The 72,089-nt window shown below is 32.4% G+C and overlaps 2 protein-coding genes, 1 long non-coding RNA gene and 1 other non-coding gene across 6 annotated transcripts; 1 reads left to right on the top strand and 3 right to left on the bottom strand.

Moving 5' to 3' along the window:
- Positions 1 to 21,695: 21,695 nt before the first annotated feature.
- Positions 21,696 to 28,927, bottom strand: LOC114400448. 3 transcript variants are annotated; one of them, XM_028362895.1, is made up of 9 exons: positions 28,707 to 28,927; positions 27,050 to 27,249; positions 25,702 to 25,878; positions 25,430 to 25,522; positions 24,490 to 24,672; positions 24,286 to 24,388; positions 24,021 to 24,221; positions 23,058 to 23,524; positions 21,696 to 22,730 (listed from the first exon to the last, which is right to left on the bottom strand). In XM_028362895.1, exons 1-9 carry the CDS (start codon positions 28,732 to 28,734, stop codon positions 22,200 to 22,202), a joined length of 1,983 nt encoding a protein of 660 aa, XP_028218696.1. In that variant the 5' UTR covers positions 28,735 to 28,927; the 3' UTR covers positions 21,696 to 22,199. The 3 variants fall into 3 exon arrangements, with proteins under 3 accessions (XP_028218696.1, XP_028218697.1, XP_028218698.1); XM_028362896.1 differs by having other exon boundaries at positions 24,021 to 24,203; XM_028362897.1 differs by having other exon boundaries at positions 28,785 to 28,927.
- A 3,232-nt stretch (positions 28,928 to 32,159) lies between these two features.
- On the bottom strand, positions 32,160 to 32,241 carry TRNAS-UGA. Its single transcript has one exon. It is a non-coding gene; the product is annotated as a tRNA-Ser (tRNA).
- A 2,679-nt stretch (positions 32,242 to 34,920) lies between these two features.
- On the top strand, positions 34,921 to 36,582 carry LOC114399653. The gene is made up of 2 exons (XR_003663789.1): positions 34,921 to 35,612; positions 36,321 to 36,582. It is a non-coding gene; the product is annotated as an uncharacterized LOC114399653 (long non-coding RNA).
- A 16,398-nt stretch (positions 36,583 to 52,980) lies between these two features.
- Positions 52,981 to 55,452, bottom strand: LOC114398753. The gene is made up of 2 exons (XM_028360907.1): positions 55,062 to 55,452; positions 52,981 to 53,426 (listed from the first exon to the last, which is right to left on the bottom strand). The coding sequence occupies exons 1-2, from the start codon at positions 55,450 to 55,452 to the stop codon at positions 52,981 to 52,983; spliced, it is 837 nt and encodes a 278-aa protein (XP_028216708.1).
- Positions 55,453 to 72,089: the final 16,637 nt, after the last annotated feature.

The raw sequence follows: 72,089 nt of genomic DNA, 5'->3' as shown, positions 1-72,089 counted from the left end.
AAAGATTGTTGGTGGGGGAGAAGCGTAGCAAAATGGCTATCTAGGAAGGCATTTGTAATTGACAATTTCTTCACTCAATTTATTTTATGAAACGCATGTTGAATTTTGTTGACATTTTTTTTTCTGTTGTCTATCAAAAGAAAATGTTACTATTTGAAACCTGAAAAAAAAATGTACAACTTCTATCTATCAATGGCCACGTCTTAGTGTCATTGTGAGAAAGAAATAAATTACCATTACGATTATAACCAGTATAAATATGGGTTCAATTCGTATCATTTTGCACTTAATTTTTTAACTCTTAATTCTATTTTTTTTTTTGTTCATATCGAGCCTCAATCTTCTTTATTCTCTCTAAAATGGCTCTTTGTCGGTTTAATTATCAGTATTACTATGATTATATGTAAAACCAATCATTCCCTAACAGTGACAATTCTCAAAATTCACAGTATTGTATGTATCCACCACCCATGTGGTATAGGCCTCCTTCATCCAATGTTGAGCCACCTAAATATGACATTTCTCAAAATCCATAATTTTTATGTATCCACCACTCCCAAAATGTGTTATAGGCCTTCTTTACCCAATGTTGAGCCCACTAACAATGAAGTTGAATCATCAATCGGTCTAGAAAATATACAAATAGATGAAGGAAAAGAAAATTCAACTCAGGAAAAATTTCATAAAGCATTAATTTCAGTGAAAGATGACATGATTTCTCATCTGATCGTGGCTCAATGTGTCAAAGGATTGTATTTGTTATTTAATTTTAGTTGTCTATGCTAATGTTGTGTTTGTTATTTAAATTTAGTTGTGTAGGTCAATAATGTATTTTTATTTTAAATTTTAGTTGTGTAGGTCCATGTTGTATTTTTATTTTAAATTTTAGTTGTTATGTATTATCTATCATCAACCTCGATGTTATATAACTAGTTGTTGGAAAAGTAGACATTACAAAACTAGTCATTGGAAAAGTAGTCGTTGGTAAAGTAGTTGTTGGAGAACTAGTCATTATGAATCATGCTATATAATTGTGCAATGTTTTCTCATTCTTGCATATTCTCATACTCTCTCGCAAATCTTCTTATCAGATTTTCAACACTTCAATCATCTATATAATGGGTCCAAACATTGACTTTGATACACTTTGGGATCAAATCATAGATAAGCAACTTGAAGACAACACTAAAGAAGAAATCATAAGGTTGATACTTGAGAGCCAACAAGAAGTTGACAATACCAATAGGCGTAAACAAAGAAGAAAAGTGTTAAATCAGGATCGTGAGGAAGGACATGATTGATTGTTCAATAACTATTTCTCTAAAAATGTTGTATACACAGAGACTCGATTCTAAAGAAGATTCTGAATGCGAAGGCATATGTTCCTTCAACTTATAGAAGCTCTCGACAATCATTAAAAGTATTTCAAAATGAGGGTAGATGCAACGCGTAGAAAGGGTCTATCATCGTTGCAGAAAGTGCATAGTTGCTCTTTGCATTGGCTTATGGGTCACTCACTAACAGTGTGGACGAGTATATTTTGATTGTTGAAACCACTATAATGGAATGCTTACGGAGATTTGTATCAGTCATTTGTGAAATATTTAGGGATGAGTACTTGAGGAAGCCTAATAATGAAGATAATTAATGTTACTACAAATGGGAGTAGCACGTGACTTTCCAGGTATGTTAGGTTCCATTGATTGTATGCATTAGGAATGAAAAAAATGTCCAGTTGCATGGAAATCTCAATTTTGTCTAGGTGATCATCACAACCCAACAATCATTGTTGAAGTCATGGCATCATAAGACTTGTGGATTTGACATGCATTTTGTGGCACTATGTTCAAATAATGACATTACTGTGTTAAATGTATCTAATGTGTTTAGTGAAGTTTTCTCATGATGCACTCCCCGATGCAATACATAATTAATAAAATCCAATATAATATAGGATACTATCTAGTGAATGACATTTATATAGACTTTGCTACATATGTGAAGACCATCTCAATGCCACAAGAAGAAAAGAGAAAATTATTTTCACAATGACAAGAATCAACAAGAAAGGATGTAGAAAGGGCGTTTGGAGTGTTTCAATCTTGATTTGCAATTATACATGGTCCAACATGTTTATGGGATGCTCATACAATAAAGAATATAATTTATGCATGTATAATATTGCATAATATGATTATCGAGAACGAACGACACAATATCAAAATAAAATTGATTACGATAATGTAGGTAATGACATGTCAACATTCAAAGTTTCTTCAAGTGTCCACCCCAATTTCATATCAACATACCTCCAAAGGAGAATACAGGTTCATGACAAAAAAAGCACCACCAACTTTTGGTAGATTTGATTGAACATATTTGAGAATGTTTCAAAATATAAAATAATAAAAATTAATTTTATTAAATATTATGTATTTTCCATTGTTGTGTATTTCTTTTCAATGTTATATTAATTGTCATTGTTTTTTATTTTGAATCATAATTAAGTGAAAATGAATATATATATATATATATATATATATATATATATATATATATATATTGAGTTTCTCAAAATTTCTTAAATTTGTTTGCCATTGGAGAAAAATTGTGAATAAATTCCTTAGGAATAATATGATACTTCAAGGACCACTAAAACCACTTTTTATGTGCTTAAGAAACTCCACATGAGTTGCTTGAGAAACTTCCATTCTGGATTCCCTTAATTGCAAAAGTAAGATTGGTGAGAGGCAAAGAAGAAAACAAGTGAAGATGGTTGAACAAATTAAGGCACCCAACGCAAGAATGCACAAGAAAAAAAAATGAGCATCTCACTCTAAAGAGACTTCTGATAAAATTAGTATGGATAAAATAGTTATTTCATATTTTAGAAGCTTTGGTTATATTGGCTATTAGATGCACCTGAAATTGAGAAAAGAAAAATGTGGTTAAACAATGTAATACTATGGATCATGACTATATATCCTCTTTAATTATGTTTTATCTTAATTTTTATAAACCAAACAATTGAATAAGTTATCTCTTCACTCCATCTTCATCCATCCCACCCTCTGCCACCATTCCAAATGTAGCCTATATGATAAAATCCTAAATTTTGGTTTCTTTAAAAAAATTAACATTATATTTTTCATTTGAGTTTGTTAAATTAATTTAGACTTAAATACATTTTTGGTCCTTGTGATTTAGCTTTTTTGTTCTTTGTCCTTGCAAAAAAAAAAATTGATTTTAGTCCTTACAATTTATGTTTTTTGTCTTTAAATCAATTTAGATAACACTTTAAACAATGAAACACTATCTAAACCATTTTAAGAACGAAAAATAAAACAAACATAATTTACAAGGATTAAAATAAAAAAAATATTATAAGGTTGAAAAATAAAAAACACTAAATTATAAGGACTAAAAAATATTTAAACCATTAATTTAATCAAATATGTAAATACAAAATAGATATTGAGGGGTGCATAGAAAATCTGCCATGAGATAAGTCTTTTTTTTTATCTGTAAAAATAAAAAATAATTACTAAAAAATTTATAATAATTTACACATTTTATTCAATCAAAGTTACATTCATTTGCTACATGGGATGAGTTTTTAAAACGACTCATATTTGTTAATCCTTAAATGAAATTAATTTAATCCTTATATAAAATTAATATACATGTTAATCTCTATATAAATTATGTAAACATATTCTATTTTATTATTTATTCTAATTCTATTAGGATATTATTTAATCATTATTTTATTTTTTAATTAATTATCTTATCATAAATACCTAAATATATAATTGATTAGTAAAAAAAATATTTGATTGATTAATTCAATTATTAAAAAAATTATCATTACGTAAAATATTATATATAATTGATTGATTACCTCTATTATTGTTATTTTTATTTTTAAAGATATAAACTAAATTATTATTATTATTAATTTAGTGTAACTTAGTTATTAACAAATAAATTGTGTTTCCATGTGTACTCTAATTCTTATAGTAGATTATGATTCATTTTTATTAATAAATAAAAATATTTATTATATATATTTTATTAGTAAAAATATATAGTTGATTGATTAATATAATTATTAATTAATAATTACTATATTCATAATTTAATTATTATCTAATATACTTAAATTTTGGTATTATGACTTCTTCGGTACTCTTTCTCTATTTCTATAAATTTAGATTTTAAACAAAAATTCACACAATGTTCTTTCTCTCTCTATTCCATTTTTACATTCCTTCCCTCTTCTTTTTCATCCTCCTTTCCAACTCTATGTTACGAGGATATTTTATACTCATATGATTGATCTTCTTTAGAACCTTAAAAAGTCTTGCATGACTTGAATGCACATTGTTATTTCCAATTTCATCGTTATTTTTATGTTTTGAAATAGCTAATTGTTGACATTTTTTATTATTTTTATTTCATTCTGTTTTAATGGAGAGATCTATTAATACAAACATGAAACACAATGCATTGACCTTTTTATTCTTTTTATGGTAAGTTTTTTTTTTATCTTTTTCAATTTTATTTTCGTTACTTTCAACCTATTATTATTTTCAATTTCATTGTTATTATTTTCATTTTAAATAACTAATTACTGACATTTTTTATTCTTTTTATTTTATTCAGTTTCGATGGAGTAAATGTATTGACTTTTTATTCTTTCTCTACTGTAAGGTTTAGTTTATATTTTTTTTAATTTATATATTTACTTTTTCTTTAATAGTAATATTTCTTTCTTTCTTGTTTTCAAGTAATTTATCCTTTCATTATTTTTCATTTTTTTTTCTTTTTTTTTTCTAAGGTAAGATTATAGGATTTGTCTTTTTTTTTTTTTTAATTTATCCTTTTTTTTCAGGTACGCAAAAGGCTTCAAAGGAAATTTAACTACCATACTAGAAAAATAACCTTACACAATCAAACCAAACATCTTAAATTTTAACTAAAATAACATTTTGACTAAAATCATATTAAATCAAATTTTAATTAAAATGATTCATATCCAAAATATTACAGTTAAATTATATACAAGTAACAAGAATAATAACAAAATAATTTGCATGTAAATTATTCAAAATTTAATTTTTTTTTCATTTTAAATCTAATTACAAAACTATCTTGAATAATAGAAAAAATTTAAGTGTTCATGTAAAAAAATAACATATATTTAATCCATTAATTAATATCAAACACCAATTTTATAAGATGAAGGGAATAAAATTATATAGAAAACTTAAAAAGGACAAAACTAAGAAATTGTGAATCAAAATTATCAACCACCTCCATTGGTACTTCATTGTCATTAATTGTATAAATATGTATTATGTAAAAACACAACTAAAATTGATGTTACGGCAGGTTAGTCACACCCTCAATTTGAAAATGTCTTTTTTTCCATTTTTTTATCCTCGAAGCCCCTGTATCATTGTCCTTAAAAAACTAAAAAAAAAACATATATAAATGTGCAATCTAAAATAAATATTTTATTTATTAATAGTAATTATTTAAAATTTTAAAATTATTATCAATTTGCCACAAAATGAAAAACAATTCTTTTTGCTAATAGTAATCTAATACTTTATTTTTATATGCTAATTAATTTCCAATGATTAATAATGATATTTAAATATAAAAAAAAATTGAAGGAATAAATCATAACTTTAGTAATACAAAATTATTTTTTTACATTACTTTTGCTATAGAAGCATGGTTTTGAACCTTTCTTCTTCTTCTTCTTTTTTACCTTTTCCATAATTTCATTTTAGAAAACATAAATAAAATCTGCATGTTAGGCTTATTTTGGGACATGATATTCCTCTAATCAACTTAAATAAAATTGAATTTCTCAACGGTGGAATCTGGGTATATAGGAGAAAAAGAAGGAGAATCAAGTGGAGGTGGAGATGAAGCCTTGTGGGAGGAAGCAGAAAGTGACACCAATGTGGATCATGGAGGAAGGTTCTTTAATTGTGATGGACTTCTAGGAGTCCTTTTTTCTTTTTATGAAAGCAAGATATTTTTACGGAAGTGAAGAAACTAATTATTGAAATATATAAATCACTAAAGGATTTTACCTCTTTCAGCAAAGTTTTCTCCTTATACACAACCAGAGAATTAAACTCTTGTATGAACCTAATTATCTACCAACTATGTTAGAACTTATTAGTATTTTAAGAGTGCTTCTTCAGATGAAGATAGACCATGACCAGAGGCATAATTAAATTTTGGGGGACACTTGTCCTTTACACAATGTTCATAAGTTTGTCTCATTAACAAATGTTAAAAATAATTTTTAATTCTCAAGTCAATTACAATAAAATCAATATAAAGATTACATAATGTCATTTGATTACAAATATTTTAAAATAGTAATAATGAATGATAAAAAATTATACTTTGTAATTCTCTAATTTATTTTTTTAATTTAATTTGGTCCTCTAAATTTTCAAATTGATTCAATTTATTCTTTCGATATAAGTTGTAAAAAATTATATTTTGTAATCATTCAAAACCGACCGTCACATGCATATTTTTTAAAAAAATTAATTGATTTTAAAAATTAGAAGATCAAATTGAATAAAAAAAATTAAAGGACTAAACCAAACTTAAATAATAAATTAGAAAGAAAAAAACTAATTTAACCTATATTAAAAAATTAAAACTCAACAAAAGTTAGGAGGGGCCTTGACTGCACATAGATCCGTCTCTGACCGTGGTCCGTGGTGCAGTCAAAGGTGAAGAGACGCTCCCAACAAGACTTTGGCAATTTTCATTCAAAAATAGTAATACTACTTTGTAATTAACATATTTTAATGTCAACTGATAATCTCTAAACAAATCAATTCGTCCATTAAAAAATTATGATACCCAATGATCTACTCAAAAGTTAGTTCATTCTCGAATTCACCATTAAATTTTATATTTTAATTAATAATTTTTCTTGTAAATGACATCAATCAAGTTAATTAAGAAGTGGCAAAAAAAATCATGTGTTACACAAACCACAAAAATTGAACATACCAAAACTCAAAAAACAGAAAATCGAATTAAATTATTTTAAATTGGATTGGATTTTGAATCTTTTTGCTAGAAACCAATCAAATCCGAATAAAACAAAACTTTATTGTGTAATTAGTATGGTTATCATGTATTTAAGAACTTGTATGAATTAGGAACTTGTTAGTTCTTACCCTTTATGTACTTGATCTCCGAGAAATTGTAAAATTCTTTTTAACTTACAATTTCAATGTCTACTTTGAATTATGTTGAGATGCAAATATTTGACGTTGATGAAGTTGTGTAAATATTTGTGCTCTTTTTTTTTTCAAAAACAGAAACTCAATCCATTTAAAATTAAAATAAATTATATTAAATAATTGAGCACAAACAATTAATATACTGAAATTGACATTAATCTTTCCGTACTTGAATTCAATATTTAATGAAAATAATTTTTAATCAGATTTTATTTATCTCTCGATTAAATTTAGAATTAGTCATGTCTTTTTTTTCTCACGAAGGAGAGGGTTAAAAAAAATTGGTTTGGATTAGATTAAATCAAATTAAATTTGACTTTAAAAGCAAACCAAATGTGGATTACCATCCTCACGCTTCTTTGATTACCAACATCCTTCTGGTGTTCGCCAGACGTTTAGCTTTTGTTCTCTTTGTGTCCCGCCCCCCTCTCTAGCTCATCTTCTTAGTGTTGATGGTCAAGAGTAGTTATTTCTTTTCTGTTTCCACTATATAAAAAGAAAAGATCACTTTGTCGAGTGTGTGGAGTTAGGGACGAAACTTGCATACATATTGATATTATTCTTGATTGTCCCATAACAAGACAAGTGTGGCATTTGTCCCATAACTTGCATACATATTATGTATTGTGGTTCACATCTCCCTCTCTCCCCTCTCTCTCTCTCTCTCTATATATATATATATAGTAGCTTGTCAACATATTCTTTTTAAAAAATAAAAGGGTATATTTTTAGCAAATGCATATAAGATTTGTTAATTTATACCCACTAATTTTTTAGGAGTAAATTCGTATGTTATAGTTACAAATTTCATAAAATATAACTTGCTAACTTATTCTAAAAAAATGGTGTAAGTTAACTAACTGTAGCCCCATTATGTAGTCAGATTTTGCTAAAAATTATATTAATTTATTGTCCTTTATATTTTAGTATCTTCTTTATACATTAAATTTTTAAAAAAATATCATTTTGATCTTATTTTAGTTTTTCATTTAGAATATTAACTTTTATATTTTAAAATAATTAATTGTGCTATCATAAATATAATTAATGTAAGCATTTTAGCATTTTTTAATTGCCACAAGCTTCTTTTTTTTCATTTTACCCTTTTAACCATCTTCATCACCCTTTCTTATACCGACCGCCATAGACCACCGTGAGCAGCTGTCAAATGCAATTTTCAGCGGCGACATTTCTTTTTTCTTTTCCAGCGTAGTTTCGCCTCTTCCTTTCTTTCTCTCTTCTCCCATTTTATTTTTCTTTCTTTTTAAAGTATGCAAATCACTCTATGAACCATAAAAGAAACCCTCAAGATCTAGACATTACAAACGCACACAATGGGCAAGGTTCCTCACATGCAAGCACAGTGGTAACAAAGCTCTCTGTGAGCACGCACAGTAGTGAGGTTCCTGTACACGTGCATGCACAAGAACAATGAAACCCTTTGTGACCTCCGAGGTGGCACACCACATGTACAATTTGGTTTTTTTGTGTGGTATCTAAGTTTTTCGCCTCAATCGTCATGGCACCAACAATCGTCCAACAAGTGATGTCCGACACCAGATCTAGGGCTTCTGGGTATGGTGGAGAGTACTGACCGTGTGGTTGAGGAAGAGGAAGGTTTACAGTTGAAAAAATCCATCCATCAATTTAAACTTTTCCTCATTGCAGATCTCGTTTTTCTAGATTTGTTGTTTTTCAAATTGTGTTTTGCAAAGAGATGGTGTAACATAGACATGAGAGAGGAGAGAGAGAGGACAAGGGAGGTTCGTGCATTTTCATAGTGGGAAGAACTGAGAGAAAAAGGCGAGTGGAAGAAGATCCAGTCGGTGGTTTATTGTTTTCAAAATAAAATATAAATGGTGATGGTTTTTAGCCTCCATTATGTTAAATTAATTACTTTTAAAACTTTAACTACATTAACAAAACACTAACATTATTAAAATGAAATCTTTAAAAAATATGAAAGACCTAAAGTGACACATTTAATTTTTTCCTAACAAATGCTAAATTATAACCAGAAAGATATTATCCAACTACTACTGTAGCTGAAAACCAGAACAAAATACCCCTCCACAAAACTGACATGTTCAAAATTAAGCAACAAAAAACATTTTAGCATATAAGTTTGGTCAGCATAACATTAAGGCTTTTTCTTAGAATTTGCTTTTACAGGACGAGGTGATTGACCACTGACCGGGCTGACCGGGCCTTTGTGCATTCATCCTGGCAAAGAGACAAATGAACTCATCAAACAAGAGCGGGTGTTACATTAATTCATGATTCAGAATAAAGATACATAAAACAATTAATCAACCATTGCTAACAATTTTATATCCATATAATCACAGTTTATTCACACAAATAGAGAACATTTTCCTAATGCAAACTAAAATGTTAAACAAATTGCCTGTCATTCGAAAGAGACAATAACTTTTCTTTAACCATTAACTAACTCATTGGATTATCAATTTTCCAGCAAATTAGAGAAGCAAATACAAGTCTGTATATTGAGTTCTGGATCATACAGCTCAAACGTAAATATAAAAAGACACGTCACACGAGTTTGATATGATTGGATTCAAATCTTAGACCTTATTTGTTAAACTCTCCATCCACAATATCAAATATAACCACCAATTTCACCTCTAAAATATTAGCTTCTCTACTATTTAATCCAAGAGGCAATGAAATTATTTAAGTAATCCCCAAAGTATTTAATATCCAACATCTTTAAGTTGATGTGTTTTAGTGAAGTTCAAGACCCAATTTGAAGGGTTTTATAACTTTGGAGATTACTTAGCATTTTTTTTCTTATAATTTTAGGATTACTTAAACAGTGTTTTTTACTTTAACAACCAATTAGGAGATGGTAATAGATCAAAGATAAAATTGACGACTCACTCCAATATCAATGGTCAACTGGGGAGGTAAGCCTCAACTCCATCAAGGAACAAAACAAGGCCCCCTAGTGTTTTAATATAGAAAATGTTCCTTGCATATCAATGTGATTGTTTGATGAGAACTCATTTAAAATTCAATCTATACACAAAAACTCTTTTAAGAACAGGGTATAACAAATTCAGTGTCATTTTTTTAACATCTAAATAATGGAACACTTATTAAAAGACCTTCTCCATTTCATCATTACTAAGCTTTTGTTTTTTATCCATAAGAATTGAAGACAAATATTAGATGATTTACAACAATTCACACACTCTTAACCAACTGAACTAGACCTTCTTGGTAAATAAATGTCACTAAGCTCCACTAGTAAGCTTGAGTAAATAAATTCACTCTCTATAAAGTGAATATCATCTCCATTTCATTTATTTTTCCAAAAGCTTATGAAATGGAGACTATCCATTCCAGGAACACCTTGTGTGCATCCGTACAAGTACACAAGTTTATCCAAACTATCCTCAATTCAGCAACACACGGTGAAAACACAGCATAAAACATGTTGAACAAAACACATGGAAAGCGGGAAAAACAGAAATGGTTATATAGTGTTACCTTGCGCCTGATGAATCCTTGTGGAGACTCACACTTCCTCCTAGCATCGAACCTAGCATGAGATTGAGAGTGGATAGCACAGGAAACACAAACACAGTACTGCATTTTTCTTCAGAGTTTGGGAAGAGTATATTCTGAAAATAACAATTAAAAACTAAATAAATAACATAAACACATCCGAAATTTTCCTTCAAAAACCAGAGAAGGTAAAGAATAAAATTATGTTCATAGACACAGGCTTCCAGCACATCTCTGATTGCAGCATGTTCAACAATTCCTCACCAGAAACCTCTTAATAGCCTTGTCCTGTTATTAAAAAAAATCCACAAAGTGCAAAAAACTTGAATTTGTTTTTTGGTCAGCTAATATATATATATATATATATATACCAGAAACAAGTTCCAACCAAATACAAAGAAGTGCCATTAGTTACATACCCCCAAATCAATGAAGTGGTTATAAATTATTTATGCAATGAATTGTCATAAATATTATCTAACAACTCATTTTACAATAGTTCCCTAATATTCTATAAACAAACCAATCTCAAGAATGTCAATACCAACAATGTTATGATCAAGCATAGAAATGGTTCTAGAATTCGAGGTCTAGGGCCTCCAGAGCAACAGAGAGGAAAAGGAAAGGTTTGTATTATTTCTGCATATCTGCTGAATTACATTCATGCTCTATTTATAAGTGTTCTATGATCATTCTAGAGAATATAATCCTAACAGATTTTGGCTTTTTGTGCCTTGGAGGAATTGAAAAAATGACAAAACCAAATGCACTGCGTGAATTGTACTGAGGCCAGAGGACAACTCCTAACGGTAAAGCTTCTAGAATCTTGCTAACCTGGCTGCAAATCTCATCTTCATTTTGTTGCGTAGTCATCCAGGTATTTTGGTCTACTAATTCTCCTTTTTGCCCTTGCTTCTTCTTCTATGTATTACTCAGTTCTTGGTGCTAGTTCTGAGTTCATAACATCCCCGCAGACTTCCAAAACAACCTTGTCCTCAAGGTTGTAGCTTCTCTTAAGAGACTCCCATTGTTCCTATGATGTGTCTTCAGGAACTAATCTTGCCCATTGAACCAAGACTAGTAATTGTCTGTCGGTCGGTGTGTTTTCCTACTTTGCATCTAAAATCGAAAGAGGAGTGCTAAGGGGTTCAATTCCTTCTGATGAAGCTAGCTAGCAGGTCAAGCGAAACCTTTGTGTTGGAAGAGTGATATGGCTTGAGTAATGAACAATGAAATACCGGGTGAAATCTGGAGTTTGGCGAAAAATTCAACTGGTAGGCTACATTGCCAATCTTCTTGACAATTTGGAATGGTCCATAGTATCTCTTCGTGAGTTTCGAATATGCTTCCCCTGTGGCCGACGTTTGACGGCACAATCGTAGTTTGACCAACACTGTATCTTCTTCTTTGTAGCTCACATCTCAGCACCGTTTATTTGCAATCTCTTTCATTCTTTGTTGGGCTTTGGCTAACTTCTTGGCAAGACTTGCAAATATTTTTTCTCGTTGTGTTAATCATTCATCAACAGCCTCGACATTCGAATTTCCTTCGAGATATTGCAGTAAGCTTGGCGGTTGTTTGCCGAAAGTAATCTCGCATGGTGTCATCCCTGTTGTGGAGTGAATTGATGTATTGTATGACCACTCCGCCCAAATTAAGAAATGCCCCCATGTGGATGGCTTCTGATGCACAAAGGCTCTTACATATTGCTTGATAATGTGATTCATGGCCTCTATTTGTCCGTCGGACTGAGGGTGGTACGCCGAGCTCATACAAAGCTTGGTGCCACTCATTTTGAATAGCTCCTGCCAAAAATGGCTGACGAACAGTGGGTCCCTGTCAGATACCAGACTGCGTGGCATGCCGTGAAGTTTACCGAAAATCTCCATGAACAATTGGGCGACACCAGAAGCTGTGTGGTGTTGGGGCAGTGATCCCAGATGAATTCCCTTTGAAAAACGATCTACAATTACCAATATAATGGAGTTTTCACGATAAGAGGGCAGACCCATGATAAAATCTAGGGAGAGGTCCTCCCATGGTCATGCCGAAATTGGAAGAGGACATAAGAGCCCAGGTGGTCGATGATGATCCAATTTGATTTGTTGGCAGGTGATACAGCTGGTGATGTCACGATGAACGTCCTGCTTCATTGATGCCCATATGAAATTTTCACGAATGTGAGCCAATGTCTTCATAATCCCCATATGGCCACCAGTGGGAGTGGAATGAAATTCAGCCAGAATTGTTGGTAGTAATCGAAGCCCTTGTGGCAGCCAAATACGGTCTCGTTGCAATATCAGACCATCCCGGATGACGCACTCGGGGTGATTCTCTGGTTCCTCTTGAACCTACTTTCTCCTGGTCATGAATTCCTCATTGGAGGCAAGCTCTATTTTGAGTTCCTGCAAGAAAACACAATTAGGAATGGTTAGCACAAAAATTTGGCCCTGTAGAGGGTCAGGTAGGTTCTGTGGAGGGTTAGGTAGGCTCTGTGGAGGGTCAGGTAGGCGCGAGAAGGCATTCGCCGCCAAGTTGTGTTTGTCAGCACGGTAATGGATAGTGTAATCATATCCCATTAGACGTGCAAGGTAAACCTGTTGCTCTAGAGTTTGAACTGCTTGAGCCATGAGTTCCTTCAAGCTTCTATGATCAGTGAGAATTACGAAACGATGGCCCAATAAATATTGCCTCCATTTCTTTACTGTCGCCATGATTGCGGCGAGTTCCCGCACATACCTGGATGCTCAGAGAAGTTTCGAGCAAAAATGTTTGATGAAAAAGGGGAGAGGATGGTGGTGCTGAGGAAGAATTGCTCCCATACCTATCCTGGAAGCATCGATTTCTATCACAAATGGGACGGAGAAGTCTGGTAAGCCTAAAATAGGGGCTTGGCATAAAGCTTCCTTTAGTTTGGAGAAAGCTATGTTAGCTTCTAGGGTCCAATGAAACTAATCTTTTGTCAACAATGTCGTAAGAGGTGTTGCTAAGGTCGCGTATCCTTTGATGAATCGTCAATAAAATCCTAAGAGCCCAAGGAATCCGGGCAGGTTCTGCACTGATTGTGGAGGTGGCCATTGCTGCACGGCGGTGACCTTTTTTGAAACTGGTTCCACGCCACGTGTCGAGACCAGGTGTCCCAAATACTCGACTTGTTGAGTGGCAAAGGAGCATTTGGACAGTTTGAGGACAAAGCTGTTGTCGGAAAGAATCTAAAAGATTTTGTGCAAGTGTTCCAGGTGATCAGAAAAGGTTTTACTATAGACCAAGATATCGTCGAAGAAGACTATAATGAAGTTCCGCAAATAAGGCCCAAAATTGGTGTTCATAGTTTCCTGAAAGGAAGAAAGGGCGTTGCAAAGCCCAAACGGCATTACCAGAAATTCATAATGGCCGTGGTGCGTACAAAAAGCCATTTTGTTGACGTCCTCAGGTGCCATTAAAATCTGATGGTATCCTTGAAGTGAGTCCAGCTTCGAAAACCAGCATGCTTCGCCCAGCTCATCTAATAATTCATCGATTGTAGGTATGGGAAATCGGTCTTTAATGGTTAATGCATTCATGGCCCTGTAGTCAACGTAGAAGCGCCATGACCCGTCCCTCTTCTTGACAAGGAGAACCGGGGAGGAGAAGGGGCTTGTACTAGGACAAATGATGCCATTTTGAAGCATCGTATTGACCTGGGATTCAATTTCCTGCTTCTGGAAATGGGGGTATCTGTAGGGCCAAACATTAACAGGGGTGGAGTTAGGTAAAAGGTGAATGGAATGGTTGGTGGTGCGGGATGGAGGAAGTTGTGTTGGTGGTCAGAAAAGGGTTGGGAATTGGTTGATGATGGAGAGGATAGTGGGATGAGTAGTTGGTAGGGGTGCAGTTTGAGGACAAACACGAATGTGGAAAAATTCACTTGCACTTCGTGTTTAGAGAAGAAGACGGAGTTGGGGAGGACTGATTTTCGTCAATGGTATTTCAGATGCTCCCTTTAATTCGATCAATTGACCATCATGGATGAACTTCATGGTAAGGATGTTGTAGTTCGTTAGCACAGGACTGAGGGCCTTGAGCCATTGAACTCCGAAGACAATGTCAGTGCCGCATAGAGGGAGGACATGCAGGTCAACAGAGAAGTTTATTCCTTGAATATGGACTGCAACATTCAGGAAAACTTGAAAGCATTCTACCTCGTTGCCATTGCCGACAAGCACACGTAGAGTTGGTGTTGGTTGTGGGGTCAGACCAAGGGACTTGACGAGGTGTTCCTGCACAAAATTGTGTGTGCTGCCTCCGTCAACCAAGATCACAACATGGTGGTTGGCAATCCGACCGGTGATACGGAGTGTCTCCGGGGTCGATTGGCCCGATAAGGCATGAAGAACAACATCACGCATAGCAGAAATACTTAGTAGCCTCCCCCTCAAAGTTTACGCCCATGACCACTTTGACCAAAAAACATGAATGATTGCTTTTAACATTTACCCACACAACCATTAATTCTTCCACCGCAAAAAACTTTAATTGAAATACCTTGCACAAAAATTTGAAGGTATAAGAAAGTAAAATAAAAACCTTAGGGCTGTATTTTCCACGGTTGGGAGCATCTAATGAATTTGACGTGGTCGAGGCCGTGTTTGTTGCAACCTCCATTCCTGCACTTGAATGTATGCAAAAAGAACTAGAGAGAAAAGGTTCACCTAAGGTATCTTGGTGCTTCTGTGGTTGGTCTAGACCAATAAAGTGAGTGTAGTGGTTGAAGAGCCATCAGAAAAGCATAAAATGGAAGACATCATAACAGAGTGAATCAAGAGTTCAGAGAGATACAAAAGGGAAAAACTAATTAGATATGGTGGCAAGTGGCAGCAGGTCCTCCTCGGGTTAGACTTGATGTAAAAAAAAAAAAAAAAAAAAGATGAGAATATGAGAGATTATTCTACCTTAGCAATTAGACTAAGAGAAAATGAACATAAAAATGAGACCGCAGAAAACAAAATGGTGGCAGGACAAATAAACATTGTTGGTGTACACGGGTACAAATAGTTTGATTTTGTCCAGCAGGCAAAAATGTTCTTTACATGGAGATATAAGAACTTATGGTGGTAGGTTAGGACTTGACTATAAATTTAATAAAATGTATGTAAGGACCAATTTCCAAATAAGAAAAAAGCATAGCAACCAAACTAAAAAGGTGAACAAACATGTAGGGACTAAATATGTATTTATACTTATAAATACATTGAGAACCTCAAAAGTCAAACCAGTTTACAGAGCCATATTAGAATAATAAAGCATTGTTTACAGCATATCCTACTTTGAAATGTCAATTGAATTAACTAAAAAAGCCTAGAGAAACAATATATCCTTGATTGTTGAATCTCATTGATTTAATATAAGGTGATGTGAACCTTACGGGGCGGAACGTTTGATACAGGCTGCGGAGATTTGGATGACGCCACTTCCAGTGAAGGAAGATAAGTCAGGGTAGACGCCACAAGGATTACCTTGATAAGTCTGAGATTGGTTCAACAAGGAACCTAGAGAGAAGCTCTCACCCAATTTTATGAAAATGCCAAAAGTCCCTTTATTGAAAACAAAAACCAATACTTATAGTGTATCTGAACAAAAAGATAAAAATAGACATGGGCCTTCTAAACAGTTTAGGCCAAAATTACAATAAATAAAAATTATAACTAAAAACATATTTAACTTGGGCCTTCAAATTAGTTTGGGCCTTCAGCAACAATTAATAGTCTTGGTAGTGCCTCTGCCTCTGGGCCTTCATCTTTCTCCACTTGGGCCTTCAATCATCATCAATGGCAGCTATACAAATGACCAGCCTTGTCTCTATGACGTGTTGGGCCTGTTTAAGTCTGCCTCTAGTCATGGGCCCTTCAAGTGCTTCATGGTCCTTGCCCTTTGTTATGTCCTCATCACTGTGTTGGGCCTGTTTAAGTCTGCCTCTAGTCATAGGCCCTTCAAGTGCTTCATGGTCCTTGCCCTTAGTTGTGTCCTCATCACTCCCTCCTTCTTGAAAAGGATTTGTCCTCAAATCCAAGGCTCCTCCATCTGCATCAAAAAGAGATAGATCAGACACATTGAAAGTGGCACTTACACTATACTCACTAGGCCAGTCAATCTTGTAGGCATTGTCGTTGATCATCTCCAACACTTGGAATGGTCCGTCTCCTCTAGGTTGAAGCTTGGACTTCCTATGTTCTGGGAACCTCTCCTTCCTCAGGTGTACCCAAACCCAATCACCTGGTTCAAGCACGACTTTCTTTCTGCTTTTGTTGGCTTGCCTTGCATAGCTCGCATTTTTCTTTTCAATTTGAGCCTTCACTTGCTCATGCAGCTTCTTCACATACTCAATTTTAGCCTGTGCGTACTTATGCTTGAACATAGCAATGTTAGGCATAGACAACAAATCAAAAGGAGTCAAAGGATTAAATCCATACACTATCTCAAATGGTGAACAATTAATTGTGCTATGGACAACCCGATTATAAGCAAACTCAATATGAGGAAAACATGCTTCCCAAGATTTAAGATTTTTCTTTAAAACAGTCCTAAGCAGTGTGCCTAAAGTCCTATTGATTACCTCGGTTTGACCATCAGTTTGTGGGTGACAAGTAGTAGAAAACAACAATTTAGTACCAATCTTACCCCACAAGGTCCTCCAAAAGTGACTAAGGAATTTTGCATCCCTATCACTGACAATGGTCCTCGGTAATCCATGAAGCCGCACTATTTCTTTGAAAAACAAATTAGCCACATGACAAGTGTCATCCACTTTCTTGCAAGGGATGAAGTGTGCCATCTTAGAAAACCTGTCAACAACAACAAACACAGAATCCTTTCCATTCTTGGTTTTGGGCAGCCCCAAAACAAAGTCCATAGATATGTCAGTCCAAGGATATTCAGGAACAGACAAAGGAGTATACAATCCATGAGGTTTAACCTTAGATTTAGCTTGTTTACACACAATGTAATGACCACAAGACTTATGCACATCACGCCTCATATGAGGCCAAAGGAAATGCTCTTGCAGAATTTCCAGGGTCTCTTGAATCCCAAAGTGTCCCATCAATCCCCCCTCATGTGATTCACTCACAAGCAACTCTCTAATGGAACACTTAGGCACACACAATTTATTTTCTTTAAACAAGAATCCATTATGCCTATAGTAACCATTTTCAGAAAACTTTTCACATGCAGCAAAAATTTCAGCAAAGTCCACATCATGAACATACATGTCTTTCAAAGACTCGAGACCAAACAGTTTAGTTTCAAGCATAGCAAGTAAAACATGTCTCCTAGACAGCGCATCAGCCACTACATTCCCTTTCCCCTTTTTATGTTTGATGACATATGGAAATTGCTCTAAAAACTCTACCCACTTAGCATGCCTCTTATTAAGCTTTCCTTGGCCTTTTAAGTATTTTAAGGACTCGTGATCACTATGGATGACAAACTCTTTGGGTAATAAGTAATGCTGCCAAGTTTGTAAAGCTCTAACCAAAACATACAATTCCTTATCATAAGTTGAATAGTTAAGGGCAGCGGCTCCTAACTTTTCACTAAAATAAGCTATCGGATGTCCCTCTTAGATGATGTGAACCTTACGAGGCGGAACGTTTGATACAGGCTGCGGAGATTTGGATGACGCCACTTCCAGTGAAGGAAGATAAGTCAGGGTAGATGCCACAAGGATTACCTTGATAAGTCTGAGATTGGTTCAACAAGGAACCTAGAGAGAAGCTCTCACCCAATTTTATGAAAATGCCAAAAGTCCCTTTATTGAAAACAAAAACCAATACTTATAGTGTATCTGAACAAAAAGATAAAAATAGACATGAGCCTTCTAAACAGTTTGGGCCAAAATTACAGTAAATAAAAATTATAACTAAAAACATATTTAACTTGGGCCTTCAAATTAGTTTGGGCCTTCAGCAACAATTAACAGTCTTGGTAGTGCCTCTGCCTCTGGGCCTTCATCTTTCTCCACTTGGACCTTCAATCATCATCAATGGCAGCTATACAAATGACCAGCCTTGTCTCTATGACGTGTTGGGCTTGTTTAAGTCTGCCTCTGATCATGGGCCCTTCAAGTGCTTCATGGTCCTTACCCTTTGTTGTGTCCTCATCACTGTGTTGGGCCTGTTTAAGTTTGCATCTGGTCATGGTCCCTTCAAGTGCTTCATGGTCCTTGCCCTTAGTTGTGTCCTCATCATAAGGAATATAGACTACTCGTAATACCATGAAAGGATCTTGAATGGTGTGACAAAATATACAACAGAAATACAAAAAGGCAGAATTGGAGGTCAAACCAAAACAAAGAGACTACTTTCATTTACTAACATTTTTTTTTAATATGCTATTGTTGATCTATTTAGCCTCCTGGCATCATATGGAAAAGGAGGAAGGTGGAACACGTAGTTTACCTGGTTGGCAGTGGTTTCAACTACAAGCCTCTTCAACTCTTTGTCCAAACCAAGCCATTGACAAGCAGTACAAATTAAGTAAAAGGAAACAATGAATTTCAAATTACGACCAAGACATTTGTTAAAGATAAGAGGAGCAACATGGTGAACAACATAAAGGCCAAAGCTTGAAGCTCGAGAAAAAGCTTAAAGATGTTTTGACTTTTAGATGCCTAACTCCTTTGAGTGGCATTTATATTGGTTGTTATCTTGTATGTTGTATTTGTATTGCATAATTCATCATCATGGTTAGTGTGAAGAAAAGTTTCTAAGTTAGAAAAGAAATTCAAGAGGAAAAAACTCGTTGTTTTAATTGATTACATGTCTATCGTAATCAATTACAACAAGTTGTTTGAAACTTGAAGAGTTGAGTCTTGTATAAGTTTAATTGATTACTGATATCTCGTAATTGATTACACCATTGTTTGAGACAGTGACTGATTTATTCAGGAGTCTCTACTTTAATCGATTACCAAGTGATTTAATCGATTACTTCTCTCTCGCTTAGTTGTTCAGAAGTGAATAAGAACACTTTAATCGATTACTTTGAGTATTTAATCAATTACATTGTTCTTGAGTTATTTCCAGATGTTGGTAAGAATACTTTAATCGATTAAAAAGATAATCTAATTGATTACTTCGTTGAATTAATCAATTACTTTGTAGATTTAATTGATTAAAGACGATTATAATTATTTTCTCTATAAATAACTAGCTTGTGTTCTCCTCCATATACATCAAGAGAATACTCAATATCTCGAAAATAACTCATAAGCCTTTGAATGAGCTAAAGATCTCAAGCTTTCATTAGTGAAAAGAGAAGAGAAGAATAAAGCTTTATGGTGACTCACAACTTCTTGATCGATTGATTATGAAGACTTTTTTCTTAGAAGTGAGTTGTGTCTCTTGAGTTGAAGAAGAACACCTCCTCAGTCTAGCAAGGTTTTTTGCAGAAAAGATTGATCAGGTTGTATCTCTCTTTACTTGTTTTTCTGTGTATGTTTTTACACATCTTTTGGTTATGCATGAATCGCTTAGGGCATGCTAGAATATGATTTTCTAGTTTGGGCTAAGAGTAAGGTTCTCTTAGACTTATATTCACAAAGGATCCTAGTGTTAGGTACCTTAGTCTCTTTGGTGGGAATTGTAGATTGGTTGTAATTGCAAGTAAGAATTCTTGATGCATAGTGAAAATCTAATTTTGATTTTGGATTAAATAACTGGATTAGTTTCTCTTGTAATAGAAAGTGAAACAGTATAAAAAGACCACATCTTTCTTCTCTTGATCTAATCTTTTTCTCTCATTCAAGTATTAATCAAGTTTTTCAAAAAGATTCAAGATTTATATTTGTGAAAAAAAAGAGGATATTAATGAAGTATCTTGTTGAAGGGTGGATTGATAAGTATTAGTTACGTTCAATTCATATGTTTTTGTGATATGATCCATACAAATTTTTTTTTTAATTCTGTTTTTAAAAGGTACGTTTTGTATTCAAAATCAATTCATCCCTCTCCCCCTTTTGGTTTATTGACTTCCGTCATCTTTTTTAATATTAAGCTCCGATGATATGCAAGGATAGAAGATATGCTAGGTATCTCAGGATCTGGACAACTCGCCACCCATCCAGACCCCTATAGCACTGCACCTTACCTTCTGCATTAATGCTTCAAAATAGCCAAAATGTATGTCAATAGCCCATCCCAATGAACCCTTGGGTGGTTCACCACCTCCTTCCTGCACAAGGGTTGAAGAACTAGGTTCCCATAAAACAAGAGAGTTCCCATAAAACAAGATCAAGGTAAAACACTTACATGATCAGGAGCTAGATTTTTCCAGAAAATAGAATGGCTGATATGACCTGCAATTAATGATGGGTGACTGGAGATCTCTTTCCAATAACAACGAGCGTACTGAAATTGACACAGATGGATAATGCAGAAAGAAATAGTTGAGAACACATTAATAAGTAAATAAGAGTTGGAACTTGGGAAGACTATTTAACACTTAACGTGTTACCGTCACTTGCGTCGTATATTTGAAACCAAATGCATTTTGGTTGGTCAAAAGTATATCCGGATATGGTCCAGAGATTAACAGGGTTGTTGCTTGAGATATGGACATGATTGATACAGCAGCTGGGTGGAAGAAACCTTGAACTTCTTCTGGATAGTATTTGTCATCCAAAAGCCTAATTTAGCCAATTATTAGCCAATTAAATATTATAACTTCATTCCATTATTTCCTTTTTCTAAAATGATGTTATTACAAAATATCCAAACTATATAATGATATTTTTATTTCGCTCTAGTATAATACATTCTAACTCATTATATTTGATCCATTTTGTTCCATTCTTTATTGCCAATCCAAATATAGACATAAGAACTGGCCCATAAATGATCAGAAGACGTAACTTAAAACAGAAATCATGTACAAGTTCATCCAGATGATAGAAGGGAGATGTCATTCTGTTTGTAGAGTAATGGTGAACTATTCCCACTAAGGCAGCACAAAATTGGTTAGCATCCCCTACCAATTGTTTGTTCCTATGAAGTTTGAGACTATCACTAGCAATCAATTCTAGTTTCTCTTTCTCCGAAATTTACATTTGTAAAAAAAAAAAAAGAAAGGGAAAGTTTACTGTTATTTTTAAGTTATTCGATCAAAACATGACCACCAGCAACAAAGCCAGACATTAGAACTCTGCTGATGTATATCCTTCAAATTTCTACAAAATATCTAATGCTAACACTGTCAATCCATCTTCTTCTCATTGCTCTTGGGAGATTCCTCTTTCCTCTTTCCTCTCTGTTGCAACCTTTGGAACTACCAACACAGTTTCTTGAGATAATGGAACACCAGAATAATCTTTCTCACCCTTTGAAGACAAACTTGGTTCTGTCAGTTATTGTGATTTCTGAAAGATCCAAACTCAGTATTTTTCAGTTTAGACTCTTTAGAGGATGGGAAACTCTTGGCTTGCTTAGTTAACTTAGCAGACTCTGACAGGACAGTCTTGCAAATGCTTTGAAGAAGGGGGAAATCTTTCTTTGAGAGCTCAAACGACCTCGAACTACCCTCCATGTGTGTCTCAGAACAAATCTTTGGAAGAAGGGGGAAATCTTCATTTGAGAACTCAAACAACTGCGAAGTAACATCCATATCTGTCTCAGAATGAAACTTAGCTAATGGAGTAGAATCTTGGGCCTGTGTTGGCGGTATATCCTTGCAATTGCATGGAAGAAGGGGGAAATCTTCACTTGATAACTCAAACAGCCTTGAATCTGAAATAGCATTTATGTCTGTCTCAGAATGAACCTCTTCTGCTTGTAGCTTTTTCGGAGGTGATTTGGGCAATGCATTGTACTTTGAAGAAGCAAATCTCCTTGGCCTGGATGGCTTTGTGCGCATATCCCAGTAGGAATTATAATTCTGAAAGATACAACCATTTTGGGCATGATATAGTGTGTTATCACAATATAAGGTCCTATTTAGCTAAAGTTCTCCAGAAACACTTATAGGAGAAGAAAATAAGGTAAAATACATTGAACTTCTCCATAAGCTATAATCAACTAATGCACCTTAGCTTTTGGAAAAGTTAAATGAAAAGAACTTCCATAAAAGTTAACTACACAAGTTGATTTTAGTTTATGCGAGAAGCTCCATTCATTTTACCCTCTTATTTTCTTATAAGTGTTTTTGAAAAATTTATCCAAACAAGGCCTAAAGAGATAAAGTCCACGATGAAAGACAACATACCAAGTCAGGTATGTATGTGCCAGTTCCTCGTGATTTCCCTCTTCCTTCAAGGCTGTAAGTTGGATGATAGAGTGTCTGTGCCGGGATATATACATCAGTACCACCTTGGTAAAACATACTCCAGTTTTGGTGCGTTGATGACGCAAGGATATCATCCTGAGAAGGTGACGATGGAGAACTGGAATGTACAGTTACTGGCAAGGCATAATTACGATACAACTGAACATATTGTAAGCCACCAAAGTAACTTTCACAATCTCCACAGAGGACAGACTCTATAGATCTTCCAATACCAAACGGAGAAACCGGTACATCAACATCCGCCCTTTCTCCTTTCCCATTCCTGTCCAAAGTGCTGAAGAAAAACTTCTCTAGGGCTGCACCCATGGTTTCTCCTGGAAGTGTGAGGATCTGCTTAAGCCTTCGAGCGCCGTAGGAAAGAGCAAATCTGAATCGATGTAAGCTGGCTGCAGGTAAGTAAAAAGGTAGGAAAATAAGTGGAAGAGAACTGTGCATTTTAAAAAACAACCATTATAAATTTGAAATAATGTCATGATATATCACAATCTCTAATTATTTCAGCATCATATATAAAACTTTAAAGTCATCATTGGAGTATATCATATAACGATATTTGAGTAAGCCTTGATGCACTTTTCACCAATATGTTGAGTTGTATTGAACTTGTAGATGTTCTTAAGCCACAGGTAAACATCTTAACTATAAAATCTTTCCATGGGGTAAGACTAGGATCGACATGAATTTCACAAGTCCTTTAATCATTATGAAGAATGAAAGCTCAAGCAATTAAAGAACAATATATATATATATATATATATATATATATATATATATATATATATATATATATATATATATATATTCACCGCAACCCATTGATGCTTTTTTTTGTTACCATGTTACAAGTGCAAAATATCTACCAACTTTAGTGGGCAAAATTACCTATGTTTACACTACGGCCTAGGTTGTTGTCATTTCTTAGAGGATCCAAGATGTTCATGAACTTAACGGGAAATTCATGGGTCATAGTCTTGGTTGCCCTTGATGGAAAAGAGCACATATTCCTATAATTTCTGAGAAACTCTTTCTGGAGCAAGAATTCACCATGATCACATTCCAGTGTCTCTGTGACAAGCAAAGGAGCTGGGATATATCAAGGACTGAAGATTATAAATACATCCGATAGATTACACATTGCAACACTAACCTGCAATTTCTGGAAAAGATGATAAGGGTTTTGGACCCCATATACTAACATAATTATGGTCCCAATCAAATGAGCCATAGTAGTCCAAAAATATGTATAAGACCTGCTAGTAATAGTGATTCAGTGGTTTGATTCTTCAAGTAGATTTAAAATACAAATGCGAAAAGGGTGCAAATAATATTATTGATGGAAAACGTGACTCACCTCTAGAGGACCACGCACTGATGAATGAAAACGATTGATAATATACAAGACTAATATTTCTACCGCATATGTTGATAACAAGCCATGGTGTCCACCAAGAAGTCGACTCTCATAATAGCACCAAGCTTTGATTAAGATAATACTACGTTTGAAAATATGGTTCTTTCCAACAAGTTGGTCGACCTAAAAATTTATTTCTAGTTAACAAAATTAGCAAAGCCTAAATATAAATTGAATTTAATCAGAAATATGGAAAAAGTTTCTATTTGTAATAAAAAAGGAAGTAATTGTAGAATTTCATTAGAAAATGGAATTATGAATTCGAATTGGGTAAGGATAGAGATCAACAAGTTTCTGAAAAAAGCTTTTCAACAAAAAACAGATACATTATGGGGGCAGAGAGAAAGAATTGATAACAATCATTTACCAAGAAAATGCATGGAGCAAGAGAATGGAAAGGGGTTAAGTAAACAATTAACTCAATATTGAGGATACTACAGAGCAAGTTGACTGAATGGAGAAACAGAATTCTTTTTATGCTGTTCCCTACGTAATCATTCACACTGTTTTTTACTCCACAGGAAACACAGCTGAAAAATGTATTGTACAAATAGTACAAAGAAGGGGAAGCAAAACAGATATATAAAAGCATAACAGGAAAATGAGTCCAAAATGTCAACACGACATCTGAAACACAAACAAAGCAATATGTATATATAAATATATGAATATCTAAATGACAGTTCTAAGTTCTAACACTTCATATATTCACAATCACGACTAAACCTAACCACAGATAAGGTAAGGTATACTTAACTACCAAGTTTAAGCATACATATACAGCATAGGAGTGAGATTTTAGCTTACAGATCTTAAGCACATGGTATATGTAGAAACCAAATAACATCAATTAGGTGTAAATATGAATTAATACAAATACCTGCTCCAAAAAGCGTAGAGTACATATTCCAGCCATCTGATTGAAAGAGATGTCAACTGCTATGTTTTTCACTGTACATTTCACAAGCCGGACCTGCAACTCCTCATCCAAACATAAAAAGTGAGTCTAATAAAGCTAAGAGATATCCTTTGACAAAAAAGAACATTAAACACTATTTTCTAATCAGGTCAAACAAAAAAAAGATGGGCTTTGAATATAAAAAATCAAGAAGATAATCGTAGAAGTTTAAATAGAAAATTTTGTTTCTAAACCTGTGCACGAATATATTTTATGTCTTTTACTTGGTACTCAGGGTCATCTCCACTTTGAAGTACATAGCATACTGCTTGTGCCAAATCCTCCTCTGCATCTTCATGACTGAGAGCTGTCAAGTCAATATCTCCATCAGGAAGATAGGTTTTTAGTGGAACAGAACCAAATGGCAAGACCTGTAGGTGATCCACAAAGAGGTAAAACATTGATTTATGGTCACCACTGCAATGGTATGAACATAATGAAATCAACTCGTTATTGGCAGAAAAAAGCTTTTAAATTTTAAACTGATAATCAAGGTTTAAAAAAACTATAGATTTGAAATTGAAGCATTTTTCTTTTGGAAATAGCATCCAATTCTTGAAGTCAACAATGTTCACCAGAGCAATCAATACTTGCAAAGTTTACCTCAATATCATTCAATTCAGGCATTTCAATGTTTTTAAAACTATACATCTTCTCATGGTATGGAGAAATGAAATTTATCATATTGTGGGTGGGGAGACTACACTGCAGTTGCACATATTTTTGAATTCTGGATATAAATTTTAGGCTGGTAGGGGACAATTTGTACGCGCATTGTGATTCTATGAAGTATCACATATGAAATGAAAAAAAAAGTTCTCTTTTCTGGCAGTCAAGGTGAGAGGAAGTGCACAGTGTAAAGGAAACCAAACACAGCATGGAAAATTTAAGCCAACCTGCAGAAGTAGGATTATATTGATCATAATTCTTGCAAATGATAACCTTGTTTTCCATGGCATGATTTTTATATTTTTTAGATATCTAAAAGTAAAAGGGGAAAAAGATGGAGCCGATACCCGATGGGGGAAAGTGTCAATCTGCACACCTAAGGTATGGTAGAAGTATACAAGAGTCAATATCATGGTTATAGAACCATGCTAAGACAGCATTTTTTTGGAAGGCAAAGATAATTTATAATATAGAATAAAAGTACCAGAGGTACTACATAGTACAAATGGGAGTCCTGAGAGATCAGGAGATACAACACCCTACACAATTGAATACCCTACCAACAAAAACTTTAATAAGTAATAAAATCACATTTGAATCTAACTGCTCTTAAAAGGAAAGTATGATAGGGAAAAAGGGAAAAGGATAAGAAATTTCCACCAATCATTTCTAATCTAAACAAAAAAAAATAAAATCATAACATAGATCAAAATGGATCTAACTATATACAAATCATTTAAAGCAACAAATGCTACAAAGAACACCCAACTAAATTATGAGGGCAAGAAAGCAATTTAACATAGAAAAGACCAGATGTAGAAACTCCAGCAATAAAAATTTACAAATATGATGATTGGATCAAAATATTCTAACCTCTGCTCCATAGTAACCTCTAATCAGCCTTTGAACATAATCAATAACATCCTTCCTGTTCACCTCAGATAGTACATTTGGTTGAATTGTCCATAGTATCTCTTGTGCCCTCTCTTCAGCCATTTGCCATAGTTCCTTATCAATTGATAACAGCTGGCTGGGCATGGAGGATGGTAACAAATTTTCTTGTCTATCCATAGCTGAAAATATTAGAACTTAGACCTTCAGCAAAAAAAAAAAACTAGACAAGAAAGACAACAGCACAAGCACAATATATTGGCATTAACTTACTGCGTGTACAACACCAAAACAGCCCCTAAAACTAATATCCTTTTATAAGAGAACAACATTTGTGAAAACAGAAAGAATTAGCCAAATTTCATTTAATAAACGAGCCAAGATTGCAGGGTCAATTTATTAATTTTGCACAATAAGAGGAAATAAAATAAGTGTGACCACCCACTGAACTTGTAATAGGAATTTAATAGTATTACCATGAATTGTCTGGAACTTTATAGGTAAATAAAATAACTGTGAGCACCCAATGAACTTGTAATTGAATTGAAATTGACTCAAGTCTTTAAGATTAGGGTGCAATAATGGTGTCAAGTGTTCGACCTTTCACTAGATTCAGTTGTCCTCTCCTACCCATGTTTGTACCTCCAATATATATATATATATATATATATATATAAGGTTAACACATTGGCAAGTTTTCTAAAAATAAAAATAAAAAAAAGACAATTATGGAGGAAAAACTTAAACAGAACAAGACAAATGTGATATAACTAGTGGATTTTTTTTTTCAAGCAAGAGCAACAGCAAATTTTAGCAAAGAAAAATAATTAAGGCTGAAATCAACAACTTAGATGTTACCAGAAAAGGGTAGAAAAGTTTGATTCACTATTTACTGTAAAATTTCTAGCTAACATGTTCTTTTTGTTTTATGTTATTATGAAGTGAATTCTTCATTGTTAGCTTACTAATACAGAGCATTTAACTCATGGTCTTTTTAAATAGTTTCTTGTAACGCTTTATTCAGTCTTCCTCTACCTCTGTTAATTCAGTTGTCATCCACCCCACATTTTTATCAATCCCTATGCTTTTTTTTTTTTTTTTATCTCTTATCAAACACTTTTCATCCCAACATTTAGAGCTTTTTAAGTCTAAAAGTTGCCCAACAGAATGTTCTTGTTTTAAGTTTTAACAGACACTTTCATGTTTCCATTGTTGCTCCCTCAATCTCTTTATCCTTCCCATTAAGACATAAGGCCGAGACACTAACACGTGTAACTTATGGAATGGGAATTTTATAGTTCAAAACTTGATTGAATTTAAAGAGGCTTGCTACATGTACTCTTCAACACCAACACGCGAGGAAGAACAAACAAGTCAACTATAGGAGACAAAGGTTCCTCGCTAAGGTTTCAGATGTTACAACATATCACAATTCACAAACATGACACCAAATATTAAGATTCACACAAATTCAATTCAGCAATCAGGTTTAGAGCACCACTAACCCTATTCTCAACCTAAAGCAATAAAAGCTCGGTTTTTAAAACAGAAAAATGCTCGAGAATTCAACAATTCAACCATACAAATAGAGGACGATCATCACCCACAACAACACAAGGTTAGGGAAAGAGAATTTTACCACACACAAAAAAAAAAAAAAAACACATAAAGTTTCTAGCTTTTGGGTTCAGATGCAGCTGGGGCGCAAGATTTCAACCTCATCGCCAACGCTCAGACCAATTAAGCCGCCAAGGAAACTCCCTCTCCATCAAAGCCATTCATTCATAGTGAAAAACCTCAATTCCCTTTCAGCACTATTTTTATTTTTTCTACCTTTTTAAGTTACCTATCAATTCTCACAATAAAAAAGTTACCTATGAATCAATTAAGAATAGACTTAAATACTTTTTTTCGTCTGTATAATATAGCTTTTTTTTTTTTTTTGCATCCTTCTAATTTGTTTAATTTTTGTTTTAGTTCTCAAAAAATGTATTTATTATGCTTTTTGGTTTTTAATGTATTTTATATAACATTTTGAACAATAAAAAAGTATTTTTAATAATATAAAAAGTTTTATCGAAAGTTTTTAAAGAATAAAAAAATACTAAATTGCATAAAAAAGTATTAAACCTTAAAAATATTGATAGGTGCACGGCGTTTTTCTTTTTTTCTGACACTTAATATTATTCAATTTATGATACTTAAATTTTTGTGTCGAAAAATAAAAAATGTAAATCTTTATCATTATCTTTATATATATATATATATATATATATATATATATATATAAGTAAAAATGAGGGTATCATTATAATTTCAATTTTCATGTTGATTTTGTTGTTTTTTAAGTAATAATAATTTATATTCCAAATTTATTAAGATTACATCCTTCTGTACAAGAAAATAACATATTCTCGAAGCATATAAACATTAAATTGATATTTTTTATCCTTTAGAATATTTAAATTCAAATTAATGTTGATCAATTCAATGATACTAAGCATGTTACCTATAATATAGATATAATTTTTTATAAAAAAAAATAATTAGAAAAATGTACCATAAATTCACGAGGATAACCTTTTTATGAAAGATTTTTGTCCAATTAAAAATAAGATTTAGTTTAAATAATTTATATATATATATATATATATATATATATATATATATATATATATATATATATATATTTAATTACATAAAAAACCAAATTAAATCAACATAAACATAATTTGTTTCCATGCAAAATTAGTGTTTTAAATTATTTTGTAGGTGAATAATTATTCATTTTTTATTTATTATCTTAATTAAATAAATTATCCAAATTTTTCTTCTATACATATAAATTTAATTTTCTTTTATATATTAATATTTATATGTCAAAATATTAAAATAAAAGTGATATATAAATTTTAACACAACGATGCATTCTTTTTCTAATAAACAAAAGATGAAAAATTACACTTAATTCACTAGATACATAATTTATCTAAAATCATGTTAATGTATAAATTATTATGGTAAAATTATATTGATTTAATATAATAAATTTAATTTAAATGTATTTTTTACGGATATCACTTAGCTTAAGTAATTCTTTTAAATAATTAATATATATACTTGACTAAAATAAATCAACATAATTATTATTTAATTTTAAAGAAAATATCCTTTTTATTTTTTATTTTTTATCTGCTCAATTAAATAACTCGCATTAATATTTTAATTGTTATGGTGAAAGCATATTAATTTATTATAATAATTTTAATTGGGATGAACGTTTTATGCTTATCTTTTTTTAACTTAAATGATTTATTAAATATTTTTATTTTATTAATATATAAAATATGAAAAAAATATTAAAAATGGAAATAAATATTTTTTCATAAAAATATGAAGAGAAATATAGATACATCATACGGGAATAGATATATAAATTATAGCGGGGATGAACTTTCTTACTAAAAAATTTTATCCATGCAAAATTACGGTCTAAAACTAATTTTTAATCAAATAATTATTCATTTTTTATTTATTATCTTCTCAATAAATAATGTATTCGAGATTTTCTTCTACTTGGATAAATTTTAATTTTTTTTATTCTTGGATATGTGTGCACCAAAATATTAAAATAAAAGTTATATATAAAATTTAACACACTGGCTTGAATTTTTTTTAATAAAAGAAAGTAGAAAATTTACTCTTAATTCTCTGGGATGAACAATTTACCTGAAATTACATTAATATATAAATTATTATGGTAGAATTATATTATTTTATTATAATAATTTTAATTTAAATATAATTTTTATGAATGTCTCTTTTCTGATTAAAATAATTTATTAAATATTTTATTTTATGAGCATAGAAAGTATGAAAAAACATAACAAATGAAGATGAATATTTGCATGAAAGTGTGGAAAGAATTTACCCTTAACTTATCATATAAAATATAAAAAACAAATAAACAAATTTACACTGTTTAGTGATAAACTTTTTTACCTAAGGTTTTTTCAATCAAAATTAAAGTTTCTTTTACATAATTAATATGTATTTAATTACATAAAAAATAAATAAATTAGGCACTTTCCTTTTCTCCGCATAAATTAGTTTGTAAAGTTAATTTCTAAGCAAATAATTATTGATTTAGTTATTATCTTTTAACCTAAATATTCATGATTTTGATCTAGACAAATTTATTTTTCTTCTGGACATTGATATCTATATGTCAATATATTAAATAAAATTATATACAAAATATAATATTGTTTTTACTCAAAAATTATATTATTTTAATCTGTTATATATTATATTTATATTGTGTTAATTTATATTTATATTCATTTGTCGCATGGGTATCCACTACAAATTCATTTGGGTATTATTTTTTCTATAGTCATTGGATTTTTCATGTTAAGAGATTGTTAAATATTTATATTTAAATTTAATATATATTTTTGTATATTATTTTGATGATTTATATAACTTTTATATAAATAATGTTCATGTTTATTTATAATTATGATTTTTTTATGTTTAGACTCTTTAATATTTTTATTTAAATTTAATTTATATAAAGTTTATATGAATGATGTTAAATTCTTTTTAATCAAAATATCCTCCATTTTTTAATTTAAAAGTATAATTTTTTTGAACTATTCAATTTCTATTTATATTAGGTAATGCATATGACCACTTACAAAAAGACTCAAGATAAAGTTATAACATTATCTAAATACATAAAATAAAATTAAAGTAAAATTTTTCACATTCCTTTGTATATGTCTATTTTCATACTTAAACAAATGATATCAAATGAATATCATAAGTTAAATATTATATTTAATATGTTAATCTTATTTTGATTATTCTTATTTCAAACATATTCTTAATAAGAGTTGATTAATAGTTCATCTTCATTAAATAAAGATAATCACATTTAAAATAAAATTGTGAAGGTAATTGAATAAAAAAAAGTAAAATTTGTGACATCTTTTGACAATATTTATGTCTCTGTATTTTCATACTTGGGATAATCATATAACACATGCTAAATAGTTCGTGTTGGCTTTTAAGAAACAAAAAGAAGTTTCGTCGACAGCAGGGTTCGAACCTGCGCGGGCGTAGCCCAACAGATTTCAAGTCTGTCTCCTTAACCACTCGGACATATCGACAATTTGTTATTAAATGTCTATTACAAAATAGATAATATATTTTAATTGTAACACAAGTATCAGAATTTGAAAATACAAGATGTCATACTTCGATTACTTCATACCAACTCACCCCAAGCTCCTACTATAATTGAAATTTCATAAAATAATTTGCTCAAAGTTATGTTTTTTATTGAAACCGGATGATGATATTTTCATAAGATGCCCGAACTTGGCAATTAAACTGATAATAAACTTTCCCATCACAGTGATGGAATCAAGTTGTTACAATTTTTTTTTTTTTGTCATATATTTCATACTTATCTTAAAAGGAATTAGAGTAGTCATGAGCCTATCTTTATCAAGAGTGAAAATAAAAACTTGTTTTTAGAACATTACTGCTCCAAGTTGCTAGGTTGAATATGATTTTTTCATTTCAAATTGTTAGTTATCATGCTATTAAAGAAGTGGAACATTTGGTTCTCTTCTTTTCTTTCTGGTAAGTATGAACAGTATAAATATCTCATTAATGGATAAGTAAGAGGACATGTATAATTTTTTACAGCTAAAATAGTTGCAAAAGTGAAGTTGAATATTTATACTTCATTTTTTGAAAATCCTGATAAATTGCTTGAATATAAACTATAAAGCAAGGGGGTCATTTGTTAATTCAAAGTATTTAACTTGAGTTAGAGCGATTGATTAAACATGATGGGGGAGTTATTAAAAACCCTTTCATAGTATCTTTGATTGTTGTGGATAAAAAGTGTTTAAAAAAAGTGTTCAACTTGAAAAATAAAAGGAGATGAAAAACATATATTGTTGTAACATAAACACATAAGTGATAAGTGAAAAAAAGAGATTTTCAATAGCTGATGAAGTACCTATACATGATAGCATCACATATTTTAACAGCATAATCCTCTTAAGCACTGACAGAGTAGACGATTTTAGTTGCGGTGACCAAGTATATAAATTACTATTAAATAAGAGACTTTTTCTATATATATTTTATTATTTTTAAAGTTTACATGTTGGACAATAAATACTTATGAAATCATAATTCTAATAATCATTAAATATGACTCTAGAGCAATTTTAATATTTTTTATGTAGAGTTGATTGAGAAAAAATAAATTAAACATCAAAATTTTGTAAATGTCTAAACGCAAGTTTTGTATATAAATTCAAGTAATGGAAGATTAATTTTGATTGGACTGACATCAACACAACTAAAAAATAAAATAAGCAAAATAACGAGTAACCGCAACACAAGCTAAGAGATTTAATCCATATATGTTAAGTAAAATAATATGTATTGTGATTTGTGACACTCATTTAAGTTTTTCTCGTAATATATATTTATTTATATTAGGTTAAAGTATGTTTTCCACTGCAAAATATTTAAAATTTATTTTTAGTTATTGTAAATTTTTTATTTATTTTTCATCCTTGTAAAATTAAAATATGTGACTTTTTGAGTTGAAACTTGTTTTGGATGAATCCAAACTTATGTGAAATTTTTTAATTTAAATTTTAAAATGTAATTTTTAAAGGTTAAAAATCGACACAAATTGTAAAAAAATTAAAAAAAAATCAAAACATAATTTTGTGGGGGTTAAAAATCACCACAACTTATGGAGTGCTTTTTTTTGGTAAGAAATCTCTTACTTCCAAACCCATCAGAGCAAAATTTAATTCCAAATCATAAAAGATTAAATTATTCTTTTATTAACCGTGAAAATCATAAATAGGTTTTCAAAAATATTTTATATTTTTAAGAAGTCAATTTTACTTGTGATTCTATTAACAAATAAATCTTTAAAAACGATACATAAAATCCATTTTTATTATAAATTCTTTTTAGTCATACAAGTAATTATAATTTTCAACTTAAAAAAATTATTTAAGTGATGATGAAAATAGTAATAATAATCTCAATAGTGATATCCATAATAAAAGGATTTATATAAATAGTTTCTCTAACAATTTCTATGACAATAATCTTTTGTAATAGTGTTTTTTGATAGTAATAATTTTCAATAATACTTCTAATCATGCAATCTTTCATGAATTTGATAATAACAAACAAAGAAAATTGAATAAAAATAAAGTTTAAAAAAAAATGAAAATTAGTAAGACTAAAAAATTTAAAAAGATACATAAAATTAAACGAAACGAAGATTCATTAAAAGTAAGATTTTCGACTAAATGATTTTCAGGTGTCTTAATCTATAAACTTCTACCACTAACAATCAAATTATAGAAATTTCTTTTTGAGCTCTTTTTTTTTCACGTGCTTAATGCATTTCATTGACATTTCAGCCTCATCGAAATTTATTATTTTGATAACCATTTTGACATTCTCGACTCCCACTAAATATTTTAGTCTAATCTGAACATGGTTATATTTCTCATCATGGAAATGGTATATATTGAAATTCGTCTAAGCTCTCACACTTAGAAATTTCTCATAACAGAGATAACGTATGCCCCAAAGATAGTGTGTTCGAATATTTATTCTGGATAACATAATATTTATGCATCAAATTTGTTTAAGGGTATTGTTGTAACTTCCTATATTGCAACATTTATACCCATTAAAGCTTCGAGAACATGTTCAACTGTGCAACAATTTTTACGCTAATTGAGGCCAAATGATTATACACATAAGCCTATATCTGTATATCTCCACTAATCACGTCAAATCTTATCTCCTTATTAGTTTACACTTAGTGCATTTTGAAATTATCTTTGATGACTTATATTAACCGTTTCCATTCTCTCATTCTTCTTCTTTGCTTTCTTCACAATCTCGCTGTTACTATTCATCTTCTTCCCCATCATTCTCCTTGCCATTGTTTGCTTTACTGCAGAGAAAACTTCTCTCCGTTCATCTTCTTTCTACTCAATGGCATCCTCTTATCAACAAAGCCCTTCCATGGAGCAACAAGATGCTTCCACCAACACTGATAGGAGCACCCAAATCCCAGCATCTACAGTGACGACTGTTACGAACAGAGGACAAAGCTAGCTATGCTAAACTACACTAATGGTTACCTTCGTAATTCTTCCTTCCTTCTTATTTCATTACTGCCATATTTATAATGATTTCAACAAAAGATAATATATGGCATTCCAAATGGCCATAACAGAAAGGAAAATATCCTAATTACAGAGTGAGATGAAGTTTGTTATAACAGAAAGGTATTTTGGGGCAATAACAGAATTAGTGGAGTGAGTGGTGGAATATCCTGAAGTTGGTGCCCATGCTGTTTATCCTACACTTGAGTCATAGCAGCGTTGCTATCAACGACGCAGAGAGAAAGGGGCTTTGAATTAATACTTATTCCTGGTCATGAAGAGGAACGCAAAAAGTATGCGAAACACAGGTACTAATTCCAGCTTCTCTTAACAATAAAAACATATGTTTTGAATGTCCTTATTGTCCACAGGTGGATTTAGAGTCCATTAAAAGTTGGTTCCCAACACATGATGGAGAACACCCTATAATTCATAAAGATACTACCATTAGGAGTGATTTTTTGAAAGAAAAAAGTGGGATTTTCAGAGCTTCTCCCCCAAAAGACAGAAAGACTGTTAAAAACTTTTGGAAGCACAAAAAGCTAAACACAAGAAGAATATAGGCATTTATGACTTGATTTAGTTGAGCAAGTATGATGTGGTTAGCTTAGATATGCCTATGTTAATGACATCTTTTCTGTTCTGGAATCAAAGTCTACATGCCTTAGAACTACCTTACGATCCAGTTTCACCAACTTTTAGTGGATATAGCTGCTATTACTGGTCTCAAGCCTTTAGGGAAAACTTATGCCCTTGATTTATTCGAGGATCAAATAGAAAGAAGTGAAGTTTAAATCGATTGGAGTGTCAAGTCTTATGGCAGATTTATCAAAAAGAATGCCAAAGAGACTAGAGAAGTGTCTGATGAAGAACATATATTGCTTTCTTGATGTATTGGGTTTCTTCACACTTGCTTTGTACTCGATCTCTTCAAATTCCCATGTATTGCTACAACTTAGCACAGGCTCTTCATTTTGGAGAAAATATATGTCTTAGTAAATTTCTCTTGGTTTCAGTGTTTAAGGTAATGGATGAGGCTGTCGAAATCATGGATACCCTTGGGAAAATGGAACATATAGTTGGCCCTTTGTGGCTTGTTATACTTTTGTTAAATGCGATTTTGGCCAATCATATAACTCTCGAAAGAGAGATTCCAGATGACATCGAACTCAAGATTGAAGCAGCTCAATTGATTTTCCTGACACCCAGCAAGGAGTTTTATACTTGTGAGTGTTATAGCAAGTACATTAAAGCATTTCTTCAATTCGAGCATTTCAATAGTGGTTTAACTCCTTTCCTGAATTCCCAATTGACTGGACAATCATGGTTAAAGCAAAGATTCCTATACGAGATTCTTGGTCAACAATCAGAGCTAATCGAAATTTGAAGTGTTTTTCTTACTTAGGATATAATTTTTGCTGGTATTACTCCAAAGGATATTCGATTCTATCCTTACCAACCTCAGCTTTTTGCAAGACAATTCGGACTCTGTCAATTGCCCCCAGTGCCAATGTATCGAAAGAAAACATTTTCTTACTAGATCCAAAGGGATGAAAGTCTTATTCCTGGAGGGATGAGAGGTAGTTTTGGGATCTCATTTGGAGAAGACAACATTTTCAATGGGAACTTGATCTTATTGACCAGCTTAATGATTTGTTGATCACGGTGCAAGTCCATAGAAATGCAGAGGATTCTTGGCCTTGGAGTGGGTGCTGGTCGGGTCTTTATTCTACAGCCTCTGCATATAAAGGGCTACCCAATGAGGTTGCATTGGAGGAGGGGGAAAATTTATTTCCTCTAGTGTGGAATTTACAAGTGCCAAATAAAGTGAAGTGCTTGATTTGGAGGGCCCTGCGAGATAGGTTGCCATCGAAAGCTAACTTAGCAAGGAGAAATATAATTGTGAATCCTACTGAATTGCTATGCCCTTTTTGTAATCATCATATTGAATCCTTGAATCACATTTTTATTTCTTCTCCTTTAGCCTCGGATATTTGGTCTTCATGCTACTCTTGGATGCCACCTGTTTTCGCTATTGTATGTCCGAGCTCTCTCAAGAGCCACTGTTGGCTGCATTTCGGGCTAGGAAGGAATTCAACTGAACAAGATATTTGGTGAGTGATTTGGGCTTCAGTTATGTTCTCAGTTTGGAAGTCGAGGAATGCGAGCATTTATAAACGCGCTGTGATGGATAGAGCAACATTGTTGCATGAAGTCAGGTTCTTGTGCTGGTTGTGTATGCATGATTCTATTCAGAAATTCAAATTTTCTTTTGTGCAATGGTATAGTAACCCTGCAGCATGCATAGCATCGTGTATTGGTGACATCTAGCTGATACTGTGGGGCGTGGCGTGGCGGGTCTATATTGATGGAGGCATGGAGCAGTGAATAGTATTCTTATATATGTATGAGTGGACACAGTGCTGCATGTGAATCTATGTTTACTGATAGTGGAGGGTGTTGGTGCTTTTTGGGTTAGGTAGCAGTGGGGTTACTTAATATTTTCTCATATTGGGGTAAATATGCAGTAACCGGATCTGCTTATGTATCTATCTTTTCTGTTACAATTGTCATGCTGGTATTTTCTGTACCTTCTTGAAATATATATACACATTTCTTTGTTGAGTTAACCAAAAAAAAAAAAAACAGTATTAAATTTGTAGTTGTTATTCTTCTATCTCTATTCTGCCTCACGTGTTTATTTTTCCTTAGCATTAATATAATCCTAGAAACAAAACTAATTATTTTGCCTACAACCAATATTGATTGATTGGTTTTAATAATTTTAATTGATAAATATATTTACTCAAAAATTAATTATGCAACGGTAAAGTTATGATTACAAAACTAAGCTTTTTTTTGGTGAAAATTACAAAAAGAAGCTGAAACAACGGTGTTGATCACGGTTGACTTTAGAAATACCATGTTTCAATTTCATGTTTTTATAATTTTGCTTTTACAATTTTTCATTATTATTACTACAACTTCTTACATCAGTGTTAGCAAAAAATGGTTACTTTCAACAAAACGAGGGAACAAAGGCTACTTGCAATACCACTATTATTTTTATTTTTTTTGTGAATGCAAGGGGTGAAACGCCCAGAGACTAGATTAAAACCCATGCAAGAATCAAATAGAACTTACATCAGCTATAACAGCTGCAACAAAAAAAGAAAAAACTGAGTCAAAGACTCTCACATTCTCAATAAGAGACAAACCATGATTAGCCAGCTTGTCTGCCACCTGGTTTCCTTCATGTCTGACATGCTTCCATTCCAAATCACCACCACTTACAGCAAAGGAATGAATACATTGAACAAGACTGCAGCACAGATGGTGAGAGGCACAACCATTTGATATTATTTTCATTCAAAATCTACACGTGCAGTTAGGGATATAATGGTACTTCTATAACCTTGCAATATTTTTTTCATTTTATTTCTAGCATATATTTCTCTAAAACTAAACAACTCAACATTCTACTTTATTTCTATTATATTTCTCTTTTCTTTAATTATTTCTCTTCTAGTTTTACGATAATTCATGCACACAGAGCTATACTACTTTTGTTCAAAGCAAGTGCTTGAATATTGTGCACAACGTTCTCCATCAGAGACATCTTCTGGTGAAATACGAATTTGTTAACGCACCCCTAATTACTATGAAGATCTATCCCGAAAAGCTAAGGTCACTATGTGGAAACCCATGACCTTTGAGTATAAATCCTCTCTAGTAGTGGACAATTCCAATAGGAAAGAGATAAACCTAAGAGTGAAGTGTGTTAAAAAAATTAATACAATTCACTTTTTTGTGTGTATCTTTTCTATTGGAACTGTCAAGCATAAGAGAGGATACAAACTCCTGGCCCTTGGATGTTTCAAATGCTCAATCTGTGACACCCTCTACCCCGACATATAAATAAATAAAATATATAAAAAAATATCGGTAACCAAATTCACACGGGTAAAAGGTTCACATTCACTTTACTATTATCAATTAAAACTTATTAAAAATATATTCGGCTCGAAACAAGGCCGTCAAAATTTACAAAAATATTTTGTTAAATCAGTGAGATAAAATAAAATAGACTAACATTATGCATTTAATATAAAACTTATGTCCCACTGTCACATCCTATCAAAGCATTGTGTCCCAACGTCCTTCAACACAAGGTTTCTTTAAGCACTTCACCTAGCCATCTGCTCCCCCGAACACAAGGTTCAAGATCATCACAAGATCCAAACACAAACAGCAAACCGGGAGTGAGTTATCACATTTCTAACTACTAGAGAGAAACAAAACAACATATAGTAGCCAAATACAATTTACTTAGCATATCTCACATTATTTCATCACTTTGTCATTCAAAATTCACTTTTCATCCATCAATCACCTTACACAAGAATCACACGTTCTAATCAAGACATAATAACACCTCAATTTTATAATAAACAATTAGCAAGCGCATTAGACAATTATGGTAAGACTCAAGCCTACATGCAATGTGGTACCATGTCAGTGAAAAACCACCCCGGGGCACTTATGAGTACATAACAAGACACACCACACAATGAGTTTGTCAGGTCACTCTCACTAAGTAAGATCATAGGGAGACCAGTCAGGGTCACGATGTTTTGCGAGAATGCTCCAACCATATGGGATCAGCATAGGCTAAAGGAGCACTCAAACCCGGTGACCCCCAAACCCTACACTCCGAAGAGTCCGTCAGGGTCTCTCCCTCTTGATTCAGGTCCAACCCCTAAAATTCTTTTAACACACAGACACTGCTAGTGAATTATACAATACCCACGACTTCACACTCGTGTCTTAAGCACGTACAACATATTGCGCTACAATTTAACACTGGTTCTTAAATAGGAACCTACACTTTCTCTTTAACACTGGTTCCTAAATAGAAAACCTACACTTTCTCTTTAACACTACGCATTTACACTTTTCTCAAGATAACACTGGTCGGGTTATTGTACAATTCACAACTTACAACATAAATAATGTCACATCAAGAGTTAATCACACACTTATTCACAACCAAAACTCATTCACAATTTCACATCTCATAATGTCACAATCCACCATCACATGTTTTCACATATCTCACAATTCAACACATGTTCTACTTTACACTTTTACTCAATCTCAATAATAATATTATAATCTCAAGGCAACATATTGTTCCATAATTCATCACATATTTCATTTATAAACACTGCTCATGAATTATACAATACCACGACCTCACACTCATGTTTCAAACATGTTTAACACGATTGCGCTACAATTTAACACTGGTTCCTAACTAGGAAACCTACATTTTCTCTTAAACACTGTGCATCAACGCTTTTCTCAAGATAACACTGGTCGGGTTATTGTATAATTCATAGCTCACAATATAATTATTGTCACATCAAGTGTAAAACACACTTATTCACAATCAATTATCATGCCCACAATTTAACATCTCATAATGTGACACCCTCTACCCCTCACATATATACTAATAAGGAATAAAAAAATTCAAATATTAATTAAAAGTATTTTTAAAACATTTTTTTTAAACAAGTCTTTCAAAGGGGAAAAAGGCTCACATTCATTTTCTTCTACATCATATTCAAACTTGTCCAAATAAATAATAAAGTATTCTCGACTCAACAAGGTCGTCTAAGCTTCATACAATTAATATAGAATCTATATCCTAATGTCACATCCTATCAGAGCGTCGTGTTCCCGTGTCCTCTAGCATGAGGTTCTTCATAGTCATCCACCTATTCATCTGCTCCCCCGAACACAAATTCAAGATCATCACAGGATCCAAACACAACAACACACAGGGAGTGAGTTATCACATTCCTAACTAATAGAGAAACAAAACAATTAAATATACATATTATATAAATGAGATACCACTTGCTTAAACATAGCTCACGTAACTTCACCACTTCATCATTCAAAATTCACTTTTCAATTATCAATCACATTACACAAGAATCCCACACTTCGATCAAGATATAATAACACATCAATTAGCAAGCATATGCAATAGTTATGCTAAGACTCAATCCTATATGCAATGTGGTACCATGTCAGTGAAAAACCACCCTGGGACGCTTAGGAGTACATAACAAGACACACCACACAATGGGTTTGTCAGGTCACTCTCACTAAGTAAGATCATAGGGAGACCAGTCAGGGTCACAATGTTTTGCGAGAATGCTCCAACCTTATGGGATCAGCATAGGCTTAAAGGAGCACTCAAACTCGATGACCCCCAAGGCCTACACTCCGAAGAGTCCGTCAGGGCCTCTCCCTCCTGATTCAGGTCCAACCCCTAAAATAATTTTTTTTACATGCAGACACTGCTCATGAATTATATAATACCCACGACCTTACACTCGTGTTTTAAACAAGTTCAACACAATTGCGCTACGATTTAACACTGGTTCCTAAATAGGAAACCTACATTTTCTCTTTAACACTACGCATCAACGCTTTTCTCAAGATGGTCGGGTTATTGTACAATTCATAGCTTACAACACAAGTAATTTCACATCAAGTGTTAACTACACACTTATCCACAACTATAACTCATTCACAATTTCACATCTCATAGTATCACAATTCACCATCACATGTTTACACGTATCTCACAAATTAACACATGTTGAACTTTACACTTATACTCAATCTCAATAACAATATTATAATCTCAAAGCAACATGTTCTTCTACAGTTCATCACATACTCACAATTTGAATCATCATTTCATATCCTCAATATAACAATTTATATAAAAGACTATCACAACATTAGGACTAAAACCCCTTAAATAATATTACACAATTATATCAAAATCATAGGTCGAAATATACAAATATCAAGAGCACAATTTATCAAGAAATTTTCATTAGGACATCAATATTTTATTTATAATCATAAAGGAAAATTTGCAATTTAATAAACATCTCAAAATAAAACCCTAATTTAATCTTCTAAGGATCCCTACACATGTTCTCACTAATCCCCAACTGTGAATAACTCATCCCTTACCTCTGAGCGGACTCACGTGTTTTCAGCCAGCGATAGCAACATCTCTAGTGGTTCCCTGAAATTCTTTCAATTATTCATCCGACTGCTCCGATAGAATTCTCAAACGTCAGAGAGACGGAGAAGAGATTGAAACCTCCACTTGTACTATCTTCATGCGATTCCTTTTTTTCCCTTCACGAATATTATCTCGCAAATCTCAATGGTGGAAGCGTGCGGAATTGAATTTCGAACAACATATCCAAATTTCATGAAAATCCAATGGCTAACGAAACCGGGATCGTAGTTTTACCGAGACAGTTTTGAGTTTCTACGGGAAATTAAAATGCTACAATACGAAGGGTTTTTCTCTAAGCTCAGATATGTTTTTAAAATTCCCAACGGTGAGAATGTTCGGAATTGGGTTGCAAACATGATACTCAAATTTCACAACGATCCAACGGTGAACAGGTTCGAGATCATCATTTTTCTGAGACAGGTTTGGTGGGCTGCGGGAAAAAGAAAGGGTTTTGAGAAGAGAAGGGAAAAAACGAAAATGAGGCAAAAAAGGAGGCAACTGACTTAACATAACTATTTATACCTAGGGTACTCAGTCTATTATTTACTCTATATTTATTTATTTATTTATTTTTTACTAAAAAGATTTTTAAATTTATTTACGAAAAATTGGGATGTTACACGTAACATTACATCAATCATCTCATTTTTACATGTATCTCGCAAATTGACACATTCAACTTTGTACTACTCAATTTTCACTATAATATCATAATATCATTATAACAACTTATTACACCTTATAACTCATACACATCACACAATAATAATATTTGTATGATACAAAACATATATATGTATATGTATATAGTAAATTAAACTACATTGTTTTTTTATCAAAGGATTTCTATAACAATTAATTTAATATTACGTCAAAAGAAATTACCATAGACATTAACCTTACAATTTTCTTTAATTTATTATTCTAGTATTACAATAATTATATACACATAACATGTTGATCATTGTCGTAGAAAAATTAGAACAAGATAATAATTTATATAAAATAAGTCATTGAATAATATTATTTAAAATATAATTTATGTTAATAAAAAGAGCTTAACTTTTCTAAGGGGTTCACACTCAACACAAAAACACATCAATTTCATAACAATTTCTCATTGGGACATCAACTAATTCATCAAACATATATAATTCATTGTAATAATTAAAAGGATAAAATGAAAATTGCAAAAATACCCCAAAACCCATTCCAATTGATATCTCTAAGGATCCCTACACATGTTCTCACTAATCCCCAATTGTGAATAACTCATCCCTTACCTCTAAGCGGGCTCACGTGTCTTCAGCCAACGATAGCAGCATCTCTAGCGGTTCCCTGAGATTCCTCCAATTTTTTTCCTCTAAATGCTCCGATAGAGTTCCCAAACGTCAAAGAGACAGAGAATGGATTGAAACCTCCCCTTGTACTGTCATCATGCGATTTATTTTTCTCCCTCCACAAATATTATCTAGCAAATCTCAACGGTAAAAGCGTGCGAAATTGAATTTCGAACAACATATCCAAATTTCATGAAAATCCAACGGTTAACGAAACTGGGATCGTAGTTTTTCCGAGATAGCTCTGGGTTTCTGTGGGAAAGGAAAATGCTACAATGTGAGGGGTATTTCTCTTAGCTCAGACATAATATCAAAATTCCCAACGGTTAGAATGCTTGGAATTGGGTTGCGAACGTGGTGCTCAAATTTCACGACGATCCAACGGTAAATGAGTCCGAGATCGTCATTTTTCTGAGACGGATTAGGTGGTCTGCGGGTAAAAGAGAGGATCTTGGGAGAAGAGAGAAAAAACGAAATTATGAGGCCGTATCATGTTGCTATTTATAGCTAGGGGCATTTTCGACCTATTATTTACTCTATTTATTTATTTATTATTTATTATTTTATAAAAACAAAATTTATTTTATTCTCTATCAAACAAATAAATAAAATACCCTTTTTTATTTTCTCTCAAATCATTATTTTAATTAATAATTATATCTCCTTATTTATTTATTTATAAAATCTCATCATTATTTTTAAAATTCTATTTATTTATAAATAACAATTCTTTTTAATCTAGTTTATGAAAATTGGAATGTTACACCATCCATATCCAAATAAACCATTGTTCATAAAAAGGGAGGCATGACTCCATCCCATAAAAAATTCCCCACCTCCAAAACCCACTTACAATGTCGCAAAGCGTGGATGAATGATTTAGCTTGTACATCACAAAGCTGGCAGAGCACTTCATTTGTCATAGGCCTACGAATTCTAATCAATTTTTTTTCATTTATTTTTCTTATTTTGTGTGTCCCAAAAGCCTTCATTGCCAACATAAAAATACAGGACAAATTTTCGTTAGTAGAAAGACTACTAAGTGCATGGTTTATTAGTTTCCCCTCTGTGGAACCCATAGATCATTCCAAAATCTAACTTGACTCCCATTTCCAAGCCACCAAATAATATTATGGGTTGCATTTGGTCAATATTACCTAATACCATTCCTAAAATTTGACTATGATTGCCAATGAATCAAACCAAGAAATCATAGTTCTATACTCAATTTCACAATTGACTCATTGAACACAATTAATCAAATAAGTTAAACTTAAATTAAATATTCGATTAATGAATTAAATGAGTTAAACTTTAGTTAAAAATTAAGTTCCTTAAACAAATGAGCTGGAATTTAGTTCTATTTTATAAGATAAGAGTGTACATTTTTTTTTACATACATAAGAATGGATTAATCCATTAATCATAAATGTAACTTAATTTTGAATTTTGACATGTATGAATAAAGATAACATGTCTTGTTCAAATAATTTATTTCTATAATTTTCTGTGAAAAACGATGCTGCATCTGGTCGTTTGATACGATCATGGATCTATGGTTTGTATTTACAAAAAACAAAAAAAAAAAAGTTTCGTCGACAGTTGGGTTCAAACCTGCGCGAGCTGGATTTCAAGTCTGTCTTCTTAACCACTTGGACATATGGACTCAACTGCTAAAGGGTTTCTTTTACATTTATTAGTATTATTTTTGCATATCAGAATTTTATTAACAAAATATGTGTTTCATTCGTTAAAAATTATAATATTAAATAGAATAAATTTTTTTATTTTATATTTGATTTGAAAAAATTAAAAAGACAACACAAATCAAACAAATGAGAATATGACAAAATCTCTTAAAAAAATTAAGGAATAACTTTTTGTTTTAAGTATAAAATATTAAAAAAACATATATCCTTGTTTTACTACAGAGATCTCTGTAGTAAAAAAATAATAATAACTAACCAACGTAATTATTTAAAAAAACACCAATTTTTTTTTTATTTTAATCTCTTTTTATTTTGATAAACACAATAAATTTGATATTAGTTATATTAAGATAATTAATATAAGATATTTTAATAAAATTTTATATTATTTTATTTGAATTATTCACTATTCATCAAACCATATATAAAATAAAAAATTATCTTACAACTTATATTTTTATCATTTATTATTATTATTCTTATCCTATCCAATAAAATAATTTTAACCAATATAACAGGCTACCGGGGTGTTGTGTTTCGTTTCATACCAATACCAACTCAGCCCAGGCTCCTACTACAACTAAAATTTCACGAAATAATTTGGTCAAAGTTATTACTATTATTATTATTATTATTGAAACACGATGATGATATTTTCAGAAAAGATCTGCCTACTTGGCAATTAAAGTGGTAATAAAAAAAAATTAACCTTCCCATCACAATGATGAAAGGACTTGGTTATAATTCAATTTTTTAAGCATCAAGCTAGCAGCCCACGTACAACTTTTATATATTTTATGTCTAAAATTGTTACAATTTGACCACGTACGATATTAAAAAACTACTTAAAATATACTTTTGTTATTAAAAATTAAAACATAGGATAGTATAAAAATTATTATTATTTATTACCATATAGTTAGAGAATTTTAATTTTCATATTTTATCGGTATAATATTTTTTACATAATTAATAAATTAAAAAGTGTTTTAGATATTACTTTTAAAATAATTTTTTGAACCCAACAATCTTATTATACAAAATAATTTATTCTTAAATGATACTACAATGTAAGTATATTCTAATTAGATTTATAAACTAATACGATGTACGATGTGATATGTTTGGCATAAAACTTATTAAGTATTACTTTACACCTAAATATAAAAAAATAATTAAATTTATGTTAATTAAAAAAATTAGTTAATATCATTTAATCATATACTAATTATATTTAAAAATTGAACTTTTTTTTAAAATATTTTTTTATTGAATTTTGATATCAAAAATAAAAAAGTCATTGAAATTAGAATCATAATTAATTGAAGGATATTTTTATAATAATATCATTTAATACGATAAAAAGTTAAAATTTAGTTATATTTAAATCCAAAAGTATATTTTTTTCTTATATTTATGTTTGGATCGAGGGAGTATGTGATTAGAAAATCCAATGTTTTAAAATACAGATTGATATAGTCCAAGATATTGGACCCTAGGTCGACCTACATGAATCAATATAGATAAATAAAAAATTAAATATAAGATATATATTATATTTGTTGAATATTTATTGACCAATAAATTTATATGATCCAGTGGTTTAGTGAGGTTTCTCCAAAAATTATGGTTCAATTGAACCAATTTATACTTGTTCAATTTTTGTAACATTGTTTGTTATAATAACAATTCAAAATAAAAATATACTTTAAAATATCAATAAAATAAGAATTTAGAAATTTCAATGATTTAAATTAATTCAAATATTATAATAAATGAATCCTTATTTAAATAAATAATTTTATCCTCATATGAACATCTACAAAGTTTAATTAATAATAATTAAGTCTTCAATTATTTTCCATCTCAAAAGTTTCACTGATCTATGCTGACGGATAAAAACTATCACTAGATGTTAAAAATGCGTAGGTAAATGCATTAAAAACTTTATCATACGGACATTTTGGCCGTCAACTTTGAAGGGGTGTACAGTGACAAATTATAATATATAAGTAGAGGTTTTACCAACAGATTTACTTTTACCTACAATTACATTTGATTGTCATTATATATAATTCACAATGTGCGTAGGTAAAAGGCATTAACTTTATATCTATAACCTCGAATTATAGGTAAAAATATTAAATTGTTCATACAAATTCTAACTGTAGATAAAAGTCATTAACTTATACCTACTATTGAAAAACTGTCATGCAAATCATTAACATATACATAGCTTTAATTGTAGGTAAAAGTCACATAATAAAAAAATCACACGACTCGTTATCTAGTGGAATGCTTTACATTTTCAAATTATTATTATTATTATTATTATTTTTATTATTATCATCTAGATAAAATGAATATAATGTACCATAATAAAATAAATTCAAAAAAATATAATGTAGTTTCATTTATTATTTGCAGCAGAGAAGAAGAGATGATGTTTTTGTTGAACAAGAAGAAAAATGCCTATAGCATTAATGTTATTCTTGATCTTCTTAATTACTTGGTGTCATCCTCCTTTTTCTTCATTTCGTTGTTCATCTTGTCAGATGGAAAAGGTCTGAAGCCATCTTGAAGCAACTTCTCAACCTCCTCGAGCTGAATGACTTTGGTTTCTGGCACTAATAAATAGATTGCTACGATTGCAACCAAGGAGAAGCCAACAAAGAGGAGAAATGTGTCAGCTGCGTTGCAACCAAGGAGAAGCCAGCAACGAGGAGAAATGTGTCAGCTGTGCCTAAAGACTCTGTCATGCTTAAGAAAGACTCTTAAATTCTTTTCTGCAGCCAAGCATGCTCCTGGAAGAAACTGGATAACAAAACACATAGTTTTGTTCAATCAATTCCTTGCACAATGTTCAACTTAATCTATACAAATTCTTAGTAAGAGAAATTACTATATTAGATAGTCTCAAATCATTACATGTCTATGATTGTGACTGATCTCTATATAATATATAGTGAGTTTCTCAATTCTCTAGTTTTTTTTTTTTTTAAATTCAATTATATATTATATGAAAATTAGTCATATCGTGGTACTTGTGAACCATATAATAATTTCTGGTACATGCATGAGGACATATTTATGTAAGTTAAGTTAATTAGTGATGATGAGAGTGGGTTAAAAGTATGATAAGAGAGGTTGGAAGAAGTAAACTTATATACTTGATTCACTATTGGCACAATCAGCCTACAAGCATTGCATGCAGTTCCATGAAGAGAGAGTAGGGGCATTTGGGTAAGCCTGGCACGTAGAGTTTCAACCAAAAGCGAGGGTGTCCTCTTTCTTCCCCTGAGATACAAAGCTTTAGATGTTAATTAATTACTCAATCATTCATATTTATGCTATTGAACAATCGCTGATTTTTGTTTTTATAGTTGTATGTAAATCAATCACAGCCTTGCCAGCAACTATAGAGATAATAATGTTAATGCTCTTATTTTTGTCAAGAAGAAAATAATGGATGTATGAATCAATATCCCAATCCATAAAGAAAATAAAATACTTAAATATAAGAAAAAGTGAGTACCTGAAAGCAAAAGTACTAGTGGATTGAACAGGGATACAATTTCATATTTCAGAACTGGTGGCAAGAGTATGTGTAGGCCCAACATTGTCACCTTAAAAAGTCAATTGGAATACACATTAGAATACACCTTTGAAAAAAAAAGCCATATATATCAGACTATAAGAAGAAAAAAATGAGTTGCTACTAAAAAAATAAATGTTTTAAAAACAAAAAAATATAGATTATGCTATTCAAGAAATATTTTTGCTCATTTTATAATGATGCTTTTTATTTTGTTTAATTTATAGCATAATTTGACATTCTACTATGTCTTGGGTCTGTTGGAGGATAAGAAAAGTAATAGCTTTTTCTTTTAAGAGAAATAAATGATTTTAAAACACCAAATAGGAGATTATGCAAATTTGTTTACATCATTTCATATTAGGGGACACCTATCAAGTTCTAAAGCTGTTAAGCTGATATTAAATTGAGAATGATCCTTTTCATCAGTATCTTATATTGAAGTCCTAATGCTAGGGTACTAGATCAAAATGTATTCAACTAGATGAAAGAACCAATATTCCAACAGATTCAATTGTATTATTAAATCTTATCATCTGAACTTCATAAGGTAAATCTTGTCATCCATAAATTAACTTCAAGCAACAAGAATGAAATAGGCAAATAACAGTCATGCAAAATCTTAAGCATTGCTTCTGCAATCTAGATTCCGAAAAAAAAAATGGTAGCAAAGTTCCTATATAAAATACCATGTCTAGAAAATAAAAATAAACTAATATGAATGCACTTTTTACAATTAGATTGTAATAGTAGTAAAGGACAGTTCATTCAAAGAAATATAATTCCAAACAAGAATTTTTTTAGTCTACAGAATTTGAATCAATTGATCATGTCATGATAAAATATTAGAGTTAACCAACATTCTTAAGGAGAGATAACCACAAATCTCATCAAAAAAATAGTATATAAGGTGTACATGTCGTTGCTAGACTAATTCTTTTCCGAACTTCCCTCTCACTTTCTCAAACATATTTATTTAGAAGTTCAGGTCCCTAACAATGCAATAAAAGAAATTTAAATCATTTAAAAATTTATTTTAAACAAAGGAACATTCTATAAACCAAAACTAATAAAAAAGGATGGAATATTTAGACAAACCCTAATATGAATGTAACTAGCTCATGCAACATTGGCAACAACTTTGGCAATCAGTGTTTTACCACGTCTTGGAGGTTCATAAAGCAAAAATCCCTCCTCAAGATCCACCCCAGATGTCTGAAATGAATAAATCTAGTAATATTGATTAGTGATTACCCTGTGAAATACAACTTATCCAAATTTTTCATGAAATAGTGAAAACAAAAATAATTCATTTTTAAAGTAATGAAATAAATATAGTAAGATAATTGGAGGGTACAAATATCAAATCATTGATCAGAGACTTTGTGAATAGTATAGTATTACACACATAAGGAATCTAATTTAATTGTAAGGTTGTTGTAAATACTCTAGAACAGTGGAACATGACAAAAACAAACTAATTGATGTAAACAGATACAGAGGTTCTTCACTTCAATTTTGGCAACTAGTTTGATCGACAAATTTGAAGCGAGAAAAGAGGCCAAAATGAATATTGAGTTAAGATTAGAAAATAACAAAATAAAATTGAATGCATTCAGCAATCATGAAACCTACATCAATGTTTTCCTCAACTCAGCTCTTTACAATTAAATATAACCAAGTGAATGAAATAGTGATAGAGAACGAGTAAAAAGCAAAATACAGAAGGTGTCTCCTCAGCACTACAACACCTAGCTGAGAGAAAAACTATTTTCCAGTCCCAAGCTTCAGATATAATCCTCAATGATACCAATCAGATTCCTCATCACACCTTGTTGGGAATTTTCAATAAACCTTATAAAATACCAAATGAGCACCAAAACACATTACGTCATATTATCAAGAGGTTTTAAGGAATACCTAGATCCATAGAGCTTGATTAACACATAGCGAAGTCTTATAGCGGTCACGAACAATTAGTTTAATGACCTTCCTCAACCAAATCACTTTCTTCCTTATGGGACCTTCGTTTTCTCTTCAGATGGGGAGAAGAGAAACTATTTGTTGATTTGATATATTGGGGACCATAACCATGCCTTATGTTTTAAACCTATTAGGGTTCTCATTATCCCTTAATGGGCCAAACTGGTTTCAGCTCATTAAGCCCATATCAATTATCTGTTGGCAGTCTAATGGACTCACTTAAATAGATCACTTTATATTGAACCCATTTAAATGTAAATAACTAATATAAATGTTATAATATAATATAATATGTAGCCCATATTAATTAATTAGGAATTATAAAATTCCTAACAATCTCCCACTTGGGCTTCATATTAACCTTAGACATTTATATCACAAAATTCTTTAGACGTGCAACTGTATGTTATTTACTTTTATACTCCTTTTATACAATCTGGTCCATCTCATATAGCAACAGGAAATCACTGCAGTTTTCATCATAATTTAGCTTGACTAAGCCACAATGATCACCACTGTTACTCATACTCGATGACATAGATCAAATATGGATAAGCGGCATGGAAATTACATACAATGTGATCTTAATCATGTCTATTTCCAACTAGCCCAAACTTTATTCTTTATAGAGATCAATCCAAAAGGCAATACAAACATTGCACACAAAACAAACTCAAAATAAACATCAATTTTATTTCTACAGAAAATCCAAATAATACAAATATTTGGAAAACATCAGATATAAAACATAAATGAGACTCCCACTAAACTAAGGTACTATTAGGAACTACACCCATATGAGCAGTGTGCTCATGAAAAACTCTAGGTACCAAACCTTTAGTAAGTGGGTCAGCTAGCATGGAATCAGTCCCTATATGTTCTATGCAAATCTGCCTATTCTGAACTCTTTCCTTCACGACCAGAAACTTGATGTCAATGAATTTTGACTTGGTTGTACTCCTATTGTTTTGGGAGTAAAGAACTGCAGATTTATCGTCACAATAAATTTTCAATGGTCTTTCAATGCCATCAATCACACGCAAACTAGTGACAAAGTTTTGCAACCATATCCCGTGATTAGATGCCTCAAAACAAGCAATGAACTCCGCAGCCATGGTTGAAGAAGCTACCAGAGTCTGTTTAGCAGACTTCCAAGAGATAGCTCCTCCAACCAAAATATATATGTATCCAGAAGTGGAGCATTTACTGTCTTGACATCCAGCAAAATCAGAGTCTGAGAACCTGATGATCTCCAAATTGTGAGATTTCTTATAAGTGAGCATGTAGCCTTTTGTTCTCTTTAAGTAACGCATTACGTGTTTCACTGCCTTCCAATGCTGTAATCTAGGATCACTCAAGTATCTGCCCAGAACTCCTACGACAAATGCTATGTCGGGACGAGTACAAACTTGAGCATACATCAAACTTCCTACTACTGACGCATATGGGATCTTCTGCATCTTAGTTCTTTCAAGGCCATTATTGGGGCATTGTTTGAGACTGAATTTGTCTCCTTTAGCTATAGGGGTATCTCCTGGTTTACTATCTTTCATGTCGAATCTATCAAGTACTTTATCGATATAGCTCTCTTGTGACAACCTTAGGATACCTTGAGAGCGATCTCGTAGTATCTTAATACCTAACACAAAAGAAGCTTCCCCAAGATCTTTCATTTCGAAATTTTTCGTTAGAAATCTCTTGGTCTCCTGTAAGAAGCCTACATCTCTGCTAGCAAGCAGTATATCATCGACATATAATACCAAGAATATGTATTTACTCCCACTGAACTTATGATATACACAATCATCAACTACATTTGCCTCGAAACCATATGAGATAATGACTTGATGGAACTTGTAATACCATTGACGGGAAGCCTGTTTGAGACCATAGATGGATTTCTTTAGTTTGCATACCATGGACTTTGAGTCACCTAACACAGTTTTCTGGTTGCAGCATATAAATCGTTTCTTCAATGTCACCATTTAGAAACGCAGTCTTGACATCCATCTGATGTAGCTCTAAGTCAAAATGAGCTACTAGTGCCATTATAGTTCTAAAAGAATCCTTTGAAGATACTGGAGAAAAGGTTTCTTTATAGTCAATGCCTTCCTTCTGAGTAAAGCCTTTAGCAACTAGACGAGCCTTATATCTCTCGATATTACCCTTTGAATCCTTCTTGGTTTTAAATATCCATTTACAACCAATAGGTTTCACACCTTCAGGCAATTCGACTAGATCCTTAACTTCATTGTCATTCATAGACTTCATCTCATCTTTCATGGCGTCAATCCATTTTTGAGAGTTAGAACTGCGCATAGCTTGACAGAAGTTGATTGGATCATCCTTTGTTAAACCAACACCATCCTCATGTTCTTGGAGAAATATAATATAATCATTTGAGATTGCACTTCTCCTCTCTCTAATGGATCTCCTTAATGGCACTTCTTGAGGTTGTTGAGGTTGCTCTAAAGGTATTTGAGGGAGAACCTTATTGTTGTCTTGTTCTGGAACAATGTCAATAGTTTGAACATTATCTTCTATTGCTGGAGTTGTGTCTTGAACAGTAATAGGTACGAGGACTTGATCATTGTAAATAACAGGTTCTTCCTCAAAGACAACATTCCTTATGTTCTCTTCCTTCCCAAACTCAACTTCCTCAAGAAATCTCGTATTTCCCGTCTCGAAAAAGGATCTTAAGGTGGAATTGTAAAATTTATAGCCCCGAGAGCGTTCAACATAGCCAACAAAATAACAGTTAATTGTTCTTGAGTCCAACTTTCTTTCATATGGCCTATAAGGCCGTGCCTCAGCTGGAAAACCCCAAATATGCAAATTTTTAATGTTTGGCCTTTTACCAGTCCAAAGTTCATAAGGGATTTTATTAACTACTTTACTTGGCACCCTATTAAGGATGTAAACCGTGATCTTTAAGGCTTCTCCCCAAAGTGACTCTGGCAAAGAGGAATGACTAATCATACTTCTCACCATATCCTTAAGAGTTTAGTTTCTCCGTTCTGCTACACCATTCATGCTGGGTTTGCCCGACATAGTGTATTGCGGAACAATGCCACACTCTTTGAGGAAAAGTTCAAAAGGTCCTGGACGTTGTTCTCTTGATCCATCATATCTGCCATAGTACTCACCACCACGGTCAGATTTGACAGCCTTAATTTTCTTTCCAAGTTAAAGTTCAACCTCAACCTTGAAAGTCTTAAAAACATCTAGGGATTGGGATTTCTCATGTATCAAATATAGGTAACCGTATCTAGAATAGTCATCTATGAACGTAATGAAATATTGTTGTTCATTCCAAGAAGTTGTAGGAAAAGGATCACAAATGTCTGTATGCACTAGTTCTAAGACGTCTTTGGCTCTTTCGGCACCTAATTTCCTTATGTTTGTTCATTTTCCCTTTATGCATTCAATACAGACCTCAAAGTCTGATAAATCCAAAGGGTCAAGAATTTCATCCAACACAAGTCTCTGAATTCTTTGTTTAGAGATATGGCCTAAACGCTTATGCCATAAGGTGGCTGAATTCTCATTCAATTTTCGTTTTGTACCATGTGAACTTATTTGCAGTATTTCATTATAGAAACTAGCAACATCAAGCATGTAAAGATTATCAATTAAAGAACCAGAACCAACCATATTTGAATTTTGGTAGAGACTAACTTTATTATTTTCAAATGAACAAGAAAACCCAAATTTGTCCAAACTAGAAATAGAAATCAAATTCCGTCTAAAAGACGGTACAACAAAAGTCTCAAATAAATCCAAATAAAATCCAGTTTTTAACTGTAATCTAAAAGTTCCAATAGCTTTCACTGCAACCTTCTTGCCATCACCCACAAAGATGAATCTTTCATCATCACTTGGTAGTCGGCTCCACAGGCAACCCTACATAGTCATACTTATGTGAGTAGTAGCACCAGAATCTACCCACCAAGTATCTTTAGGTACAAAAGTCAAATTAACTTCTGAACAAACTAGACTAAGAAATTTACCTTTTTTCACGCGCCATGCGACATACTTGGGACACTTTTTCTTCATGTGTCCCGACTTCTTGCAGAAGTAACAGGTAAATTCCTCATCCTTATTTTGCTTCTTTTGCTGAGAAGTCCCTTCCGCAACACCCTTAGTCTTCTTCCTTTTCTTATTCCGAGAGGTCGAAGTCAAGTGAGCATTTTCAGTCCTATCTCTCTGTAGTCTCTCCTCCTCTTGCACACAGTGAGATATAAGCTCATTGAGGGGCCATTTGTCCTTCTGAGTGTTATAGCTCACTTTGAATTGCCCAAAGTGTGCAGGAAGCGAGATCAAAACCAAGTGCACGAGCAGGTCTTCACCAAGCTCTAACTTAAGTGACTTGAGTTTTGATGCGAGATTGGACATCTCCATAATGTACTCCCTTATGTTTCCTTTGCCTTTATACTTCATGGAGATGAGTTTGGCCAAAAGGTTACTCGTTCTGCCTTTTTATTTTTGGCAAAGTATTGCTCAATTTTCTCAAGGAATTTCTTTGCACTTTGACCCTAAGAAATAGAGTCCCGAAACGCCTCTGGAATAGAGCACTTCATGATCATAAGGCACATTCGGTTGGACCGATCCCACTTCTCAATTTTTACCTCATTAGAGGTTTCCGGAGTGGAAATGGGTTGTTCCGTCCTCAATGCCAAGTCCAAATCCATACAACCAAGAACAATTTCTACGACTTCCTTCCAGGCCTTAAAATTTGTCCCATTCAACATTGGGATAAAATTCACTTGGACAGTAACATTTGCAGTATTGGTAATATTAACTAAACAGAGAACAAAACAAAAACATGTTCACAAATAATCAAGCAAGTCATATAAAGTATATATAACAAGACATGCAAATATTTCCTATAACAGGTCCATCACAAGATACCTAGCACAACATTAATTCTAGTCTTTGGACAAAGAAATTAATTTGTAATTAGTACTCTCAACGCAATGATCAAATATTGAGAATTAGTTCTGACAAATAATAGCCTTTCTTTGGACCGACTATTATTCTCATGAAAAAAAAACTTAATAATTGTCACATATTTATCATCGCAGGTATGTTATTATTTGGCCAAATTGTGTCTTCCTTTGGGACAGACACAATTCGCATAAATAATTTCATACTAACATCCATGCAATTTAATTAAATTAATTTACACAATATAGGTTACTTTGGCAACATAATGGTTCAACCAATTTAATTAAAATTATTGGACACGCAATTAAATGGAAAGGATCTGTAATGGTTAAATTTGCACCCAATTGTGATAGCAGTAAATGTTTGAAAAACAACATCATGATACACTAATTATGCACCGTCACAATTTATCACCGTTTCATAAAATAAACAGTTGGCTAAAAAAAAATTATTCATATAAGACAAAAGACCATTGTCTTATTACTGATTCATATAAACAAAATATATATATATATATATATATATATATATATATATATATATATATATATATATATATATATATATATATATATATATATATATATATATATATATGAAATTATGCCACGTATTAACTACCAACACTAGATACGTAGAACCTTTATCCCAAATAGAGTAATATGCCAGCAAATGCAAAAAAAAAAAAATTTACAACCGTGTAAATCAAATGTAGAGGTCTTTTATTAATTCTAAAGAGGATAAAAATTTTATGGTCATAACACATAAATTTAGGGGTTTTACAATTTTATTGATCAAAATAGTTTCTCCCCAAAATAAAATTAGGGTTCATATAACCCAAAAAAAAAATCCAGATATAATACATATCAAACAACTTTAGAACCCAATAATCTAACAATAATGGTGACTCTGATACCACTTGTTGTGAATTTTCAATAAACCTCATAAAATACCAAATGAGCACCAAAACACATTACGTCAGATTATCAAGAGGTTCTAAGGAATACCTAGATCCATAGAGCTTGATAAATACGCAGCGGAATCTTATAGCGGTCACAAACAATTGGTTTAATGACCTTCCTCAACCAAATCGCCTTCTTCCTTATGGGACCTTCGTTTTCTCTTCAGATATGGAGAAGAGAAATTGTTTGTTAATTTGGTATATTGAGGACCATAACCATGCCTTATATTTTAAACCTATCAGGGTTCCCATTATCCCCTAATGGACCAAACTGATTTCCGCTCATTAAGCTCATATCAATTATCTGTTGGTAGTCTAATAGACTCACTTAAATAAATCACTTTATATTGAACCCATTTAAATATAAATAACTAATATAAATATTATAATATAATATATAACCTATATTAATTAATTAGGAATTATAAAATTCCTAACTCACCTCACTTTCCTTGTAAAATTTATGGACACTGCTGCTGCTAACCCAGAACAAATTGTCCCTCTCATAAGTTATAACTTCTAATCGTATAACTTCAACTACCTTGGGTCCCGTAGAATTTCTTTCTCACATATATCTTTCACTTTGCTAGCCTATTAATTGGGATCCTAACAAACCAAGACATTCCACATGCACCGAAAACTCAGCTCTCACAAGAACTAAATCCTCCAAACAAAACAAAACGGCCCGTGACAATATCACTGCCACGGCGATACTAATTTGAAAACTAAAACCAACATAAATAAAAAGCAACTCCATACACGAGCCCCCAATCCACAGAATTTCAAGTATTCCTTAGAAGCACACGATCAAAACTTCAACTTTTTTGATACATCAATTCAAACCTAAAAACAGAATTTATAATCCCAATGAATAAACAAGTTTTAAAAGAATTTATAAAATATGATTGATGTCAGCAGACGCGGTATAATTAAATTAAATTAAATTAAAAATAATATATATCACTTGAATAAAATCATACAAACATGTTTTATTCACAAATATTTTATGATTAATATTGGACACTTTTATGATTAATGAAATAAAAATATTTTATAAATTATAAAAGAGTTCACAAATATTTTATAAAACAACGTAATATGTTATAAGTTCACAAATGTAATGTCACTACTAAAAATGTGTTTTTTTACGACGCGGTTTCTAAGTCGGTTATTCGGAACCGCCTTAGAAAGTGACGGGTGGCAAAATTGTAATTATTAAAGCTGAGAATTGATTTTTACAACGCAAATTTTAAGGCGGTTATGAAAAACCATCTTAGAATGTTTTAGGGTGGCATTTTTGTAATTATGGAAAAAAAATTCAACGACAGGTTTTGACAAGAACCGCCTTTGTTTTATTTCCTGAAAATTAAATTACATTAGGGCTTCATACTACCTATAGTTAGCCCTTTCCGTCTTCACCCAATCTTCGAATACAACTCAGCAGCTTTGGTCTTCACCCAATCTTCGAATACATGCAACCCAGCTTTGGTGTTCACCCATAACTCTGTGACCCATCACTAAGCTCTATCAAAGAGAACTCTGTCCTACTCAGGCCCTGTTCAAGGTGTGTGGCGGCGCTTCTTCCTCCGTTAACAGCGATAGCCACTTCTACTCGTGCCTTGAGGAGGAGTAATTATATACCAAGTTGTTCAGTATCTTATCAAAAGTTTGTTGAGTTTGCATTGGATGAAACCAAACGCCACACTCACTTGATCCCTTCGCCTTTACAGGTTTCTCTTATTCCTTTCTCTCCCTCTTTTTTTTTTTTTTTTTAATTATGGCCATTTTCCTGTATGTGTTGGACCTGGAATGGTTGATTAGGGTTAGTCAGTTCCATTCTGGTTTAGAACTTTTGTAATCACTCGTTTGTTGATATTGAAACCCAAGCCAATGTGAAATTTCCGCTTTGTAGTTTTTTAAAACTTAATTTCCAGAATTCTTCAAACCAAATTTAGGCAGTGTTTGGTATATGTGTCAGCTGAAACGAACAAAAACATAGTATGTGAATTTTCCTTTTATGTTTCATTTTAAAAATACAACAGGACTTAAAGTTGAAACAAATGCACATTGGGGTTCTATAGAATGGGTGAAATCAAGGAGAACTGAACGGAATGCAACATTTCATTCTGTTTTGTCCATATACCAAATGGTACCTTACCTTACTGATGCATCTGTACATAATCGAGGCAAATGTTGATAAAATAGTTTTTTTCTTTTTTAGATGAAAAAGTTATATGTTAGGTCTTTTTGCCAACATATGTGACCTTTTTGCTTCGATCGTTTTGGGTTTTGTTTTGACTCTGTAATGAATGCCATTGTCATTTTGAGTGTATTTGGGTTCTCACCATCATTTTATTTTGCCTTTATCGATTTTGAAGACACGGACGAAGGCTTGGTTGCTTGCGGCTTCAATATATATCTGTTAACCAAACCCTTACTCATCTGGGATTTAAAGGTACCGCACGTTCTTATTTTGAACCACATGTTTATGCTTTTGTATTAATATAAATTAATATTAAGTGTGTAATAGAAGTAGATGTTTTATTTTTGTTTAAGATCTATTCATTATCTCACAAAAATATGCACTGATATTTGAAGGTAGTGGTATCAAGGAAGGGCATTTTAATTAGCAGATACTGCATTGCTGCAATTAGGTATTCTCATTGATGTGTAATTGAGCTATAACTAGATTGTTCACTGATGTAGAACAGTGCCTTTTGTAATTGGGTTAGCTAGACGTACCCTGGTACTGTATTTATCATCAATACACTTTTGTCTTATCCAAAAGAAATAAGAAAAAATATATCTATTATATATCATGTGGTTTGCCAACCTTTTGCTGACTTCAACTAGTTGAACTTTAGATGCTAGATATTTGTATGTGTTATAAAAAGCTAGTATATAGAATGCAGATATTTGTCTCAAAGGTAGGGGGATTACAGCTTGGCTAGCTAGTAAATGAGTTGACAAAGAGAAAAGTGAAAAAGGAAAAAATTCTGCCTAATTTGGATTTAACCATAGAAAAGATTTATTGTCAATTAGAGATTAATTCATATAGCAGTATTTGCAATTATGTTTTATTCAAATAATGTGTAACCGGCCTGCAATAATATAAGGATATGAATATCTAACACCAACTAGTTGTATAATTAATGCTATTTATACATTTATCTCTTTAGTTATAATTTGTTTTAGTGTGTAAATATCATTCTTCAAGTTGTATATATTTCTTTCCTAAAAAAAAAAAGAAAGTTGTATATATATTCTAGTGCTTTCTAGTTTAGTCTTTCTCATTTAATTATTTTAGCATGTTGATTATCTAAATGAGTAAATTATACTTTTAAAATACACGAGTGGTATATTTATCTTCTAATTTTATAAAGTTTCCCATGAAAGTATCTTGTCATGCATCATAACAGTCCTACAACTGCTTAACATGTGGAAACTATATGTTCAATTAATAACCAGTCACTAACTCTATCTGAAATAGTATTATGTTGTATGTATATCATGGGAGAGCTTAGTGCCTTTTTCTTTCTTCTAATATGTAATTTGATTTTTCTAGCTTCCCATTATATTGCTTCAGAAGGTCAGGCTAATACTGCTTCAATTTGATACTTATAGGAGATATTTGGTTGGATGACATTTTTTTTCTTTTTAATCAGATTATATTCTGAATTCTACAAAACAGTATCTGCAGCACTAAAGAAACAATAGATGTTTGTTTTCTGATTTAAATGCCATTTAATTATGTATTTTTTATTATTTCTATTATCTTCAACATTTAGTGGAACTTTCGCAGTGATTTATGATGTCAACTTGCATTTTTCTCTATTTTTACCTAAGAAATCAAGGTTCTGATACATATAACACAATATTATTATAGGGCTCTACTAGTTTTTAGAGTCTAAGATAGACCATTAATAACTAATCACTCCTCACCAAACTGTATAAATTTGATCTAGGTATCCTTATAACCAAAAATCATGAGTCCAAGATAGAATTTGCTTCTCTGCTTTTGGTGGTGTCATTTTTGTTGCAGCAGCACCAAGCCAAAGTTTCATTTGATTTCAATTTAGGTTGGTTTGCTAGTGTTAAAGCGCAATTTTCTTGTCTTTGGGTAGTTTTTCAAATATCAAGGTGTGACTATTTTGTTTAGGTAGGCCATTACTTTTTATCATAGTAATTGAAGAGTACGTTAATGTGTATTACTCAACAATCATTGATTCCTTGTTATTCAGTTACTGGTGTAGCTGAATTGTGCGGATAGTTCAAATCATATAATATAAGATGTGTTGCATCCATTAGAAAGTTAGAAATGAAACCCTTTTCTTTTTGTTCCAAAAAAAAAGTAACCAAAATTCTTGGAAAAGTCAAAGGACATGGTTGCAATATGCTTAAAGTTAAGGCAATAACAAATGAATGTTAGATTACTGGTGGATTTTTCTGATAATACTGTTTTTCTGAAATCTAAATTTCATTTCTTTTTTTTTTTTCTAGCTGTAGTTTCTTCACTCATAGTTAAGGTTTCTATGGGACAAGTTTCTTCACTCATCCATTCATCTGCAGTGTGACCGCAAGCAAAGCTTTAGTTAGTAGCCTATTTCGAGGTATGTATGTGATTCTGAAACTTATGTCCTCATTTATTACATTGTTGCTTGATATGTAGCCTAGAGATTTCCAAATAATAGCAGTTAGTTACTATTTAGAGAGTATAGCTTAAATAGGAGGTTGAGTAGTGAGTGGGATTCAGCTTTGTTAGAAAAGGTTGTAGTGGCTTGGTTGAAAACAAGAAACCCCATCATCAAAAAACAATTGAATATGATGGATTTATTTTAACTTATAGGTAGGTATAGGTTTAAGGTGAATTGTGTCTATAATTATAGATATATTTATAAAAATATTGATTTAATAGATAGAATACATGTATTAAACTTTACCAATTCTTTAATAGATAGAATACATGATGAGGAGCTAGATTTTTCCAGAAATAGAATGGTTGATATGATCTGCAATAAATGATAGGCGACTGGAGATGTCTTTCCAATAACAAGGAACGTACTGAAATTGACAGAGATGAAAAATGCAGAAAGAAATAATTGAGAACACATTAAAAAAATAAAAATAAATAAGAGTTGGAACTTGGGAACACTATTTACCTCTTACCAAGTTACCGTCACTTGTGTTGTACACTTGAAACCAAATACATTTTGGTTGGTCATAAGTTTATCCAGATATGGACCAGAGATTAACAGAGTTGCTGCTTGATATGGACTTGATTGATACAAAAGCTGGGTGGAAGAAACCTTGAACTTCTTCTGGATAGTATTTGTCATCCAAAAGCCACTAATTTAGCCAATAAAGTATTATAACTTCATTCCATTATTTCCTTTTTCCAAAATGATGTCATTACAAAACATCCAAACTATATAATGATATTTTTATTTCGCTTTATTCTAATACATTCTGACTCATTATATTTGATCCTTTTTGTTCCATTCTTTATTGCCAATCCAAATATAGACGTAAGAGCTGGCCCATAAATGATAAGAAGATTTAACTTAAATAAAAATCATGTACAAGTTCATTCAGATGTTAGAAGGGAGATGTCATTCTCTTTGTAGAGTAATGGTAAACTATTCCCACTAAGGCAGCACAAAAACGATTAAGAAAAAATTAAAGCCGCACCAAAAAAATTAAAGCCGCACCAAAAAAATTAAAAAAAAAATGAACTATTCTAAGACGGTTGTTGGAAAACCGTCTTAGTATGCATAACTTTCTAAAACGGTTTTAAGAATAATCGCCTTAGAAACTGTTACAAATAAAGGACATACTAAGACGGTCTCAACCTAAACCGTCTTAGTATGTCTCACTTTCTAAGACGGTCTCAGCCAAAACCGTCTTATAAAGCCTTCAAAATAATAGACATATTAAGACTGTTACGACGTAAACCGTCTTAATAATTGAGACATACTAAGACGGTTGCAGGCAAAACCGTCTTAGAAAGCCTTCAAAACAAATGACATATTAAGACGGTTACAGGCAAAACCGTCTTAGTAAGTTTCACTTTCTAAGACGGTTTTAGCAAAAATCGTCTTAGAAAGTTGGCCTATTATAACGGTTAGTAGTTGAGAACCGCCTTAAATAAACAATACATTTTAAGATGGTTATTTTCAGAACCGTCTTAGAAAAACCAGTCTTTAAAGACGGTTCAAAAACCATCGTTGTAGAGGTTGGTCCATTTTACAACACTGTGTGCTATGACGGTTCAAAACCGTCGTAAAATGCCCTTCAGAACCGACTTAAAAAACTTTATTTGTAGTAGTGTGTTTGTATGAATAAAATCATACTTATTTAAAAACTAATTTGAATTCTAAAAGAGTTCACAATAACATGTTCGGATGATTATACGATACGCTTAAAAATAATTTTATATAAAAATATCATAAAACATAAATTTTACGATCATCACGTGGATTAATTCATTTTTAATGTATCAATTTATGACTGATAAACTTAAGAAGATTCATTTCTAAAAATTTATACATGAAAGTTTAGAAAAAATTTGTTTTAGAGTTTGTTACTAAATCTGTGGTATCTAGAACAAATTATGTCAATAAGTGCCAAAGGTATTCATAGAGTGTAACCAGAAAATGACTGCAATGCTTGAGTTGATATATTAATTGGCAAGTGCTTCATCAGTGCAATCTGTAAAGTAAAGTTTGATGTTCAGACTCATTTAAATATAAGCTGTTATAAGATTGCAATTTGTTGGAGATTTTCTGATTTTCTATGACTAACACAGTGGTTAAAATTTAAATGTTAATAGATTATTAGAGAACCAACCAGTGGAATGATAGAGTATACTCTATATGCACAAGCACGACCTTATTTACTTAAGCTATACCTTAAAATTGTAGTACGTTACACAGGCTTGTGCTTTAGGTAAGAGCATCTATTTTCCTCGGATATAGTATAATATTAAGAGTCACTCCTTTTATCCATGGTTTGGGTATATTTCTCGCCAAACTATTTTTTATTACAATTTGTAAGATATTCCTTTGTGTTGTCATTATTTTATAAGAAATTTATTTCTTCTCTATATATGAATTTAGGTTGTTGAGAGTAAGTCATATTCATCAGATGGTGTGCATGAAGCTGAATTGACTCTTTCATTTTTGAACGATAGTAAATGGTTGAGAGTGAGTCATATTCCTCAAATTGTTAATTAGATAAATAGTTATAAAATAAAGTGGAAACATGCAAGCGTTTGTAATTTAAAAAGTTCTCAACAATAAACTTTTAAATATTATTTTATTTAAAAACTTGCTTTGGCTGTTATAGAAACTCAAGATAAAATTAAGCATTTTTTAAGATATACCCTTAAATATAAATTAATTATATTTAATTAATTTCTCTAGGTAGCTACTAATGGAGTCTTAATTCTTAATAGTATATTTGTATTGTAAATAAATACCTCCTTTATTAAAGGAATACCTACACTAATGAATTATACTGGTCCCAAATATATACCAGCTAGCCCATCAAAGAGTGTGCTTATGCGGCAAAGTGTCGATTCTCATTTGACTTTAAAGCTAGAATTGAGTTTAAAATGTCAATAATTAAGAAAAAAAGAAAACAATAATTAAGAGTGTTTTAGTCTACATTTTTTTATGCTTAGAGTGTTTTAGTCTAAATTTATCTTAGTTTATTATTTCTTATGTGCCAAAAGCCCAAAACCTTAAACCATCAAAGTTTTTAGAATATCAGAGGGAGTAATTATAGATCTAAAAAAAAAAGAGGGAGTAATTAGTAAGCTAGTATTAAGCATTTATTATAAAACTAAACACGTACATGTGGTAAGCCGAGTAAAGATATTAATGAGAGTATCACTTATTTATTAGCATTGGTTTTTTTATTCCTTGGTTTTTTTAATATTATAAAACTAATTAATGAGGATATATACTAGTATTTGTTCTAGACTTGACTAGTCTTGTCTAGCTTGTCTTAATAGATCACCAAATCGTCAGAGGCCACTAACATGGAAATTAATAGCTCAAAACCTCTCCCAATCCTTTCCATTAAGGATAACTTCCTTAGCAGATAGCCAGATAATAAATTGATAATCATCTTATATCTTATTAACATAAGTAGAAAAGGTTAATAAAAAGGACCTAACATTACATGTATGATGAAGAATGTTAGGTTCGACTTCAACCTTAGTCACCTCATAACTCTTACTCTCACTAACATGAATGTAAGAATTGCAAGTAATTAACCCTCTGTCGTCACATACAATTTGAAGACTTGCCTGGAGAACATTAAATATTTTCCATGAATGCATGAGTTTGCGCGTGCCTTTATATTATATGATTCTTATTGCTGAACAAGATTAAGGTCCTAATGAGCTTCAAGGTTTGGGTTGCTGACAGTTTGTTGCCATGAAAGATGAATTCATTTTTAAAAGATACATTTAAACTTAAATGGATAGATAATTTTTAGTTAATATTAAGAAAATAAAGTTTAAATGTATATATGTATTTGAGTATCTCTAATGGGGTGATAAAAAAAAAGAGGTACCTTTTTAAATGTGTGTGGTGCATGTATATGTGAGCAATAATCTCGTCTCTGCTTCTGTTGATTCGTATTGAATTTGATGAATTTCTTCAAACTGTGCTAGATGACTTGGTCATAGATTATGATATCTATAGATATGAATATAACATTGTTAATCAATATTTCTTTTTTTCTTTTTTTGAATTAATAATCATGTGTATAATTTCCTTTACCTCGTGCAGCTTGTGGTTGATACTTTGCCATTTGGGGGAGTTGGGAAAGCATATTGTAAGTAGTGAAAATTTTGGTTTTTTTATCATTGATTAAATAGTGTATGAATAAGTAGTGAATATATTTGAATGCCATTTTTCTCTTGTTGGCTTGCATGCTATGATTATGCACAACTAAGTATTGATTTGATTGCCACTGCTATTCCCTAGTCATTGAAATGAAGGATAGTGAAATAGTGGTCTTATTTGCCTAATAAATTGTGATGTAATTAGTTTTGATTGGCATTGGTTTTGAAGGATTTTTAAGTCTGTTTTATAAAAAACTGCTTTTAAATCTTCAATTTCTTTTACATTTTGAAAAGAAAAAAAAAAGATATTCTAAGACGGTTTTTATGCAAACTGATATAGAATCCAAGATTCTAAGTCAATTCAAAACCATCGTGAAAAGGCGGCCTCAAAGACGGTTCAAAACCGTCATGAAATGCGCCCAATAACCAACTTTAAAACGCTTTATTGTAGTAGTGCTCTCTACTTCCAACCATTCAAGTTAATTATCCGATGAAGTTTTGATGAAGACAATGCCAACAAATGAAGTACCCTCAATACCAGACAAGTTAAAGCCAAATATAGAAGAAAGAAACTAATGAAGTCTAGGTTTAAGACTAAAGATTGAAGACCAAAAGTCTGAGGCTTAGGTATATCTTGTAGACTCTTCAAGTATAAGTTAGGACAAACATCAATGGTTCATCTAAGGCTTTAAGAATTAATCTAGGTCAATAATAAACTAACTAAACAAAGGTTTTTACAAGAAATTGAACTAGGAACCTTGAAAGCTTTAATTTAGGCCAAATAGGCTAAAAGATTTGAATATGGAATGACAAACTAACGTCCAAGCAGCCTAGACTTGAGTCTAGAATGGCATACTCAAGTTTAGGAGATCCAAACTTGAGTCTAGCCTAGCAAACTCGAGTCCCATGAGTTTGTGAGCCCCAAATTAAAGGTTTTATGCATAATTAAAAAAAAAAAAATCTAAATTAAACATAATATTTGGATTGCAAATATGGAAAGTAAATTTGATCAAGTAGCTTATTAAAAAAGAGAGATAAAGCACATTTTTAAATAAAATCTTTCTTCTAAAAAGCTCAAATCCATATCTCTTGAAAAGTATAAATATGAGCCTCTTTCTAAGAGAAAGGTGCACCAGACATGAACTATAAAAGCTCGATAGAAGTTTAGTATCCAAGCATATAAAAAATTAGAGAAATTAAGTGTCGATAGCATTGATTTGTGTCTAAGTTGAGAAAGAGATAGTGTTAGATCTTAATTCAGTTGTATTCTCACTATTGAGAGTGATTGTTAGCAAAGTTGTTACTCATGGGTTTGAGAACTTGGCGGTTTATGTCTAAGAATACAAGGGGAGGGGGGAGGGTATCCTTGTTAGGTTGTAAAGGTGTAGACATAATCAACTTGTTGCATTCTTTGTCAAATTCACTAAGATGTGTGATCTCTAGGGTTGGGTTTAGGGCTTAGAGAGGGATGTCCTTAAGGATTTGTTAAAGATGCATACATAATCAATTTGCTTTTGTAATTCACTGACTCAATGGTTAAGTGTAAGGTTCAAAGAAGGGTGTCTTTATGAGGTGTTGAAGGTGTAAACATGATCAACTTTTTTTCTCCTGTAATTGCTATTCTTAGTGAAAAATCTCAAGTTGCGTCTTAAATATTGGTTGTAGATTGAGATTGATCAAACCAGCATATAAATCACTAGTGCACTCTTTTCTAACCGTTACTATTTAAATTGCTTTATTGCTTTTATAATTAGCATTATTACTTATATATGTGAAGTATGCAAAGTTAGGATTTGGAAAAATATAAACTCTCTTTCTCATTAAATGGAACATGATTGAATATATTTAAAAATAACTAATTACATTGGGATTAGAAGATGGGCATAAAATGATTTGAAACAACTGAATCCACCCTTATCTTAAGTTATTGAGGCCATTTGATTAACATAGGTGAGCAAGGCTTTTGACTTTTCATGAAGCTTATTTTGTGCCTCATAACTTTTCAGGACTTTTCATATGATGTAGTTCATGAAACATATTAAGACCATATTGTTGGCATTTTCAATTAAGATTCACTTTATCAATTACAATTCACTTTATCTTATATTGTAACAACATTTAAATTCAAATTTCTAGATCCTATTTTCATGCTACTATTGGTGATGGTTGTTATATAAGCTCAATCTATATAATAAGTGTATCACAAGCATCAAATGAATAAGTTTGAATTGTTGTTCACTATATTTTTATATGGTATTAGTTTTTCCAATAGCTTAACAACATTTTTCTCGATCCTACTCATGGCTTCCGCAAACACCACCCCACTTGTGGAACTTTCCACTGCCATCACCCTTCTCATCAAACTCAGCTCCAAAAATCACCACATCTGGCGCACCCAAATCACCCATCTACTCCAAGCCTATGACCTTTACGGATACGTCACTAGGGACATCTCTTGCCCCCCTCCGACTGTTGGTGATGGAGATATCGCCATTGTCAATCCTACTTACAATCGGTGGAAATGCCAAGATCACTATGTGTTTCTTACTTTTCTTGGTTCCTGCGGTTCTCACACTCAAATTGTCATGACCTCTGCCACGTCCTCTACTACTTATTGGACAAGACTAAACAAACACTATGCCAATCAGTCTCGTACATTGATGACCATGATCTTGTTATTACTGCTCTTAATGGCCTAGGGCCAGTGTTTCGCGAATTCACAACTTCAATTCGCACTTGAGACACTCCTTTAATGTTTGATGAAATGTTTGACAAGCTAGTCGATTTTGAAATATTTTTGCAGCGTGATGAACGCCAGCAACAATCTTTTCCTACAACTACCAACTACACGACACGTCCCCAAGGCTCCAATTGAGGCAAAATATATCAACCTCCTCCTCCCAATTCGTCAAATCACAATAATTTTTCATGAGACACCAGTTAGAGCTCTAAATGCCTGACTACTATTTGTCAATATTGTGATTGCAAAGGTCACATAGCAAAAACATGCTATCGCCTTCATGGTCATCTAGCTGAGCATCCTCGTCATCAGGCGAATCTTATTAGTCATGAAGATCAGGCTGACACTTCTTGGCTTCTTGACTCAGGAGCCTCTCACCATGTAACCAACTATATCAATCGTCTCTCCATTTCTAGCGACTACACTGGTCTAGATCAACTTCATGTTGCCATTGGTAAGGGTCTTTCCATTAAACATTTTGGCTCTATTCTATAACTCAAAATCTTATCTCAGCTTCTCCGCTATGCAAAACTAACTCTGTCTATTTAACTTTTCCCTTGGCATTTTGAGATAAAGAGCCTAACAATAGGAGTGATTCTTTTGCAAGAAAAGACTGAAGATTAGGTGTACAAGTTTCAATTTACTCCATCTTCTGCACAACTTCATCATGTCCATAGTCATTCGTCAATAAAATTGTGGCACCATCATCTTGGTGATCCTCACCTTCAAATACTCAAGCAAATCCTTCCCTCCAACTTTGTTCCAAAGTCTCTCACATGTTCAGTGTAACGACCCGCCTCGTCGCTACAATATCAACACTCCAATATGCGATAATTTCAATTTTTTTTTTTTTATAAAAACTCCCTTAATTTACTTATGAAAATAAAGTAATTATAAAGTAATTTTTGTCTCGACATACATTCACCCAACAACACGCCAATACTTAAATGAATACATAATTATATAAGAACAGTAACTCGGTACACGTCATACACACAACGGAAATTAAATCTGTTCATAAATATAATTAAAATCCAAGTTTACATCTTTAACTTAACAAAATAAAACTTGAAAGCCAACCACGGAGGAGTTGATTACAAAACATAACTCTCTCCCAAAATAATGTCAATGCCATCACGTCGGCTTAGCGGCTCCTCACCAGAATCTTACTCCCTGTACCCTGTTGCTGTCATTCTGCTCCCACGAACAATGTTCGGGATCATCACAGGTATCAACCACACGATACAAAATTGCAAGGGTGAGTTCATTATAAAAAGAACCAATACCAATTCCAAATAACCACAATTAGCAAGAAACATAGGCAAACATTATGAGCTTACACAACATTCATTATTCGACACTTACATCCAACAATTGTTCATCATCCACATTCAACAATTACTCATCATCCATCCATGGATCCAATTAAGACTGCACAGAATGATGCATGTACCTGAATCAACTCTCAGATGCAATGTGCTACGTACCAACAACCAAATCTCAGGAAATAGCCTAAGCGTGTCCACACGACACTCTCACTTAGGGAACAATGCAGAGTTCATCGAGACCACCCAGTTGTACACGTAATTTCCCCCCCATAGGTGATTAGCTTGGGGGCCCAAAGGAGTTCCCTACTAGGTGACACTCCCCCTCAGTACCAAGTACACTCTGCCACAATTACTCTATTTCCTGTGTCGTATGAGCTATGAACATGGCCAAAAGCAAGTTCCAAAGACCATGGACCAATTAAAGCGCCTAAGCATCCCCTCAAAAATACTTAGATTCTTTAACCACGCTTGTCACCCACGTCTGGGCCATCCGACAAGGTCAGTGCACTCCACCCCCCATGAACGTACACTACATACGACGTATGAATGTGGCCCAAAGCAAGTGCCAAAGACCATGGAAGGTCAGTGCACTTCACCCCCCACGATCATACACAAAATCCAATGTATGAACGTGGCCCAAAGCAAGTGCTAAAGACCATGGAAGGTCAGTGCACTTTGCCCCCCACGAACATACACAACATCCACATGCCAATGCATTTCCAACATCAATCAACATTTCATTTCCATATCATTCTTAACATAGACATCATCTCGTCTCAATGACGTTATCAACAACAACAACCTCATTTCATATTCACATAATCATCAACAATAACATCAATTCATGTTGACATGATCTTTATTAACAACGTCATCTCAAATCAATATCATCATAATTATCAATATCACCACATATCAATTAAAATCCTCAATAGCGACATCAACAATAAATCACATTCCGCACACATATATATTTCTTTCATGCCTGAGATTCACACTCACAGGTCTTCAAACAACACAAATCAAATAAAGACAACAATATCATTCATCACAATATATATATATATATATATATATATATATACATCACATCCCATTCGTCAAAACATAGTTTTTCTTGAAAAACCAGCATGCATATCAATAACAAATTTATCGCATCCCATAAGTTAAAATCATCGTTTTCTATAAAAGAAAAATCAGCATGCAACTGGGACAGACAGTTATCCTCATAGCTAGGTTCCCTGACCCTAACTATGGTGTTAAAATGGTAAATTTTTATAATAAAACTCCCCTCACCTATTGTGAGCTACCCGCAGGCTCCTCGTCACGTCCCTTGGAGATTTCTTTTTTTCGTCTCTGCTCGTTGGTTCCACGCAATCCTCTACCATACCAAAACAAAGGAGACTTAATATGGATTTCAGAAAACAAAGCTAATAACAATGCTCTGGGTCAAACACCCACGTCACTACATAAAAATGCTGAGAGCATTTCAGGTTTTACAAAGGGACATCATTTGGAAATTCCGACCATGCCAATGTGACCCGAGTTTAGTGTAGGTTATGAAAATAACATGCATTTCATGAAAGGATAACGTTTACAAAGTCTCTTTCTCTAGGGTTTTTCAAAGGAAGCGTAAAACATGCAATGGCAATTTCCAAACTCAGAAATGATACAAAGGTAAGATGAAACTAACAAGAAACAAGCGTAGAGCCATGGTTACCTTGAAGGAAAACAAAAGGTCAAATTAGGGTTTCGTTCTCTACCGAAACCGCGAGGCAAGTTGGAAGATTTCGCTTCAGTTGAAGGGTTCCTCTCGGCGTGGGGTTTCAACGGAGAACAATGGCGGTTTATGGTGGCTACTGGTGGCTGTAAGTGATGAATAAAAAGCTTGGAACGTTGTAAATGGTTTTGGAAGAAAGAAGGAGAAGAAAATGGCGTTTTTCCTAAGCTACTTGGACTACAAGGCTCAAAACGCACAAGCGAGCAATGCTCTCAGAAATGGAAACGTCGCGCACACTCCAGATATCTTCTCAAAGATCCCAACGGTCAGATCGTGGACAAGTGTTTTGTGAAGCTGCAGACCAAATTTCGAGAAGCTCCAACGGTTAACTAAGGCTGGGAAACATTTTTACCGAGGAAGTTTCATGTAACTTCCTTGAGAAGCTTCATTAAGAGGCTTCCTCAAGAAGCTTCCTCGTGGCTTCTTTG

Source organism: Glycine soja, chromosome 19 (genome assembly GCF_004193775.1).
Source record: "Glycine soja cultivar W05 chromosome 19, ASM419377v2, whole genome shotgun sequence".
NCBI lineage: Eukaryota > Viridiplantae > Streptophyta > Magnoliopsida > Fabales > Fabaceae > Glycine > Glycine soja.
The sequence above is the reverse complement of the archived record's forward strand: the minus strand, read 5'-3'. Positions and strand labels throughout refer to the sequence as shown.

What these genes read in the sequence shown, in the direction of transcription:
- LOC114400448 (XM_028362895.1), bottom strand. Translation starts at nt 28,734, where the DNA reads ATGTGTTTTTTTTTTTTTTTTGTGTGTG. An exon ending in CAGTGCGTGGTCCTCTAGAG is followed by an intron (nt 24,389 to 24,489) that starts GTGAGTCACGTT and finishes TATTACTAGCAG; the next exon opens with GTCTTATACATATTTTTGGA. An exon ending in ATCTTTTCCAGAAATTGCAG is followed by an intron (nt 24,222 to 24,285) that starts GTTAGTGTTGCA and finishes GATATATCCCAG; the next exon opens with CTCCTTTGCTTGTCACAGAG.
- LOC114398753 (XM_028360907.1), bottom strand. Translation starts at nt 55,452, where the DNA reads ATGGAGATGTCCAATCTCGCATCAAAACTCAAGTCACTTAAGTTAGAG. An exon ending in CGCATGGCGCGTGAAAAAAG is followed by an intron (nt 53,427 to 55,061) that starts GTAAATTTCTTA and finishes TATTTCTCCAAG; the next exon opens with AACATGAGGATGGTGTTGGT.